The 72,089-nt window shown below is 33.8% G+C and overlaps 4 protein-coding genes across 7 annotated transcripts; 3 read left to right on the top strand and 1 right to left on the bottom strand.

The window, feature by feature from the left end:
* The first annotated feature begins 25,881 nt into the window (after positions 1–25,881).
* DIP-iota (Dpr-interacting protein iota) lies at positions 25,882–40,339 on the top strand. Its single transcript, XM_036376585.2, has 6 exons — positions 25,882–26,062; positions 38,361–38,458; positions 39,158–39,656; positions 39,743–40,024; positions 40,095–40,166; positions 40,222–40,339. Exons 1-6 carry the CDS (start codon positions 25,984–25,986, stop codon positions 40,302–40,304), a joined length of 1,113 nt encoding a protein of 370 aa, XP_036232478.2. The 5' UTR covers positions 25,882–25,983; the 3' UTR covers positions 40,305–40,339.
* A 3,046-nt stretch (positions 40,340–43,385) lies between these two features.
* LOC106625883 (uncharacterized) lies at positions 43,386–58,932 on the bottom strand. Of its 2 annotated transcripts, none has more exons than XM_036376586.2 (4): positions 58,583–58,932; positions 56,501–57,380; positions 45,520–45,813; positions 43,386–45,429 (listed from the first exon to the last, which is right to left on the bottom strand). In XM_036376586.2, the coding sequence occupies exons 2-4, from the start codon at positions 57,371–57,373 to the stop codon at positions 45,067–45,069; spliced, it is 1,530 nt and encodes a 509-aa protein (XP_036232479.2). In that variant the 5' UTR covers positions 57,374–57,380; positions 58,583–58,932; the 3' UTR covers positions 43,386–45,066. The 2 variants fall into 2 exon arrangements, with proteins under 2 accessions (XP_036232479.2, XP_036232480.2); XM_036376587.2 differs by lacking the exon at positions 58,583–58,932 and adding an exon at positions 58,008–58,330.
* A 1,252-nt stretch (positions 58,933–60,184) lies between these two features.
* EndoGI (Endonuclease G inhibitor) lies at positions 60,185–61,717 on the top strand. Of its 2 annotated transcripts, XM_014243364.3 has the most exons (4): positions 60,185–60,293; positions 60,411–60,477; positions 60,532–61,062; positions 61,121–61,717. In XM_014243364.3, exons 2-4 carry the CDS (start codon positions 60,466–60,468, stop codon positions 61,583–61,585), a joined length of 1,008 nt encoding a protein of 335 aa, XP_014098839.1. In that variant the 5' UTR covers positions 60,185–60,293; positions 60,411–60,465; the 3' UTR covers positions 61,586–61,717. The 2 variants fall into 2 exon arrangements, with proteins under 2 accessions (XP_014098839.1, XP_014098838.1); XM_014243363.3 differs by lacking the exon at positions 60,185–60,293 and having other exon boundaries at positions 60,300–60,477.
* A 343-nt stretch (positions 61,718–62,060) lies between these two features.
* Ku80 lies at positions 62,061–65,513 on the top strand. Of its 2 annotated transcripts, XM_014243365.3 has the most exons (7): positions 62,061–62,192; positions 62,866–62,975; positions 63,035–63,130; positions 63,190–63,434; positions 63,496–63,621; positions 63,689–64,370; positions 64,429–65,513. In XM_014243365.3, exons 2-7 carry the CDS (start codon positions 62,961–62,963, stop codon positions 65,359–65,361), a joined length of 2,097 nt encoding a protein of 698 aa, XP_014098840.3. In that variant the 5' UTR covers positions 62,061–62,192; positions 62,866–62,960; the 3' UTR covers positions 65,362–65,513. The 2 variants fall into 2 exon arrangements, with proteins under 2 accessions (XP_014098840.3, XP_014098841.3); XM_014243366.3 differs by lacking the exon at positions 63,496–63,621.
* Positions 65,514–72,089: the final 6,576 nt, after the last annotated feature.

The following is a 72,089-nucleotide window of genomic DNA, read 5'->3' as shown; positions in this document are numbered from 1 at the left end:
CCTTTTCACAAGTGGATACGTTCTTTAGTCATATGGTACCAACCGATTTGAAAAATGGAGTTTCGAAAGAATGTATATAAAGTTTTACGTGAAGTTGTCTGACCCAAGCGATTTAACATTACAGTGGATATGACAAGGAAAACAACGACAAAGCGTTAACTTCGTTTACACCAAAATTACCATATACAAAATATTCCCAAAATAACTTGATTTTAACGGGTCGATTTGTATGGCAGCTATGTGCTTTAGTAATCCGATTTGAACTAATCCATCGGAGATTGCACCGTTATCGTGGATAATTACCCATTCCAAAGTTCTTGAAAATGTCTCGTCAAATGAACAATTTTTTCATACAAGCACTTGATTTTGATCGTTCAGTTTGTATGGCAGCTATATACTATGTTATAGTGGTCCGTTATCGACGTTTCCAACAAATGGGCCGCTTTTTTGAGAGAAGAGGACGTGTTCAAAATTTCAGATCGATATGTCAAAAACTGAGTGACTAGTTCCCGTATATACAGACAGACCGACGGACTGACAGAGGGAAGGGAAGACAAGTTGACATGGCTAAATCAACTCAGCTAGTCATGCTGATCATTTCATTGGCAAATTTAATATAAACTGTTATATAAATTTCCTGGGTATAAAAATTTCACTATTCTACCAATTGAACAATGTCTTTTATGAAAAGTGTACTTTAAGACACAAATTTAGTGTTCTTGATTTATCATAGTTTTTCTATCCTTTTGTATGCATATATAATATAATATCTAGATTTTAATAAGCACATCAGCCGGCCATATAAATATTATTTTAATGAAAATTTTTGTTTACATACATATAAAACTTGAAGCCACTGCTCTGCTCTGATACACAAATTTTATTGTGTGGAATTTATTATATATTCGCAGTTAAAAACTCTTATGTACAGTGTCGGACAAAACTAAAGCACGAAGTTCACCTTGTGCACATTTACTTAAAAACAAAATGTAAAAGATAGATTATAATAGGATTATATGTTTAAAAAAAATATGTATTAAGCTTAACTACTTTTTATTACAAATAAGATTTTGACATAAAAAATACATTTCGCATAATGTGTATATCTGCTGCGACAAAACTAAAGCACTAAACTATATTTAATTATTTACTGAAGAGCAAGTTGAAGTAGTTTTAATATAATTGGATTAGTCATTTGTGATCAACCGATGGTGTTACTTCGTAATAAAAAAAACATTTGTGAAAAGGCGCGAATAAGTATTCAGTACAATTTAGGGAAAAAATTCTTAGCGATTTTGAAAAAATGGTGAATCAGTAAAAAATATTTTGAAAAAGTTCACAATTCCCAGCATTGTTTTAAGAATTATACTTGTAAGTCGTTTTCGTTCTTCGGGCTCCCTAACCACAATTCATGGAGGTGGCAGACCTACTACGACCTAAACTACTAGCCGGGAGGATATGACCATAGTGCGCTACATAAAAAGAGATCCCTATATATCAGCTAGATTAATTCAGAACGATTTGGGCTTGAATATTTTGTGCAGGTCCATCTAGCGACGATCAGAAGTGTCAAAAAGACATAAATTTCGCACAAAAATCGAAAAGCGCGGCTAACTGGAATATTACAAATTGGAGGAGTGTACTTTTTTCTCATGAAATGAGTCCAAGTACAATATAAAAGGAACTGTTGGATTAAAGCTGGTACGGAGACCAAAAGATCAACGTTTAAGGCCGCGTTATTCACAAGGTATTGTGAAACATGGGGGAGGTAATGTAATGGTCTGACAATGTTTCTCAGATTATGGAGTTGGTCCTATTCATTAAACTAATGACCGTTTTATGTACAAAAACATCCTTCGAAACGTTATGCTTTCTCATGATGACGAGGAAATGTCGTTAAAATGGAATTACCAACACGGTCAAGATCCAAAGCACACGGCCAAATGAGTAAAGGATTGGTGTATTTCCAATAAAATAGAAGTTTTGAAATAGCCCCCACCAAATCTCAATTCTATAGAGAATATATGGGAAATTGTAGATCGGAAAATTCAGCGGGTAAATTGTTATAACAAGGACTCTCTCTTTACCCAATTTGAACGAGCATAGAAAAATATTTCTCAAGAAATTTTAAACAATTTAATTGAATCCATGCCACGAAAATGTGAAGTAGCCATAAAAAACAATGGATATGCCGTCAAATATTAACAACAAATACTTTTATTTTTTAACCTTAATGTAATGTTCTTTAGTTTTGTCGCATGTATTTTATGTATATTGTTAATATTTAAGTCATATTTAAGTGTAAAATGAATTAATATGTTACGCTTTTTTTAATACATCAAGAAAAATGTATATTTTTGAGAAATTAAACAGAAAATATTAATTTTATAACAGTAAATTAATTATATGCAGCTAAATGGAAATATGATAAATTTCGTGCTTTAGTTTAATCCGACACTGTATATTAAATCGATTTTGTCATGATGTATCTGTAATAAACCGCAGTCAACTTAACACTTGAAAATGTCTGGTGTTAAATTTAATTAAAACTTTCTACAAAATAATTTCAATAAACTTTATAAAGTGCTAAGAAGTGCCACAATGCAACACATAATAAATTAGCAAACTTGCAATAACTAACAATTAACACTTTCCACTAGTAGCACTCAACCATACAAACATATACAAGTAGGTATATCGAAGCTCAATGCAACCGAATTTAAGGAAATAAACCAACTTTGCTCGCCCGCACACACGCATAACTTATAAAAGAGAGAATATAATAATTTAAGCTACTCAAATTGCCAATTTCCATCTCACATAAATGCGAGGAAACGTTGTCGTAGTGTATGTGCCTGTGTGTGCCTTTCCATTCGTATGAACGCGTGGCCGCCGTGTGCTCTAAGTAATCAAAAGTGTAGATAGATGAATGCCGCACCGAGAGTTGGAGAAGCCTTTAAAAACGCATGCAAGCACGTAATTAACGCATTTACTGCCATACAACTACTTGAGTGCACATACACACACACGCGTGCCTACAAGTCGATTTGCTTTGTTGTCGTGATCTGTTGCTAATATTGTTGTTGCTGTTGCCGTTAATAGCTATAGCTGTGGCGGTGCACGTGAATACCAATTTATGCCCCTTGAAATTTTATCGCAGAAGATAATAAAGACTCAGATTGCAGTTAAACGCCCAACAACAACAACAACAACAGCCACAGCAAATAACTGTAGTGTTTACATGCATGCAACGTCGCATAGCTCAGCATACGCAAACTGAGAGCACATAATTAATTTATGCTGTCGATAATGATGGCAAATAAACTCGCTTAAATACAACTGCGGGCCGCATATATACACACATAACATCTAACGGGTAGTCCCAAATAGTTGGCTTTTACCAAGCTAATTTATTAGCCATTACTACTGTATGGGGCAGAATTCCCCTGCGGGTTTGGGGAAAGAATATGCCCGCGGCAAGGCATGCCTGTCGTAAAAGGCGACTAAAAGCCAATATGCACTATGACTGTTATTATATTCTTTGCCCAGTAATATCAGCATAGTATATGGAGTGATAGTGCTATAATACTCAGCTTGAACTGATATTAGAAACACTTTAAATGAAAAAGCAAATAAAAAGACATTTGAAGTTCAAGCGACAAATGTCACCAGTCATTTGAGTAATGGGGAGCTCAACTGGCAGTAGTTTAGGCTACGCAGTCTGACCGGAGACTTTCCGGTACCACGGGGAGCAGAAAGCCCTTGGACTTCTGTTCAATCTGCTCATTGGGTTCGGCCCTTTGGGGAGTATCGTGGTGGCTGTGGTTTAAACCTAAATGCTGGAAGAACTGAATTTTCAGTTCGAAAAAAGAAGTTACACAAGTAACTGGGTGCCGTACCCGAAAACGGAAGAGGTTTTAGGTCGGCCTCGAATCATACCAAGATGGTAGTGTGGACCCAGACACACTGCCACTGGTATCCAAATAAATACTTGCATAAGCTCGTTTTGTTTGGGGCGCTGATCAACGCATTGTATTGATCCGTTGTGTTTTGAACACCGTGAGGTAAGGCCGTCGCCGGCAGGTACTCACGTAAATCTACAACGAAAGTTGTATGGGGCAGAAGTGCGAACGATGGCCATATTCGATGCAAACTAAAAATACCTGACAGGGATATCAATGAAGAAGCAGGATATTATGAGGAAAACGAAAGATGCCACAAATAGAATGAAATAAGAAAAAAGATTAAATGCGGTTACAGCGAAGCCAGAATACCCTTAGAAATAAAATATTTTCCATACGAGAACTTCATTTTGAACGTTCCGTTTTGATCGTTGGGTTTGTATACCAGTTGTGAAATGGGTGCTCCAACTAGAGGTACTTTTTTCAATAGCCTTTTTTTGACAGATCACGCCTGAGTCGTGTCAAGCTGTCATGTTTTTTTCGTTCAGTATTGTTTGGCATTTCATCATGGAAAGACTTACGCCTGAACAACATTTACAAATTGTTCAACTTTATTAAACAGTAATTTCAATTTTATAAACAATAAAAGTAGCTATGCTAGACTGAAGGCAAACCAGCTGATTGCGCGAAATGTTGGTGTCCGAAAGATGAAGATGACGGATAAAGTTGGCGAAGCGCGCTGTACCGCTGAGAAATCGAGTTAGCGCGCAGGATCGCTATCTTGTCGAAAGGTTTATAAGCGAATGATGATGTGGCGCTAAGGCCAATAGACGATAAGCGAATATGCAGGATCGCTGTATCAGCTGTCTAATAAGCGAATGCCGATCACTCTTTATATGATTTAGCAGCTTGTTGGGGAGAAAAGAACGTGTATAAAATTTTAGTGCGATATCTCAAAAACTGATAGACTAATTCACATATATACAGACAGACTGACAAGAATGGCTTAATCAACTCAGCTCGTCACGCTGATCATTTATATATGTAAATGTTATATAGGATCTCGGACGTTATCTTATGTTACAAGCTTCGAAGCACACTTTTTATACCCTGTTCAGGACATTTTGATATATACTATTTACAGTCTTTTAGGGTAACCTTCATGCCTAAAATCTAGAAAATTTTTTTTTTTTTTAGTTTTTTTCGGAACTTATTTAAAACCCCATATACAAGTATACATATTTAGTTCATATTTAAGATGTTATGTGTACATACTGGGATAAACTTTCAGACAAATGCAAGATTTTCATTATGTCAAATTGATTGATGCTTAATTAAATTAAAATTTCATATGTTTTCACTATAATGACAATATGATTCATATATAAAAATGATAGAAACAAGACTGCGCCATCGAAACGTAATAAATTTAATAATGACAAGAGCAACATAGAAAAGTGAGAAAGACAGGTAAATTATAAACTTCTCATTCTTAAACTATTACGTCACCGTTTATATTTTGTTTGGACATTTTTGACCTCATCTGTCAGACACTAAATCGAAAAAGGTAGAGGTCAAAACTTGGCGTAATCTATATCTCTATCGCTCTTGATATCTCTATAGTTCTTGATTCACACAGGGCAGGGCAACATACATTTCAGCTTGTTCACGCGAATCACTAACCTCACTAAGCGATAGCGCTACTAGTACCAGATAAATTAGCTAACGTGTAATGCATTCTTTCTGATTTCAACCGAAGCGGACTCGTGACTTAGTGTCTTCTCGTGATCGTTGATGAAACATGGATCCACTCTCATTAGAGGTCAAGGCAAACCTGGTGTCATCTACAGCGACTATCTAGAGCAAAACGTTCTCAAGGCCCTACTATGTGAAATATTGGGCCGAGCCGTCACTAAATGGCAGAAAAATTATTCCGTTTGGTACAGAAAAAATGCTTTTTTACCATGACAACGCTTGCGGTCACTCCTCCGCATTTGCCACAGCCGAATTGGTCACACTAAACTACAAACTGCTGTTCCATCCACCGCATTTGCCAGATTTGTCTCCATACAACTTTTTCCAACCCTGACTTTAAAGATCTCTAAAAAAAGTTTTATTCGAACGGGCACAAGAAGTAAAAGAATTAATGTCTAAGGGTAAAGGTAAAAGAGACTTGGTAAAGAAATAAGTGTCCATATTTCCAAAGATCCTCATATAAAAAGATGCAAATAACTCTGACACGCTTCAGCACCACCCTGTGGCAGCAATTCTTGTTTTTGCCAGTCGCATTGCGTTTCATAGCATATGCCAAGTTTACACCGTCAGCGAGTCAATATTAATGCGCGCATTTCGATATATCTATGTACGTATGCACATTGCACGACTGTTTGGAGTTATGTGCGCATGTGTGCGTGCGTTAATTTCAGACGCTAAATGCGTTAAAATTCCATATAATCGATGCGTGTAATTTCCTGTACGGACTAAACGCATTAAAAAGGTGAAAACTGACTTTCAATGCAAATTACTTGCACAAACGCCATAGCACTTGAGTAGTTGTTGCTTTTGTTGACTGTGGCAATTACCTTGAGCAAATTAGTATGTGTTTAAGGGATTACAAGGGTTTCACGGCTTCAAAAAACAAAAAAAAATGTATTGCCTTATTTATTTTTTTAACATCTCTAGAATATTGTCCTAAATTCTCAAGTTAATCCCAGTATTAGTTTTGGAGGTACAGCTTTGAAAAGTTGTGCTACTCAACCGATCTTAATGAAATTTTACACAGGTCTTCAAGATATCCTTTACAAGGTTTTAAATTCGATTACAATTATCTTCTTTGAGTTACAATTATTTAGGACATTTACATTTTTTTTTTAAAGTCTGCCAAAAATACAATTTTCACTTTATTTGTTTTTTTCTCTATCCAATACCTAGTTACAGGCCTTAGTTCAAACACTTATTTTTTTCTTTTTCTCTCTTGATGTTCCTGTCAGAAGTTCTGCCGTCAACGCGGAATCAGCGAAAAAAAAACCAACGCACTTTACAGAGTGGCTATATATAGCGCAAAGCTTAGATTTATGTTATCTTAAGTTAGACAGTTTTTTTTGAGTGTTAAGCTTTTTATTCACTTCATATTTTTTCGATTTTTCGACTACGTAGATCCTCTTAAGCAAACTTGAATAATTAATTAATCTTGGGAATTGGCTAAAAAAGTGTGGTTTACGGGCTGGAGGCTATTAAAGTTGACACAATGACACTTGCTGGAAAGTACAAATAAATAAAGTAGTAAAATTAAATAACTAGAGTTGTAGCCAACCTTTAGGTGATATTAGTTAGGGTGGAATTTTGTGGTCGAAAAGGGTCGAAATGATTTTCACTATTAATCAATGAAAATTTTGTATTATTTTAAACAAATTTTAAATTCAAATTAACTGAGAAACTTGAATTTTAAATGCAATCGCTGCATTTTTTTCTCAAAAATAGTGCAACACATGGTTTTCTCCTACATGATAGTTAACAAAAATGAGTTAATAGAAGGTGAGGTGCAGCAGATGATTTGAAGTTCTCGTCAGGTCCACTTTGTGTTTGCCCAAAAACTAAGTAATTATGGTATTCAAATAGTTGTGTACTATTCATAATTGACCTTACTAGGTTTCTCCTATGGCATTGTAGTCCCGTGATTATTGATACCCTAAATCAGACAAATATTTGCTTTAGCATGCTTCGCGAGCGAACATTGTGCTGAATAGAATTTTTACATAGATCCATGATTGCAAACTGGAATTTTTTTTTGATGGTTTTTGGGTACTCGTCCCTAGCCTATATGATGCATCATCACACAACGTGTTTGTTAGACTTTGGATTGAATTATGTTACGTGAAGAAGCTCAGCTTAAGAAAGTAGTCCCGATTTAATTCCAATGATATGTGGCGTCGACGCACCAACTTACAAGTGAAATCTCACATATTTTTGACTATCATTATTTACAATAAATAAATCCATCAATAAATAAAATCGCCGAAACTAAAAGCAGAACCAATAGTTCTACTGACATGTGTCAACTCTGATCCAAAAGTAATCGAAATCGGTTCATGCTTTGTCTTGCATAATTACTTCCGCTTCGTTGGTTGATCATACCGAACAGAGGGTGTGATATCTTAATACAAGTAAAACAAGAGAAGCGTTAACTTCGGTTACATCGAAGCTACAATAACCTTCACAAATATAAAAGGTTTCTACAAGAACTTGATTTTAATCGGTCAGTTTGTATGGCAGATATATGCTATAGTGATCTGCTATCGGCGGTTCCAACAAAGAGCAGCTTTTTAAGGAGAAAGGGACGTATGCGATATTTCGGACTGATATCGAAAACACTGAGAGACTAGTTCGTAGAGAGACTGACATGGTTTAATCGACTTAGCTCGTCATGCTGATCATTTATATATATAAGTGTATTTTATAAGGCTTCCGATACTTCCTGCTGGGTATTACAAACTTCGTGGCAAACTTTATACACCCTGTTCAGGTTATAAAAATACTCAGATCTAAGTTTAGTCCGGCAAATAATATTTAAACACAAATCAGAAAAAAATTTAAAAAAAGTTGGCAACTTTTTCGTGGAATCCAATGCACCGAAAGAATACGACTGATTTATTTTTAAACTCTTGCAAAAAAGCCGCAAATTCAGATACAAGACTGTAATTTGGTACAATTAATCGTAAATAAGGGGCACCTGTGGTTCGAAATTTAAAAAAAAAAACGGGCGTGGCCCCGCCCCCTAACAGGTTTAATGTATATCTCACAAACCATTGAAGCTATATCACTAAATGCACAGCACAAATTCCTTCGATCCATCTTACGTACTTATTCCCGTATCCAAATTTGTTAAAATTTTCATAATCAAAGGGTTAGAGTATCGCAGACCTTTCAATATTTTACTATACAATAAGTTATCATGAGTAGCTTAAAAGAAATATTTTGCAGTACGGCAAAAGCACCCCTTTGTGTAGCTGTACATCATGTCATAAACTTTAATTTCAGAGATTATTATCTTCCAACCACCTGACCTCACCACCTCCACGAAGCTTTAGCAAAATTCTGCTTATACTTGTAACACTCATATTAGCCTCTCATTTGAGAATATACTTCTCTTTTGTTCCAGCGAATTTTGGTCATCAGTCATTCAAATTTGTTGGACCAGTATACCATATGTACATATGTATGTGTATAAAATCTGCATATACATTTATACATACATTTTGACCAAGTTAATCTCGGATCTTTGGCTTTTGCAGTTATCTTGCTTGCATTACTCACTTACACTCTCGCGTATAAAGCTTAAGCGCATATAGCAAAATTACAGGCTCATACACAAATATATAAACACATACATACATATATACTTTTGAGTAAATGTGTATATGATTAGACGTTTCGCAAAAGCATGTATTCTGGGTTCAGATAAAAAAATTTTAATTAATTTACTACTCAGCTAAGTTTTAAGACTTTTTTGCAGATTTTTTTTTTGACACCATTGTGACCGTAGAGCAACTCTAATGTGGCTAGCGATTTTTCCCAACGAAAAACCGTTTTTTGTGGTTGTAGGTAGTGACAAAATTGAATGTAAAAAAGTTTTTAATGAATCAAATTAGTGAACTGTGCGCCAACAAAGCCGTAGCGTCCAGTGTGGCGATGTTGTAGTTGGAAAGAAGGACTGGTAGAGATTTTGTATAGAACGTGATGTAGAAATTAATGTAATTAAAAACAAATTTCTGTTCTCAATAGCTTATATACAGCCGCTGAGAGACTATTTTAGAAGCGAGATATTAGAAGAAGGGGCGAGATTTATTTAGAGTTGGCAGTTCTAAATATAATTTTTATAAATAAATATGTAATGTTCTGTTAGACTATGTTATATAAGGTTATATTATGTGTCATAAAATAGCGCTTCTTCTTAATCATTCCTAGTGGTTATGGTATTATATCTGCCTCGGATTCGTCTAAAGAGACTAGTGATTTGGCCTCGTCTGCTATAGAGAGAGAGAGAGAGACATTTCAAGATCTTTAGAGATACCCCGTCCCTACTCCGCAGTCCATTTTGGGTCCGTTGGTATAAATTAAGATCTTCTCCATTTACGTCTAGAGGGTATCGTCACCTGGAAGTAACTATTGAAATCGGAAGGATATAATATAATTTATTTAAATTTTTCCATACCTCTTCCGGTTCCAAGCACCTAACTCCTAAATTCATATAGCAGATCATAATGCTACTTTCGAATGAAAACGTCTATGGACAGTTAGACATGACTTAAACCATATGTACACTCATGTATATGACACTCTCTTGCACGTGTAATAGGCCATATAAGCTTTTTATTCGTTTTAGTATATTAATGTTTTACTCGTAAATACCATCAGTTCCGTCTTCTAGGGTTAACACCTAGTTCATTGTTCGCGGCCCATAGATGTAACCTTCGTAAGGCTCTTGCCATAATCTCACTGATTAGGAACGAAACATCCCTGATACCATCAACAGTATGTCGTCTGCATATGCTACTGCGTTCACCCCTTCTCCATCGCGTTGAAGTAGTATTTCATTTAGCGCCACAACTATTTAAAAAGGGGAAAGAACACCTACTTAAGTTGTAGCTCTGCTTACATAACGTGTAATATAAAATTGGCGCCTGGCATATCTACCAAAATGTTTAAGACCGCCTTTTGAATAATTTTTTAAAAGCATTTACCTAACGCATGCTTAATTGTATATAGTTAAAGATTTCTTCTATGTCAAGAAAGACAGCCATTGTATAGTGTTTGAGATTTAAAGGCTTTTCAATTATAGCTATCACCTCGTGTAAGCCAGTTTCTGTTGATCGAACCCCTATGTATGTTATGTATGTTGCGCAGTCGATAAGTTATCCGCTATGGTGGATCTGATATATATTGCCTTTCAGGGACCATTAGGATGTAGGAGGTGAGGCTTATAGGTCTAAAGTCTTTAACATTATCGTATGTCTTTTTACCCGGTTTTGGCAGGAACACCACCTTGATTCTTTACCAGATTGGGGTTGTATGGGATTAAATGGTAAGAAGCTGTTTATAGCGTATGTAATTTTCTTCGTGCTTACTATGAAAGCGGATCGGTCTCATGTATTTGTAAGTTCTTCTAGTTGAACCACTATTACCTTAGATTGCTGCTCATAAATACTTCAAGTTACTCTTCAGCAGAGGATTTTTTGGAGCTTTCTATTGATGTGCATAAAGACTGCCTGACTCACCTCTAATTTTTATAGCACAAGAATTAAAACAAAAAAATGCACTTATAGCTTTATTGATAAGAATGCGTGCCCTTGATCTACTTTCATTTCGTTTGTAGATAATGTTTTAATTGCAGCTTTTTAGACCTTTGACTGTGTCATCTTTAACAAAGGCTCTTGTATATATTATATATGATGTCGGTACCCGCCTAATTTTCATGATGACCACAACTCTTAACAACAAGCTGGCGTCATCGACCTCTTCCATGTCGTATTTATTAGCCGCTTTGTCCCCTTGAAATATTGTCATTCTCGCCTTGCGGATACCGAAGCTGATTTTGTTTTCAGCTTTGGATAAAGTATCTATGCACTCTTCGCACTAGTAACGGTCTGCTTCTCCTCTTTATCACCTATCAACCATCTATACCAGGTACCGACTTGTTCTGCAGCTTGATCTAGAGGGGGTAGCCAAGTTTGGATTTCGCAGTCTAGCAGTTCAGTAACTTTTCTTTCGTACCAAATTATTAAAATTTGCTTTGCCAACTCCATCAATCATGCCAACTGTCAATCATTAAATTGGTAAACTTCCGAATTTATACCTACGCGCACAATCTTTGAAATGTGACAAGAAAATTAAGTTGAGTTGGTTGAAATATCAAACAACTAACTAACAACTATCATAGTTTTAATAAAAAAAAAGCTTTATAAGAAGTAGTGTACTATACAATCTGACTTCTTTAAATTAAATGTAATTTACATGCTTTACTAAATCCACTTCAAGCTTCTTCCTTCCTTTACAGTTTCACTATTCATTTGAAATTTACGCTACTGGCTTACTGGTTTGTTGGTCATGGCAGCTAAACACTGCCGTGAAAGTCATGTCGATTGCTTGACATTTACCAACTAATTTCCCAAAAGACATGAAAGATTTATAATTGTTTTAAACGAGCTCCATCAATGCGGAGGCAAAGTGAAATAAGAGTAATGGGCAAAGTTTGGCTCCAGTGAGTGCTGTGAAATTGTGTGATAACCAAATTTTTCTGAGATTCGCAGCATAATTATAAGCTTATAAAAATGAGAATGGGAAGCATGAGTAAAATTTGACTTTTACAATCCTTAAAGGGGAATATGCAGTATATTGAGTGCTGTTTGTAGTTGTAAAGTTATTTCACTGGAGAATATGCTAAAGAACTGTTGTAAAAGTGAATTTAACGAAAATGTTCAGCACTTTAGACTCATTCAGATTCTATTTCTGAAGTGTTAGCGCTTTGGAATGCACATTAAATTAAGAGACAACTTTCGTTTTAGTGAAATTTTTTCAGGGTTGGTCAACTTATTTTCTTAGTGAATATTACGAGAAACCCAATTTTTATTACAGCATGGAGGGATTTTGAGTAACCTCATCAAAACCATTATTTCAAAGGGTTTAAGTAATTTCAATTTTTAGGTGTTGTATATCACCTAATTTTTGCAAATCTCAGACAATTAATGACAAATATTTTCTGGTGTATCTTCACATTTTTTCAGACCAAGCATTAGGTATTAAGGCGCCTATGAAGATACTACGTAGGTTGCCTTTTATATATCAGAATTTGGCAACACTGTAGCTCTCTTAATACTCCCTTTGAAGAATTGTGGATATTTAACAAATATTTATTTTCTAATAGAACGATCGATATATATATATTATCTTAATTGAACAACTGCAGTTTATATAACTTTCAAAATGACCAACTATACATACATAACCCTCCGAGTTTTAGTAAAACTATTGCGTAAAATTATCTCCCGACAAATTAAGATTAACGTCTGATTTAAATTATGCACTTCCGAAGAAATTTGGCAATTTCCGATTGTGTTCCGTTATATAACTACAACTTTAGATGCAATAAGACTTGCGAACAAGATTAGACAAAAACAAAAAAGAGCTATCTAGAAGCACTACCACATAGTATATGTACTTGCAATCTTGGATGAAAGTTATCTCGGAAGCCTTAATGTATGTCTTCTTGTAGCAGTTACCATGTTGTAGCCAGCAAATTGTGGCCACAGCCGCAGTGACTGCAACGAACAAGAACGCCAAGCTGTAAGTTCCAGCCAGTTAATTTAATAAATCTTCAACAACTGAATAAGCTTTAAATTAATGATGCTGTAAAGTTCAAATAAATTATTGCCTTATCTAACACATTTTACTTGGCAGGAAGGCGTGTAAAGTTGTGAGTATACAAATATTTTGCATATACACACATACACACTTATACACGTATGTAGGTAGAGAGTGGCCAATGATTACGAGGGCGATCCGATAAATACCTACACTCACCAAAAATTTAGCAATGGACTACACATCATAAAACAGTCGTAACACTGTACTTCAACCAGCCAACCTGCTTCGTAGAAGGCGAAAACTATTGACAGCAAAGTTGATAGTCACCGTTCTGGGAATCACAAGGTGTTATCTTCGTCGACTACCTGGAAAAGGGCAAAACGGACTCAAAGCTACACTATGCCAAATGCCGAATTGGAGAAAAATAGTGACAGTCACCATTTTCTAGGATTCATAAATTGTGATCTACAACAACCACCTGGAGAAAGGCAAAACGGTCACAGGGCTCTAATATGGCAAATATCGAATTGTAAAAAAAATGGTCTCGATGCTTAGGAACAATGTTCTTCCACTAAGGCAACGCTTTGAAACTAGACTACGAATTGTTACCACATCCACTGCATTCCCTAGATTTAACTTCGTCCGTCTTCTGTTTGTTTCCAAAAAGTCACTCGCAGGCACGGATGCCTACTTTGCAGATCACCATAAAACTTGTTTCTCAGTCGGTCAATAAAATTTAGAGCATCGCTGATCAAGTAAATATTTGCAATAAAAAAGGCAATATATACAATAAATAAATAAATTTCTATTTCTTTTGTAGTTTAATTACATATCGGAATTCGCGCGTAGCATTTGCCGGTGATGAGATGATTCCTTTAAGGAGCTGATTGCTAAAATAATTGTTGGTGTCATTAGGTTAAAGACTCAAATACGCAGCTACATGCAGGTTTATTTATACAAACTTGTAAATGTACCCCTAATCACATGCGTTTGAACACATACTGTGGCCCACATATTTTTGCATAAACTTTCGCAGCTCATTGTAAGCATCTGTTATCTCCCGCTGTAAGTCCAACTCATTTTTCTCCTCTCGCCAAGTCAATTAGTAAATCATTTTATATAAGGAAACTATGAGAATGTAAGCATATCGCTTTGGTTGATTGAATATCAAGAAATCCCAAACTATATTAATCGATACAGACATTTGTCTAACTGCATTCGTTTCATCTAATAGACCGCAGCTTTGTTATGCCTGTCTAGGGCTCAACTTACATGATTTCAGCTTTCACTTTTTCGGACACAAATCAAGTTAGTCTCAATTACCAATTGCAGTTAGACAGCATGAAAAATTAACGAAGTGCGTGTCATTTATTTTTTTTTCTCAGGCATATCTGTAAAAGTTTGCGGTTGTCTGTGGCAATTAGGCCAAATGTGAGTGTAATTAACATTACTGCTCGCTACGCACTCACTTTACACACGATTAGGCGATGATGTAGGTCGGTCTCTTTCAAGCAGCAAGGAGTTCGTGGCATATTGATTTTGAGCAAAGAAAACAGTAAGGACATAAAGAAAACATAGAATACACTTTGATAGATTAAATCATGTTAAGTATTGTAATATACCGTCAAGAATTAAAAGTGTATTAAGGCTGTAGCAATCAGTTGGTATGTAATAGACTCAATGTTATGTTTCTGCGTATTAAGTTACAGTTTCATTCACATTCATTCATCACAGTTGAAGGAGATCAAGCTTTAATGTAGTCTTTTTTTCTAAAGTGAACTAAGGGTTAAATGCACTTGTTATACGAAACAAAACAATAGTCAATATCTAAGGAGTTCTAGTATCTGTGGTACTTAGAAACAAACAATGCAAACTAGCAAAACCCCTACTATAAAGTGTTACATCGCACTAAATAATGCACAATCACAATTTTTTATATCACCCACTGAAGCATAGGACCACCGGTTGATCACAGATTGCGCATAGTGGCTTTTAGTTGAAAGTAGTCCCGGAAAGCGTTCAGCGACAAATGGGGAGAGTCTCACAGACGTTTTGGATTGCACTGATATTCTTATAAAGCCTGAGTACCTATGATGCCCTTAACTATATAACCTGTCATGTTAACTATCTATGCTATAATGCATAACCAACCCCCAGATTAGTCAGTAAGCTCATGTTGTAGGCACGGCAGCGAAGGAGGTCCAAGTGAGCTATCGATATCTCCACAGACTTCCAGACTTCGCTTGGTGCTTATCACTATCGCGGAAAATCTACCACCTCGACTGAGAGTTAATTTCTGCATAGAACAAAACGTCAAGATTGGAAAATCCCCAATGGGGTAACCGTGTATCGAAAAATCTCCTTGCCACGAGCTTAATAGCAGAAACCACTAAAATCTTCACAATAATCATAGAAATAAATAAGTAAATGCATTTACCTATAAGACGCGCACTACGATCGGCACATAAAATGTAAGGACGCTCTATCAACGCAACATCGAATTAATAGGACTCTCGGAGTGTAGATTAACTGGTTTTGGAGAACAACAATGAGTGGGAAATGGTTATGGTAGAGAACCAAACGATATCGATAACGATGGGGTCGATTTTCTTTTGTGCAAAAATGCCAGCAAGTCGCTAATCACATGGAAACCAATAAATGAACGCATAATAAAAACGAGACTTTATTTCAAAGCTAGAAACATCAGAATCATCCAAGCATACACTCTAACTAAACTAGCTGACGACGACTGAAAGCTGAATTTCTGGAACTAACTGTCAGCCACTCTCTCAAATACTCAAAAAATAATAATAATACACTATCCCATAATTAAGTTATTTCCATACAGACCAACCGACTGAAAAGTTAGTATCGTTTTAATATAACATATAATAGTTGCCATTCGTATCTTTTTCTTCACATTAGGCATAAATCTGGGGACACTGCTTCTAAATTTCTCTAAAGGTCTGCAAACGAAAAAATTCGTTAGAAAAAGAATTAAGCTATAAGTTAGAAATCGGCGAAACAATGGAAAATCTTCGAATGTATTTCTACTTTAGAAAAAAGTTTCTCATAAAAATGTAAGCCACATTAGTAGTTCAGTAGTAATTTGAAAACAAAAAAAATAATTTTAGGATAAAACCAATCGGAAACGAAAGATAAAATGTCAATAATTAAAGAAAAAATAATTTACGGGTGATCTGAGATCAGGAAACGGAAGGAGAGGGGCGTGGTTGGATTTTTAAAAGTCAAAAACGTTTTATCTCAATTTCCCTCAAATCTCTGATTCCTGTAGAAAAAATTTATATGGCAATGTTTTGGGTAATGAAAAAATCTATAACTTGTGTATACATACTTTTTTCACATAACCTCAAAATGTATGTGAAAACTTGAAAAACCAAGTTTTTGGGTTTTTTATCTTGTACAAAAATTTGGTTTCCTTCACGAAATTTTGATTAACTGAGTACTTATGTAACAAATATAGTTTTTTTTTTGTTAATTTAGTACATTAAAATGGAAAAATTATTTCAACTTAAAATCGAAAAAAACACGAATTTGCTATCAAAAAATATCAGGTCAAAATATCTTCTTTTTTTAAAACTCAGAGGGCATCTGTTTCTCTTAATAATATGTAGTAATGTCAGAAATAGTTAAAATCTATTTACCTAATAAAAGATTTTCCAACTTTCGGTTGGCCTTATACCGAAGGGTAGGTTAGGTTAGGAGGTCGATCCCAAGAAGGATCCCACTTGGACGGCTGAAGACGCCGGTCCTTTGTGATACCTGCCCTTATACCGTATATATCAGTCAATTTGTAAAATATCTTAGCAAAATTTACTGAACGTATAATATTGGATATACATTAGTTTAATGCCGCAAATATGTGAAACTATATTATACTACATATAATTATTTCCGTTGTTCTGGAAAATCGCTAAACATGATTGGAGTTGGTCTAAAACTTGGTCTAATGTTAATCTCATATCCCTAATATCATTGACTGCGATTTGACTGGTTGACGTTTTGCACATCAACTCAATTTAATAAATTTATCTTCGGTTAAGTTTATATCAGATATATCTTAATTATAACTTAATAAAATACCAATTTTGATAGAAATGCATTCACAATTTGCTTCCTTACTTGTTTATTATGAAATTTAGCCAACTCCTGAAGGCATTTCCTCGGTTTCGTGCTTGCAGTTGCAAGAGTATGAAATGTTCGGTTACTCCCGAACTTAGCCCTTCCTTTTTTTGTTGCTTTATAGTTTGTTATTTTATCTTTCGTTTCCGATGGGTTTCAATTTACGATGCATTTCTTTATTTTTTTTAACATTTTGAAAGGCTTCTGCACTGGAATGTATAACTTATCAAACACTTGAATTGTGAGATATTATCCAATATTGTGCCATAAACAGAAACATAACCAATTTCAGCTAACTTTTGAAGTTATTTTCCTTCTGCCACTATGCTGATAGTTAAGTATACTAGTAAAAATTTCTAATAATTTCACATATAAAATCATTACCAATTTCACTGGCAGTTAGTGCATACCCAACAGGACTGTCCTCGCAAAAAGAACACTTAACAAACATTATGGTATACATGCGCTGAAAAGTACCACTACTACTTTTCTTTATACTGGAAACCAATATGGAAAGAATAAAAAATACACAATTCTTATTATTGTTAATATTTTAGCTTAGTTACTTTTTCATCTAGACGATAGCCAAAATATTCTAAAAATTTTTTCAGGAATTTTCATCCTTACAGAGCCTTTTAGCAGTTATTTAACATTGTTTATATGTAGATTGTTTATATGTTTGCAAGTACATAAAAGTACATGGAAATTCTTCACCCTTAGGATAGTAAGTAGAGCTGAAAATCACAAATGAGCCACTTGAGGTTGGTATTGGCTTCATTCCATTCTACACTTTGCCGTGGCCAATCATTAGAAGTACCTAGTGACTATCCTTTGAAATCGCACAATTCTCATTCGGCGTATTCAAACGAAAATTGTATTCAAATTGAAATGGAAATATTACAAAATCGGAAATCGTTCGCTTGAAGAATTCACCTAATTACTACAGTCGTCTTGATAGAAACAGTTGAGGTATAAAAAGTAAGCTAATCGTTAGTAATGGTACTTGAGTTGCATGAAACTATTTCTCTATTTAAAATAACCTAAGACTTTAGTGAGGTTGAATTTTTTTCCTTAAAATATGTGTTTAATATTACTTACGTGGTATATACATACTAATTTAGAAGTAAACACATACTGAAAGAAAAGAAACAAAATTGAAGCTGTAAAGATAAAACAAAAATAACAATGTTTATGTGATGATTAGTCTGTTTATTATGAAATGACAGTATTGCTTTATTGGAAGCCACACGTCTTAAAAACCGTTATTTCAAAATTATATGCTTGGATTTTGTCAACGTTATTGTTCTCTGCCTTAGGCTCCACGATATTATTATCTATGTGATTTTATATGTGAAGACAATTAAATGGTAGCCTCTTTCGTTATATGGTAGTGGTTGTGATTATATTTCAGTTTGTAGACACATAACGGTTCCTTAGAGAATAGCTCCACTGACCAAAACAGACAAAACTTTGAATTTGAAAAAACTGAATTTCTCCAAAATTGCTTGGTCGATGGTGGTTGGTGTTCTTTAAAGGTATAGAATTTTTATTTGAAAGAAAACTCAGAAATATGAGTCCGGTAATGAATAATTTGCTCCTATGAATTCGCAAAGTTTACTGTGGATACAGCTTTGCACCACTTTTCACACTACATACGGCCTTATCTCAATTGGTCGTATTTTCGGATCACTCGGAGGACACGAAATGACATACCCAACAAAAGCAATTTCGTTAAAATGGTTTAATTGTAATTAGCACACAAATGCTACAGAACTAACTAGAAACTTACAATTAACTGTTAAGTAATTAAGAAATAATTAGTTATTTACAGCTTGTTTGTGTTAATTTTTATGATTAACTCACCAAAGAAGTTTAACATGTTATCAAAAATAATTAATATAAGGTGCGCGACAAAATCATAGGGTTACTGCGTAGTTAGTACAGTATAAGAAAACGGGAATTCCTTGAAAGTGGTAACCATATTAAAAAAAATGTATATCTAAATGAGAGTAAAAAAAACTGCTTTGGGATGTAGAAAGATACCGTTAGATTTAAGAAAAATGCGTTTATTTAAATAAGTTCAGAATACATTGCGACAAAGTGATAAGATCTGTCTTTAAAAAGCTGTTGATTAGTGCGCTCGATATTAGTTTCGATACAGAAAGCTTTTGTATTAAAAATTTGAGTATTAAAAAGAGGAAATGGAACGTGGTAAGTCGTTTTCTAGCTACGAACAAGGACAAATTTCTTCTTAGTATACTCAGAAAAAAGGCATGATAGAAACTGCCAAAAGTTTGTGCAGATCTTTGTACGTCGTACAAAACTTTGTCAAAAACAGAGAAAATTACCGGAAATTAAAAAGTACAAGTGATGGTGTAGGGCGCTGTCAGTTCCAGTGGTACCTCAAAACTCCACTTTTCATCAAATCGGATGAACAACCTGGAGTATTAGAGTGTTCTCTCTGACGGTTTAATGCCTTATCTTGCTGAAAATTCCGACAAAAATTTTATTTCATGTAATGGGTAATGTAAAACCTTATATATGCCCAACAAAGTTTACAAAACAATTGAAAATAATGGAAATTGAATAAATTAATAATAACTTAAAAATGTTACAATTGTAATAAAACTTTAGTTACCAAATTACCGACCCTATCATTTTGTCGCAATGTATTCTCCAGTTATTTAAATAAACGCACTTTTGGGTTAATCTAACGGTATCTTTCCACTTCCCAAAGCGATTTTTTATCATTTATATATAGAATTTTTGTAATTTGGTTACCATTTTCAAGGAATTTCCGTTTGCTTATGTTGTACTAACTTCGAAGTGACCTTATCATTTTGTCACGCAGCTTATCACAAGCACTTTAATTCGAGTATCCCGAAGTAAGTAATACAAGTAATACTGCGCTGAAGGAAAATGAAGAATATTTATTGACCCAATTTCAAATTATCATTACTGCATAGCATTCAGGAGAGTCTTTAGGTTGCTTAATAAGGAAAAAACGTCTGCATGCTCTATCCTGAATTTTATCGGTCAATTTGATGCCAGCTATACGCAATAGTGATCCGATATGAATAATATATACGGAGATTGAAGTATATCCTTGGAAAATAATCCACTGCAAATTTCATGAAGATATCTTGTTAAATAAAAATGTTTTCTCTACAAAGGCTTGATTTCGACCGATCAGTTTGTGTGGCAATTATATATTATAGGTGTTCGATATCAGTAGTTCCGACAAATAAGCAGCTTCTTGGGAAAAAACGACGTGTTCAACATTTAAAATCGATATCTCAAAAACTGAGAAAGTATTTCGCGTATACACTGACAGACGAACAGGCGGACATGACTAAATCGACTCAGCTCGTCCCGCTGATCGCTTATATATATAGTTTAAAGGATATCCATCGTTTCCTTCTGGGTAGTACAAATTTCGTGACAAATCTTATACTTGTATACCCTGTTCGGGGTATAAAAAACGACCAAAGCATTACGTTTTATTGTAAAGATAGTCCGATATGATAACCTTTAAGTCGGTATAGCGAATGGACAAGAAACGTGGCATCGCCCCCTTTTAGGTAAAATCCCAAATCACAGCAACTACTCTTAATATTATACAGACATTCTTACGGCTTGAAAATACACGAAATCGGAATACAGCCAGGTTTAAAATAAAAGCAATCAGTTCAAACTTTTCCCTGGCACCTATATATCCAATATATTAATTTTCGATTTTAAACCTACATATATAGACGGCATGGGCAGTTATGTGTGATTTTTTATTGAAATTAAATGGTTTTCTTTACCACAATACAGTTTACAATTAAACATGAATGAAATCGGTACATGCCTTGGTCTATCTTCATATCTATAATAATTTCAGCTTCTCCGGTTGATCTTTTTCTTATATACCCAATCTATTAAATTTCGTCTCTTGATGACTTCTCGAACATAAAGCAAAATGTCCTACTTATAACAACATAACCATAATATTATACGAGGTTTGTTCAAAAAGTATCGCGAATTTTGAATTGTCGCAAGCTACGTGTATTCGATTTTCTTGTTGCGTTATTTTGGTATTCATATCCCTTACTTATGCTGACAAGGTCGCCCATTAAGAATGTTTAGTCAATTTTTGACAGCTGTTTTGGTTCGTCTTAGATTTTTGCATATTCAAAAAATGGATCAAAGAATTTTTATAAAATTTTGTGTGAAAAATAAAATTGCGCGGACGCATTCCAAATGTTGACTGTGGCATTTGGTGAAGCCACCTTGGACAAAAGCAACGTTTATCGATGGTACAAAATGTTTTCACAGGGTCGAGAAGACGTGAACTACGAAGAGCGTGTCGGACGCCCGAGCACGTCAACAACAGACGAAAACATTGTTGTAGTTAAGAAAATAGTATTGGCCAATCGTCGAATCTTATCTGAAAGTTATGCGCAATTTGTGCGAAGCAAAAACGCCCTTGTTCATGCATTGTTGCTTGGGCGCGAATATTTGGCAAAAAACAAAACATTAATTGTGCCGCAGCCACCGTATTCCCCAGACCCTGTGACTTTGTTCCCAAAACTGAAGAGGCCCATGAAAGGAAGACGTTACGCTACGATTAAAGAAATAAAATCTGTATCGAAGGAGGAGCTGAACAAGATCACAAAAAATTAAATTTTTAAGAGCGTTGAAGATTGGAAAAACGCTTGAATAAGTGCATTATATCTTAGGGGGGATTACTTTGAAGGGGAAAAAATAGATATTCATGAATAAACAAACACTTTTTTAAGATATATTCGCGATACTATTTGAACAAACCTCGTAAGTCAATATACCAAATGTGATTGTATACCATATACGGTTATACCTGAATTCAGCCTTGCTAACTAGTTCATATATGTATATTTGTCAACACCAAAATACTTACATATATATGGAGGGTCAAAACTCGGAAAGTTAATGTGTGCAAGTGCAATGGTACAGACAGAACTTTGCAAACTGTTGTTCAGTGCTTTTGGATTAAGCTTTTTCTGTACTCTTGTCACGAACCTCAGCATAAATTGAATTCACTTAAACTTTTGCACCCCAATCGAACCCAACTAAAAAGCTCAAGAATAGCCATATGGAAGCTTTTTAAGCTAAGCGAATAAATTCTGCGCTAAAAGTAACTGGATGAAGGAAAATAATGTAGACCTGAAATGAATTTGAATCTTCTATATTTGAAATTAAAAAAATTCTACAAAATCCATATGGATACTGTAGATGTCTACTTATATGTATGTACATTAGGGTTTAGCGAAAAAAAATTGTATTTGCTTAGCCTGAGGATAAAATTTGTAATTATAAAAAAGGAAATTTTTTTGAAAAAAACAAATTTTTTTTTTACATCTGGAGGAGTTAAAATTTTTTTTTGGTTTAAATTTTTCGCATTTATTCAAAAATTACCGAATTTAACGGTTTTTGTCTCAAAATGTTGTCGTTTAAGATTTTTTTTAAACTCCAATAATGACCACAATTTTTTTTTTTTAATTGATAACTTTTCATTGGCCAGAAAGAGGACTCTCCACAGCTTCTAGAACAATTATCAAAAATTGTTTTACGAAATAAAAAGTTTAACTCTAAATTTACTTTAAAAGTGAGAGAGGCCAGTTATATCTTCACGAAAATTTACCTGGATTATTATATTGGTACAGTCATTCTCAAGGTCGATCTTCTCACCAATTTCTTACTAGAGAGTATTCCCTTTAAGTCTGGGAACAGAGAAAGGTTGCTGGCGGCCAAATACGGAGAAGCAACAGTAAACTCAACTAAAAAAATTATGACGTCTATATCTTGATCCACTTGGCCAAATATTGATGGAGTGTCTTGAAAGGGGATACATGTACCGTACAATATTTAGAACGTTTGAAGGGAAGTACTGTTTCATCACAATAGCGTGATTTGACCTTCGCTTCTTTTTACTCATTGGATTCGATTCATTTGGTTGAAAGGGATAAATATGCATTTTAAATTAAGGGTTTATCTAAGGTTGTCAGGTGATAAATCGAGTAATATGTATATACTTCAAAGAGAGAGTCGTAATTGTTTTGCGGTGGAGTTCATAAAAGCACCAAGCTGAATGTACATTTATATCTGCACATACATACATATTGATATGGTATATTCATTATGAATACAAATTCACTCTTTGGCAACCAATTAATTTCTTGCGTATGCAGCAAAACGAATTCATATGAACAAATACAAATTTTGGAACAATTAGACAATTATACGCCAAACTTTCGCGAACACTTTTGCATGTGTGTTAATTTTCTTCCCTAAGTCTCAAGCTGCTGATTCAGCTGATTCAATAACTCACAGCATTCATATGTGTTGGCAGGTAAGCAGCACCTAATACGAGTGTTCTATATGCATTCATGTATACTTGTATGTACTTATAAATAACTCGTTAATTATGCACAGGTATTTAGAAGAGCAATGCGTTAAATGAGAAATTTTTTCAAAGATTATGTAAGCACCATTCTTGTCACCGAATACTACTGTAGACTAATATCCGTATACAATAATTTTCGCTTTTGCAATTATTGCATATATATAACCCATGCAGGGGTATTTCTAAGTATGTTTGAGTCTGTCCACTTTGCACAGATATAATCGTTTTTTAAACACATATTGATCCAAGTTCTTCTGCGTTTAGTACAGATCCATTATCGTAGCCCTAAAAAAGTCGAGAAAATAAAATATTGGATTGGTTTTGAAATCAGTCATATCTTCGAAATTTTATTGTTCAAATTGATATCGTACATTATGTAAAGTGAACTATGTCTTAAAAATAGAATAAATTGCTACGTCAAACTTTGCAGCCAAATTTTCTATTTAGCTGCTTCTATTTTGAATATAAATCTCTACTACATACTGATGTATGGAGACTCGTTTCGAATATTTTCGATGGTTCAATGATAATTGGAAAATGAGGGTTGCACACAGCCTAAGGATTTATATAAATAATGGCATATATAAATAATCGCTTGAAGAAAGAATGAAATCTGGGAGTCCATCCATCACGTTATACACCAAAAACGTATTCTGAACGACGTGAACGATCTTCCAATTATATTATATATCGAAATTAATTGAATATTTACGAAACAAATACTAATTACTCTAGTTTACAGTAATTTTGAACTATGATGTTTGAGACAAGTTTTGCTAGTTTTGGGCTGCTAAAACCGAAAATGATAGTAAAAATTTCGTAACACATAGGATTTTTTGCGTTGTAGTCAAGAGGTATAGGGGTCAAATTTACTTAAATGACCATTTCACCATTTACTAAAATTACAAAAATAGCTGCACGTGATGGAAAATTTTTGAACTCAAATTCATAAACAGCACACCACAAAGACCCCACAGACCTATTAGCACATTAGTCGCAAACTTTTTCTTCAGATTTGTTGAGTAGTGTTATTAGGCGTATTCTCCTGATTTATCACCATGTGATTATTTTCTATTTTCAAAACTGAAAACCAACATGAAAAGATCATTTTATGATGATATTCCAGCCATTCAAGCAGCCGCAATTAAGGTGCTAAAGAACATTCCTATTAATGACTTAAAAAAATCTATGCACGTGCATCGCTCCAAACTTTTAAAGTTAAAATGTGTATATTAAATAATAAAATCGAAAACTGTGCAAAAAATGCAAAATATACTTTTTCGCCTATCGGTTATGTATCTATAATACTCCAGTCTTAAAACTCGTATTTGGCGCTAGAAGCATTTGTGTCGTATTTATTTAAAATATTAATATAATAATTTTACATACATGTATAACGAAATCAAAATTATAATTAAATTAGGTTTAACAATTTTATTTAATATTACTCACAAACTACATTTATTAAATTTTTTAACGCAATGCGTGTGTTGCTTAATTAACAACACTTCATTGCATTCAAATGTCTCTAAATACTAATAAGTGCATTTTTACAACCACTATAGTAACAAATCAACAGTTAGAGAGCACGTGCCTTAGAATTATGAATGAAATTCCTCGCACACGACGTCCACAAAACCGGCAATTTTCTATTTCAACTTTCTTGCAATGTTTTCACACAAACATTCAATTTTGCCGATATGCAGACACATGTGTTTTTATATATATATTGTATTTGTACGTATGTATAAGTGCTAGTGTATTCTGTCTAAGGGACATGCGCGTTTTATTCACTCATTTACCGCAAACAACGTGTTGGTGTCCAATTTAGCGTCCTTGCCAATGAACACACACACACACACGCACACAAAATCACAAAGCAGTTGTTGTTGGTATGTAATTGTGTTGTTACATTTGAATTTTGATTTCTAACACTTTGTGGCAGCGCAATCATAAAAAAATAAGTCAAGACGGTAGTCGCAAGGCACTTGATGTTCGCAGAAAACCGCAGTCTTCAAAGGACTTCTTACATTGGCGGTCACACTTTTTAAACGCGCGCGAAAACTCTTAATTTCAACAAAGCGGAGTTTATAGAGACTTGTTTAACACTTTCAGTGCGTTGAATAGATTTTTTCATGCTTTGTAAAAACAATGAAGTTGTGGCTTTTGTTGCTTGTAATAAATCAATTCGTCTATTTGTCGCTGTCAACAATATCGGAATTAAATAACTGTAAGTTAATTAGCAAAACTGAAAAATTATAAAAATTTATATATTGAATATTTGTATTAAATGCAGTTGTCGATTATTTTTCTAATTGATGGATTAACAGTAAAAAATAGAGAACTCTCTATAAATAAAATAATTCCTTGTGAAATAATGTAAATTACTAATTACAATGAAAAAAAAAGGTACTTTAAAAAAACAAAAATTTTGATATTTCGAATTCAACAAAAAATGCTAAATAACAATTTTTAATAAAGAAAAATGATGACTCAGACAAGGTTATACTATATTATATCATTGCTAAAATATCTAAATTAAATAAACCTTCGTTTCATTATAACTTTAATGTTTTCTTGTAAATATTTATGGAGGTTTATAAAATTATTATTATTATTATTTTTTTTTTATTTATAAAATCGGGAAGCTTTTTACAACAAAGTTACAAGAAAACGTTTACAGAAAACAATGGCCCAAAGAGGAATTTCCAAAGACAGTGGCCAATTTTATACCGACGTATAAAAGAAAACACTAACAAAGTACCATTTGCTCACATATTTATTTAGTTATAATCACCTGAAGATATCTCGTCAAATATAAAAGTTGATGAAGAATATGAAGTACGCAAAATTTCAGATCGATATCTCAAAAACTGTGGTACTGGTTCGCTGATATACAGAGAGACGTGCGTGGCTTTGGTCTTTCACCCTTCTCATAATTATAGTAATTTATTGATTAATTCATTATGAATTAAAAATGTTATTTTCCAAATATTAAAGCATTAGATACCTTTATACTTTTCAGTTCATATGATGGAGAAAAAATAATGAAATGCTTCTTAATCAAGTCAAACCAACTACTTTAGCAATTATAAAGCTTCTCAAGCACACCACAAGAGAAGGAAAGCAAAAGTTCAGACAAACATTTAGTAAACGTGCCGTTATAAGTTTTTTTCTTTTTGACTGAATTATACAAATTTTTTCTGAGTAAGGAACTCCTTACGAGATTTTATTTAACAAGTTCCTCTCTTCAGATTCATTTTAAAATATTGGATGATTACAACAATTGCTTTTTTAAGACTATAATCTTCCATCGGCAAGTGTTTTTTTATTTTGAACAGTTTGCTTTATACTGGTAATATTCTTAAAATTGAAAGTTTTACAAAAATTGTCTTGAAATTTTGTTTGACGATAAAATAAGTAATCATATCAATTATGTTATTCCCATTAAAAGTTCTCTCTTTGGAATTAACTTTTAATTTTATCCACTTTCACTTTGTCCAGTTTCACTTGAGCGCATAAGTTTCAATGAGCCAAAGGAACGAATCTTAGAATCGAATACTTATTTTGCGAGCATAACTCGAGAATTTAATTCATGAAATATTCTTGAATTTGCATTATTTAGCTATTTGTATATACTCTTGCAACATGTTGCTAGAGAGTTTGTTCAACTGACGGTTGTTCATCTGAAACTATATAAAAATGATCAGGATGACGAGACTAGTTGAAATCCGGGTGACTGTCTGTCGGTCCGCCCATCTGTCCTTCCAAGCGATAACTTGAGTAAAAATTGAGATATCTTGGTGAAACGCATGCTCCTTGATACTCAAGGAGAGTTGTTATTGCAGATGCCCTTAAACGAAAACGTATAAAAAGTGACATAACTAAGCTCCACAATAATATACAACGCTGTTATTTAGTAGACGTCATTAGGGAAAGGCATTCATGGTTAAAAAAATTTAAAAGAGTGGGCGTGACCCGCCTTTTATGAGTTTAGTGTACATATCACCTAAATTATCCAAGCTATAATGACCAAATTCACTCAATGCAAATCTTTTTAGCATCCCTATACATCCTGTAAAAATGCTTGAATTCAGATCATTTCCCCGCCCACTTCTCATATAACGGTTTTGTTAAAAACTACTAAAAGTACGATAAACATCATAAGAAAACCAGAGATGTATAATTTTACACTCTGCCTTATAGCAACCGATGTCAAGTTAGGACGATTGGCATGGTCCCGCCCACATAGGGCAAAAACGGATATTTTCTATTTAACACAATTTTAAATTTCATCTGATTTTTTCACTTTCCAGTACACAAATCAAGCACTAATGATTGAATCGGAATGAAACTTTGCTGATGACCAAAAATTGTCAAATTCGGTCTACAAATATCAAAGCCCCCACATACCGAATATGAGGACCCCAGTGCGTATGGTTGATTTTTTGCCGAAAATATCAGTCATTCTGTGACATTTGGTTTTGAAATTCGGGAAATAAGTATCTTGATAATAATATACCCTTGTGTCAAAAATGGGTTGCATCTGCTCATCTTAGCTCCCATATACCTAATATAAAGATTATCGAACTTCCGGCTGACTTTATACCGCATATATCACCAAACATGTTTGTTATCTTAATAAAATTGAAAGGGGTTTTTAAGAACGGTGCAACTTATGGTTTAAAATTGATAAAATTGGGTGAAAACTTGCCCTAGACCTCATATAACTTATATCAAGATTTTCAAATATCGAGTTGACTTTACTCCTTACCATCACCATGTGAGGTACCTTAATGAAACTCAGAGATCATATTTTTCTCCTAATAATATGTAGTAGTGCCCAAAGTAGATAAAATCCCCATATACATAATAGAAGATTTTTAAACTTCCGGTTGGCTTTATACCATATGTATGATACTGAGCAAAATTAACTGAACGTAAATATTGAATATACTATAATTTAATGCCGAAACTATTTGAAATTGGACCAAAATCGCGCCAACTCCCATATATTACATGTGTATAATGATTTTCGTTATTCTAACAAATCTTATGCCGAATATGTCGGAGATACATATATATTATTATGGAGTTGCTTGAATTCCGATTCTCTCGTTGACGTTTTGTACCTGAAGGTATTTCCCTGTCTTTGGTCCTGGTAAGTTGCAAGAGTATGAAATATTCGGTTACACCCGAGCTTAGTACTTCCTTACTTGCCTTCAATTCTCAAATCCCAATACAAAATAAGCAATCGATTTAATATAATTTTGGTATATTTGAATATTTTCATTATTTTAAATTTTTAATTAAAAAGACAACGAAACATTGTAAGTGTATTGTTTAAGTAGGTATTCTTTTAGATAATGTTACCCAAAACTTTTTGTGAAATCAATACAAAATTCATTTTATAGTACTATCTATTCCATTCACTTACATATATTGTGTTATTTTTGTAATTTATATATATTAAAAAACTCCATTTCTTATCAAGTATTCATAAATGTAAAATTAATATACCCGAAAATTGCAATAAAGTACCGTTACAATAAACCACAAATTAATAAAAAGATATATCGCCGACAAGCGGAAGTGTTGCCGCAGTGTTCGAAGCAGCACATGCTAAACCATTTTTTTGCAATGCTTCTTTATACTTTTTAACATTTAGTGTATTACTTGTTTTTTTGCATCTTCACAAACAAGCCGAAAATGCAATTACCCACCTTCGCACGATAATTTTCAGACACCACTCCATGTATTTACTACATACATGCAAGCCACATTGCTACGTAGTTGAGAGGTGTAAAATAGTTACTTCACATAGCCATCAGGGTGATCCATTTTTTTTTATGCTTGCGAAAATCAAGAAGAAATAATTCAAAACGTTTTCATTATTGATTCATAATTAATTTTGCTAATTAGATTTAATTATACATAAATAATGAATTATTTGCATGTGGCCCGGGAGTTATCTCCAAAATTTTTTGCAAAAAATGTATAACCGAATTTCAAACAAAAAGCATATTCTACGGTAAAATTTTAGTAGAAGGAGTACGAACAACCAGAAGGCACCTAACTAGCTACTTTACATAAAAAAAATTTATTGTACGGTGAAATTTGTGTATCGAAGGGAGTATCATGGACATATGATTTGTTGTGTTGATTTGAAATAAAGGTACTCTAGATCTAAAAAAATATCTAATACATGATATCGAGTATTATTTATACTCATGAGTTTCTTACCAGTACTTTATAAGCTATTCTGAACAAATTTTGATTAACAAGTCTCGATTGAGGAAATTCAAAAATCGAATTCATATTTCTGTGAAAAAGTTGGATGACCCTAATATACCTACATATCTATGTATGTGGGACCACTTAGCGGCATAAAAATGGCAATTTTCGTCACTGCAACGTAAATCAATGCGTTATTACGGGGCAAAGTAGCGTAAGTATTCATACTCGCCTCATACGATTGACGGACTGAATAGCTGAAGACCGATTGGCCAGTTAAGTGGCTGACTAAGCTAGCGCGGCGTTTAGATGGGCTTGCCGGCTCAGACATGTAACTACCGTCGCTACTCGGCTACAGCTAACAACAACAACAGCCTTACCACTGAGGCCGCAGACTATGCGGCCAGACAGCAACAGCCTTGCAACAGGGTGAAAATTTGTAACTTTCTTATTTTCTTTGATTTTTTTCACATTTCCATACGGGAAGCAGACAATTGAGACTTCCTTTTTTCGCACCACAAATACTTCGACAGCACAATGAATATGTATTAATGATGCCATGTAGCAACAGTCGGGATGATAGCGGGTGCTTAAATTCTTAGTGAAACTGAATACGGAATAAAAGGCAGTGTGTTGCCGGGAAATCATATTTAAATAGCAATTTACTTATTTACATTTTTTTTTTGATATCTTTTTATAATAAACATTTTATTTAGGATTTTGTTATTTTTGAATCATAAAGTTTATTGATAAAGTGAGAGTCTGTCACTCTTGAAATTTGTTTAAACAAGTGTTAAACTTAATAAGTAATAATAAAATAAATTGTAAATAAACTCAAATATGCAATACTACAATAAAATCGCTTTATATCAACCTGGCGCCACTTTTACTCCTCCTTACTGACGCCAAAACTACTATGCGGTTAAATTGGTAGTCCGCGGTGTCCCGCTGTGTTTACTGCATAACCCCTTCTTAAAACCATTATTTTCCGCAGTTCCTTCCAAATGCACAAATTTTATTCTCCGAAATATTCCTGGATAGAGCATAGGCAAGAATGTGAAATGCACAAAATGTTTCTCACTGCTGCAGGAAATCTACAAAATATGCTAAGAAATCCACCAAACTCATATTTGTATGTATGTATGTATGTATGTATAATTTGACATAAGTTTAATAGTTATACAAGCATATGTAGTAACTCGCGGTTTCATTTTCATTATGCTAGGTCGAAGGCATGAAAGCAATGAAAAGGCGCGCACCATGACGTATGGTTACTCATACATTTTGCAATCATGTTCCATACTTGCTCGCTTGCAATATAATTTGATTGTTGCATGGCAGACCATTATGGTGCTAACTATACTATGCATGCTTACATAATTTTTGTACAGATCGGTATCGTACGTTTAATATACGTTTAAGTTTTTGAGCAATTTCAATGTTTGCGTTGTTTATTTGTAAAAATCGTCCAGGAGCACCTTTGCATAATTATTACTTAGAACCATGTTGAAAATTTCATGAACACAAAGAAATCATTAAAGACCGAAATTCGTAACAGCGGCTGAGTGCCTTACATTGGACATTATTTGACATAATGGCTGAATTCGCAAACGTCAATTGCTATGCAAACGAACAAAGTATAATGTTCTGTAATGCATCCGAAATAGAGGTTATGTCATAACATCATGTTTTGAAGCGCATTAAGCAGATAATTGCTATGCAGTGACAGAGAAAATCGCACATCACAAACAAAGTTGACGACTTTGGACATTTACATATGCAACGATGGCGTAGTCAGTTTGATAAGCTTTCTTATTAAATTATACTAAATAAATTATATACATATATATTATATATTTGAATGGTGTTTTTGCTTCTATTTTCGATGAAACTAAAAAAAATATTTATAATTAAATTATTTCCATTTGGTTTTAATTATCCTTTTTTATCCTTATACGCTCGCAAAAGAAACTGCTTTATACAAAAATATACTTTGCAGTAACAATGTTCTGTAACGTTAAATTATATTCATGTAGTACATTGTCGATGTCAGCTAATGTGTAAGGGCTTAACCACATCGTATTTAATAAATGCCGCGACATTTCGTTATTTTTCGTATTTTATTTTAAGGCTGTAGGCAAAAATTAAAATATGTGTCACTCAACTTCACAAATTTCTGATTTCCAACTATAATATCTTACTAAGAAAAAAAGAAAAAAAAACTCTTCCCTAACTATTGAACAAAGGCACCAATGTACGCGTACGGGGCAAACTATAATCTCAAAATCTCTATCTATTCTTTTATAAAATTCGGTTGAGTTACATCACGCTTTTTCATAATTGAGAAGTCATAAAAAGTTTTCCGGGAAAATCTCCTATAAAACTGGTGGTAATCGAGAAAACTGCGATTAATTTATTTTTCTACTTTAGTGTAAACATTCAAAAATTAATAATAATTCAATAATTTCATAATAATATCAGCTTCGAAAATTAATGTACTGTCACTCTCATTCTTATTAACTCTCTCTTAATACTGGTCATAATATATTGTTCGAGACAGCTTTGGGAGGTCGAGCGAATGATTTTCACGCATGATCAAATTTTATTTTCCAACGATTCGACGTTTACATCGTCTTTTAGAATTTAGGAAATTGGAACCGAACTCTGTACTATAGATATCTACGGCATAAAACCGAACAGAACGCTGAAGATTTGATTAAATTAATGCATTGCGATCTTTTATCTTTAGTCATCTCTTTTTACATCACTTCATCTAAACCAGTCACAATAAGAAAGCGCTTGGACTGATGAACGTGCGCCCTTAACAGATCAACCGTTCTGACGACTTGGCTCTTTCGTGCAATTACTTTTCAAAATCGACAGTATTCTATTGACCGAGTTCCCATCCAGTACATGTGGCACCTAAATCTGCTATGACCAGATGATGATTTTAAGTTGAACCTTTTCAGGTTGTATCCTCCGCGAAAGAGTTTCGCTTGGCGAAGTCCAGATATAATATTTACTCCGGAACTCTACTTTGATGATATATGGACTCACTGCCATTCGGTCAGCCGCTTCATTTTGCTCAATAGCTATGTGTCCGTGGTTTCATGCCAGCAGTACACGATTATTCATGGGTAACCTGTTAAGTTTTTCTATGCACTTCATTACTATTGCGGGTTTAATGGCATGCAATGCAATTTCCTGAAATGCTATTTGACTATAACTATAAAATTTAAATCTGTTCTCTGTTCTCAACATCTCTACACCTGCTTAGGCCGTGCCTCTGCTTTTAATCGCATTATTCATTATCCCAGCACCAATTCCTTCTGCTGTTTTCGAGTCGTCGGTATACAATTGCATGGTGCTTCCTTTTAGGTACTCGTTTGGAGCGAAGTCTTTCCAGTCTCTTTCATTGCCAAAGGAAATGCCGAGTTTCCAATTCATCTTCTGCATGCCAACAGTAGCCCCTTCCTGATGACCTATGGTTTAGTAGCGGTTATTAGGCTGTTCTTCCCATGTTCTGATGACGTCATACCTAAATTACTGCATTTTGCCGTAATTTTTACAATTAAATGAAATGGAGAGAGCTCAGAATCACTTCTATTTCACTGTTAGGCACGTTCACGATTCCAGCCACACATACATATGTCAATTAGGCCAATTATTTTCTAACAGTTGCTGCAAGGCTCGAAGGAGCGTGGAGACCCTATGTTCTGTAAATGGGAGCTAGAAAGGGTAAGAACTGACTTTGATTATTTTTTGATGATTATTTCTTGAAAATATGAATGATTGCTAAAAAAAAATCAAGCCACATATTTCTATTTTAAGGCCTTCGAATTTTAATTTTCGAAACTCATATTCATTTTGTAGAAAATTTTCGGGATTTTGAAGAATATCAGATTGGTAACTCAACGTCGGGGTTTCACGTTATAAACTTACTATATTGTGCAGAAATATCCAAAAGACGTCAAGCATGGCCGTAAAATGGCACGCCGTATTCTTATCACTAGAACTTCATTTTTAATTCCACGCTGAATAGACACTGCAGTCTGTAAAAATCAGATCAAATTTAGGATGCCCGCAACGGTATCTAAATATTTATTAACTTACATACATACGTATCTTCACACAACATAAGTACCAGGGCAACCAAAAAAACATGTCTCCTTCCACTGATATACTCTGCATGGTGGTTGCTACATTTAAAATATACCACTGCTCTAGCCAGGCCTGTTAAGTGGCTAAGCTGTTAATTTATATAATTGCTTCCTATACTTTCACCAAGACCTTTGCGTGTTGGTATTTTAAAACTGTTAAATATCAAAAAATAATTGTCACTTGTACGCTTTAATAACGACTTAATAATCATTAAAATATGTCTCAAATTTATAGCGGATGCTCCTTTTGAGGTCAGTTAATTTTTGTTGTGGCCATCTGGATAACTTAACATTCTATCCGAATTTATTTGCGAAGATAGCTTATTTTTACTTCTTTAAACTGGGTAAGACTTAATTATGCCTCTGTTGCAAAGTAAGCAGAAATTATCAATTTATTAAAGAATATTTGTGGGAGATATTAGTAAGCTGCAAATGCAAAATATTTCATCTCAAAAGCACATTTGGGTATAGGAAGTAAGAAGTTATTTATATAGCGATTTTCGGTTGTACTTAGTTCGAATATATTGCATATTTGTTCTAGCTAAAATTAAAACAAGAAAATACCATTAATTTTGGTTGCACCGAAACTATAGTACCCTCCACAAATACAAAAGATTCCTTACAAGAACTTGATTTTGATCAGTCAGTTTCTATGGCAGCTATATGCTATAATACTTCGGTTGAACAATTTCTTTGAAGATTGCAACGTTGCTTTGGACATTAACATATGCCAAATTTCGTGAAACTATCTCATCAGACAGACGAACATGGCTAAATCGTCTCAGCTTGTCAGGCTGACATTTATGTATATATACTCGTATATACTTCATAAGGTCACCGACGTTTCCTTCTGACAAACCCGTGTTCAGGTTAGGTAGGAAGGCTTATTAGTGGACAACATTTACGATATCCGCAAATCCACCAATCCAATAGCCACCTTTTCTAATGAAGAATTCGCATTAGCATTCATTAGCGATTCAATATCTTAAGGCTTATACCTTCCGAGACTGAAACTTTTACCAAGATCGGGGAAGAAGAAATTAAAATGTTAACCATAGTTAAACTTCAAGTTGCATTAATAATGAAATTTCAGACAGAAACAATTTAAATAGTGAAATACTTTGTGAAAATATTTACAAAGTAATAACTTTTTCCAGGAAGAAACATCGCTGTCGAGGTTATATTTCCTTATTACTTACCGGTCCAAATAGGCTTAGATCCTCGAAATAGAAATAGATAAAGAACAGCTCTTGCCGGATAAAGTCCGGGAAAATTCCGGTATCGTAGAACCAACTGTTGTGGGAACTACTGTTTAATCACTACATTTTGAAGCTCCCACAACCACCGCAAGGAGTTTTCACTACCCCATAAGCAGATGATTGTACGATAATGACTTCAGGCAATAAAATTGATGGCATATGTTCAAAAGTGAAGAACGTCTATCTCCTAGAACTTTCTTCCTTCTTCACTGCAAGAAGCATAAAACTCCTCCAGCCAAATATACATGGCCACCCTATTTACAAACTGGACGAAGGAGCACGAACTGGATGTCAATATTTCCGTTGATTGTGTTCAAATTCCGACGATAAACAACTATACAATTTAAGGTGTCACATTCAAAAGTCTACACTCTACTTAACCAACAACCACTTTCGGAATTCGAAGGGTACTGAACGACAGTAAACCTATTAACACCTTCATTGACTCCCTCCCAGTAAATGGCGCACTTAGAGTCCAAACATCACCGAAAGCAAAACAAGAGCTCGCGTTGCCACGTGAAACAAGAGTGACCCTAGCGCAACTTGATTATGTGTATTGTAGCACGTTAAACTCCTATTTATCCAGAATAGATCCTGACACGCATGACCCTAATCACCTCTTTGCATGCCCAATGAAACCAACTGCCCTAACTCTCCTCTCCCTATGGTCCGAACCCGTCGAAACAGCTCATTTCTCGAACCGTTAAGTGATTTTGATGACAGTTAACTTATTGCTTTCACTCAAGCAGGGTCTGGATAATCGTTACAACAATAACCGGTTATATTTCTTATTTCTAAACGTTTGTTCTTCAGTTAAAACTGGTCTAAGTTCAATGCGACTTATTACTGGAACAAAGAATAGTAACCCGAAGATTAAGATTCCTTTATCTATTTCTCGATTCGATTAAAATCAATAAAAAATTTTCTATTACGCTACAGTTACACGATCAAGGACTGGCTTTCCAGTTGATCACAGAAACTGCTTGTCAAAATGGATTTAAATTGCCAGCCGTGACGTAAGCTGCAAGAAATTTGACAATCAATAATAGTTTCAAGATGCCGTCGTCATGGAAACGACTTCATAATTCTTGAAAATTATAAAAATAATAATAATATAATGGATTGATATGCTGATATTTTGTTGTCAATCCAATAATCGAAATATTGATATACCCGACAATTGCGTCGCATTTGTAAAACTGTGTGATCAGCTGTTTTAACATGATCGTGAACTTGCCCCACGACTTGAATGGAAAAATTAATATCAAGATGACGTTCAAGTTCGAAAAGTGAGAGTGTGGTAGTCGTGTGAGTGTATTGCAACTTGAAAGCAATATCTTGATTGTGTAACGTCCGGTTTAAGGTATTAAAAGTTCACAAGATGCAAAAAAATATTATTCGCCTAGAAAAATTTGACCAATAGATCATTCGAGTATAAATAATACATAAGAATTTTACTTTATGAATTCAACTTAAAGTAATGTAAAAAATTGAATATTTGCTTTAATTTAAGAACGCCCAATTCTTAATACAAAATTTAATTGGAGTTTAAAAATATGTAAGTACAATATTGTACAATGCTTCGTTAAACCGGTAAACCCGACATATGTTCATGCAAACTACCTAACTACCCCCAACTTCGTAATAAATGCTGCTATTTCAGTGTTAATGACGCGTCTGGCTGTAAACTTCCCGTTACCTTTGCATGTATGCAACATTTTGTCTGGACACGTGTGTGTTAAAATGTGTTGGCAACGAACTCCCCAAGGTATATCCTAAATTGCGCTTAACCTCTTAGGGCATATCTTTGCATATGCTTATAGCAATGTTATTGGCAAATGGGCGAAAAAAAAATCTGGTAGTTTCAACATTTGTTAAGTGTTTACGCTTATTATCACGGCATTTTTCGCTTATATAACATAATAAAATTTTGCGGTTTGTTATGCTTTGTTGTATCACAAATATGCACATGACAGTCTGTATTCCCAGTAGAGAAAAATATTGGTTTGATATCCGAAATACCGAATATATGAACCCCAGTGAGTATGGTTGAAGTATCATCGAAGATATCGCTCAATCTGTGAGATATGTTATTGAAATTCAAGGAGAATCTTTCCCGGTAACAATGAGTGTCCCAAAAAACTATTCATAGCCTCCCTATAGATGATATAAGAATTTAGAAACTCCGGTTGGTTTTATACGGTGTGAAATCGGTCCACGAATTACCCTAGCTCCGATATACTAAATATAATAATTATTCTAGCAGACTTTAATATGTCGCAGACCGCATATGTCGGTCAGTGTGATAGTTAACATCGTAAAATTACTTAGAAACATGTTCTTGAGTACACTTGAGTAATGTCAAACGTTTATGCGATCAGTCCAAATATTCCTCTAGAACTACTACATATAGGCGTATAAAGTGATTTACATTCATTTTGACATTCCATCTAAACCGTTATGTTGTTCAAAATATGAGGGATTTTAAAGAAAATAATTTGACAAGTTTTATTAAAAATAATGTGGTTCAATGCTGAATAAAAATGAAATTGATCTAGAATTTAGTATAAACTTTATAGCTCTAATATAATGATTTTCGATTCTCTGATTGGCTTTTTCCTCAAAATATAAAATATACGTCTGAACTTTACCGTTTTTTTCTTGTTTAAAATAAAGTTTAGTCTACACCTTAAAGTGTTTCCCCGGCTTTGATCTTTGAGAATTGTCAGTTGTGAAGTTCGCTTACACCAGTACTTAGCCCTAGCAAGCATTTCTACAATACACTCTCCACCTGTTATTTCTAATCACTGACATCATCTCATCAGTACCTCTTGCCTTTTTTACAATATTAATAATATTATACAATTTTTTACAGCCGATCCCAAATTTAGTGGACCTATTAATAATGTAACGACGCCGGTTGGACGTGATGCGACTCTCACTTGCATCGTTCACGACTTGATGTCCTTTAAGGTTGGTAAATTAAAAACGTGTACTCATTTTAATTTCACTAACCGAAATCATCTAAGTAGTGTACCAGATATATTTGTTATATTATTATTGATATAACGTTCACACAGCCTGATATCGTGGAGTTGTGTGAGATATAGTAGGAAAACTCTTGTTGTGAAACCTTGGGTCTAGTAACAAAAGAGAGTGTTTTACAAATGTCATTAGTATTCACCATCTATGGAGTTGCTTAAACTTGCCGCTATATATGAAATTGGTTACTCACAACACGGATCCGACACTCTCACCCTCTTTTGATGAATATATCAAACTATTTTGGTAACTTCGAAAAGAATTGATTTGGCTCAATAAGCAGCCGAGCGTGGTACAATGCCTTTAATGTTGCCAAACCGAATCTCACAGATAACGCTTATTATATGTTAGTTTATAATAATAATATCGACCTCGTTTGTCAAAACCACCCTGCCATTCTATAGATTTGGCAAAAAAGTACGACAAATGAAACTTATGGAGAATATTGCAAAAGAACAATGAGCTATACCAGCTTCACGGCGTAACCGTATCCGCTTTCATTACTTAGAACAAATCCTTCATAGTTATAATTTTAAAAGAGAAAGTATGAGTCCCCAACCGTTAATGGTTTATTTTGTCAAAAACATAAGTGAAACATAGAAACCGACTAAAACGCTCTTTCATTTACAGCTTGCTTGGTTGCGAGTCGACACACAAACTATACTCAGCATACAAAACCATGTCATCACAAAGAACCATCGCATAGGTATTAGCCACACGGAGCATCGTATCTGGCAGCTGCGTATACGGGATGTTCGCGAATCAGATCGAGGCTGGTATATGTGTCAGATAAATACCGATCCGATGAAAAGCCAAGTCGGTTATCTGGATGTTGTCGTTCCACCCGACATAATTGACTATCAAACCAGCCACGACATGATTGTGCAGGAGGGACAAAACGTGACTCTAATATGCACCGCAACAGGCTTACCAACACCGACAGTTACTTGGCGGCGTGAACGCGATGTTCCGTTATTACAGAATGCCGATGGAACTGATATTTATAGCATAGAAGGGGCGAATTTAACGCTGTGGCAGGTGACAAGAGAAAGCATGGGCGCATATATGTGTATAGCTTCGAATGGTATACCACCGACAGTAAGCAAGCGAGTGCTAATTGCTGTTAGTTGTAAGTCTCAACATACATATATATACATATGTATATACCAAATATGTAGATACTGATAAAATTAATAAAATGGTTCCACTGTTCAGTTGCACCTACCGTTTGGACGCGTTATGACACCATATATGCGGGCTTCGGTCAAAAGGTTACACTAGAGTGCATTTCGGAAGCTCACCCCACGACTGTTAATTTATGGTTGAAAGGCAAAGAATTTGTTCAGAGCGGCACCTATGAGTCCGTTACTTTGGATAATATTTTCAGAATTGTCATGCGTTTGACTATACGACCCGTTGTTTCCAAAGACTTTGGAGATTATCACTGTGTGGCCAAAAATTCGATGGGTGAATCGGAACGCATCATATCAGTTAGACGTAAGTAGTTGAAAAATATATAAATAGAATTAATAAAATGTTATATTTAAACAAAATTGTTACTTAACAGACAAATCTAAGAAAAGCGTCCATCATACACACCAACTGGATGGAAAAGACAATCACTTAATTTTAATTGAAGGTGCATGAAGTACAAACGGTTTTTTCTTAAAATACTTAACTGTAATTACTTTCAGAATACACCTCTCTTGCAACAGCAGTGTTCTTGCATGTCAACAAAGTTTTAATATTTTTAACAATGACTTTTTGGAAGCTGTAATAGATTTGTATAGAATAAAGTTGAGGAAATTGAAATCATTGTTTGTTCGTCGTGTTCTGAGGTTACTTTCCTTGCGTCATATAGTACATATGTATGTACATACATGTTGACTTCGATTTCCAAAATGTTGGGGAGTGCAAACAATTGTCACAAATCCAATTGCATTTCTAATAATCAAATATACGCCGTCTTCGGTTCGCTGATCTCCAATAAAACTGAGTTGAATTAAACACAAAAAAGTATGTGAGAAACACTTTTACCAGTTGCTTGTTCGATTCGCCACTTTCCAAAGTATTTATCTACTTATTACTAGGTTTAATACATTAGCCGAATCGTAGTTAGTCTAAGGTAATCCTAGGTCTGCTGTATAATAGTCTTCTTTAGGCAGGTTAAAAAAGGCTTTAACAGTTTGCCACAGTTTATCGGCGTCAACTTGAAGCTTGGGAATCCCGTCCGGGTTTCATGGATTTGATTGCCAAGATGAGAGAGTATGACAAGAAGTGATTTGTGGGGTTCAATTTGGCCCACAAAGGGTGAATCTTTAACTCTCAAGATTTCATTCACATTATAAGAGTTAACGAGGATATATCTCTGTAAAAGACATCCAGTGCATATTTACGGGTCAGATTTTTCTCATGATCTTTCTTTCGAAGATTTGGTTTTGTCCTTTTCGAGTAGGGTCCACGATTCTACATCGCAGCACAATACGGATCGAATAATGGTTTTGTATAGAGCCAGCTGACATTGCCTATTGATTAGCTTTGGTTTGAACAGTTTAATTAGGGACGCGTATGACCCACTGGCGGCTTGTACTCTATTTTCGATAGTCAGGCCTGTTGAGTTATCGCTAATGAGTTCGAAGCCCAAGTAAGTAAAGGCTTTACACTTTCAAATTCGTATGGGTCAATTTTCAAGCGGTTTTGTGTTTTCATCATCATATTAAAGCTATTGAATGCTTCCTTGAAATCAACAAATAGCATATGTTAATCTATACTGCGCTCATAACATTTCTACATAGACTGTTTGGGAGAAAAAATTTGGTCTACTGTTGACCTTTGGAGAATGAGGATTAATATTGGTGTATTTCAATCTTGTTTCAGATCAATGTCGTCAGGTGATGAATTCTTTTAATAAACAGGATGCTTGCCCGCCAGCATTCAACAGTTCTTTGAATGTTCAGCCCTTCTCTATACTTTTCTCTTCTTATCTGTAAGTATTTCGCCTTTTTTGCTTCTACATATTTTTAACCTCGGTTGAAATCCTCGTTTTTCTAGCTTCAATTTTTCTATAAAATTTGCGGTAATGTTTGTCGTTAAAATCTGCACACAGAGTTTCTAGGTCTTTCCTCATGGATTCTCTTTTGTTTTTCTGACACGTTTTGGACGCTATACGCTTTCTTCAATGTATAATTCTTCAGCGGCTCGGGCTTTTTTAAGAAGCGAGTTATTAAACCACTAAAGCTACAATAAATCAATAATTAAATGCAGTGGGAGTGGCACCGCCCACATTTTGGTGAAATCACATATCTCAAGACCCTCTCGACCAATTTCAATCAAATTCGGTACATAACATTCTCCTCACAGTTCTCCTCGGACCACAGCCACGCCTGTTTCCCATATAAAACAATTTTACACTCCATCTAATTCTTTCACTTTCCAGTATACAAATCAAGCACCAATAAATGTATCAGCATTAAATTTTGCATAAATAGTGCGCCGAAAGTAGACCACCTTATGACCAAAAATTTTCAAAATAGGACTGCAAGTATTCAAGCCCCAAACACCGAATATGTAAACCCCAGTTCCTACAGTGAATATTTTATCGAAAATATCGATCAATCTGTGAGTTATGTTATTTAAATTCGGAGCAAATCCTTTTCTGGTAAAAAGAGGCCTGTATGTCAAAAATGGGTTGAAGCAGATGAAGGCTTCTCTTAGACACCATATACCTAACATAAAGATCTTCGAACTTTCGGTTTTCTTTATACCAATATGTGAGTTATCATAGTGAAAACGAGAGAGTGTGGTTTACTAATAGCAAATAAAATCGGGTGAAAACTTGCCCTGCCCACATAGATAACTAATATAACAATTAATATTATATTACAAATATAACTGGCATTACAAGTACTCCTTGAAAGTTGCAAGAGTATAAAATGTTTGGTTGCACCCCAACTTAGCTCTTTTTTTAGTTTCACTTCCAGGAATATGTGTTGCAGCAATTGTGATACAATATTTTAAAATTTTCCATTCTTCCTCGACGCTGTCAGATAATTTTGGTTGCTTTAACTCTTCACCGATTTTATTCTGATATCTGCTTTTGATCACGAGGTCCACTAGTTTACTAGTGTTCCACTGTTTTCTTTTAACTCCTTTGATTTTCACCATGTTCGAGAGTTAATGTCACCGTATTATCCTTACTAAGGGTAAGTAGCAACTAGGTGGGAAATCAACGAGTCCCACCATTATGTACCATAAGCGCTGTTTCGATTGCCCAGGAGCTAAGGATGGCTCAAAAAACTGTTTGATATCATTTAGGTATAACTCCAAATAGAAGTGAAAATCGACCATCTCACTTTTGTGCAAACAGCGACAATGATTTACTTGAGAGTGGCATTATGTAATTACCTTCAAAATGCCAACAAGTTAACAAACTAAACGGTGCATATTTCGTCAAAATCGGAAAATTCTAACAATGTTAAATAAGCCCTTCAATTCAAAGTTTCAAACTTGCTCTAGTCTATAGTTTTTTTATTACATAGAAAGAGGGATGCACAGATCTATGGGAAAGGCTGAATGTCTTACATTTTTTTAAATTCAATGGCGAATCATTTTTATCACACCAAGCTAGCGAATTGTTAAATTTTATTTGCAACTGACACCTTTTACCCGTTGAAATATATGATTTAAAAAGCCTTATGTTGTCGACATATAATAAAATTTTAGAGTACTCTATTAAAAATCTTGTTAATAAATAATAACAGAATAGAGCCAAGATGATTATCTTGTGCAACACCTGAAAAATCATTAATGGAATGGAATGAAGAGCTTATTAATGACCAATAATTAAACACTTTAAAAGTTCATTTGATATCGAATTTAAATTTTTTTTTGATTTTCAATTAATTACAAATATATTTTTACAACTGGTAAATTAAAGTTTTTAAATTAGATACACACTTAACGGATTTTCTATATAAGAAACTTGGTTTAGCTATTACAATGAATGAACTTTTTTGTAAGTTGAAATTTTAATTAAATATTTGGTATTTGAATATTTTCGCTAATCGTCAAGAAACAATGTTTATTAGTTATTATTAAACATAACCTCCAAAATTTGATGATTTTAAAATGAGAGGTATGAGTTGTTTACATTAAAAAAAAGGCTTTCTTTTTCGTATGCGAATGCGTCTGTATGTATACAGTTTCTTAATAAATAACTAATATGTTTGCCTCTAACGCATTTTCCTTCTATTTAATACATAGTACATGTGTCTTAAAATTAAGCTAAAGGCTTAATTCTAAGTTGTTTTAATAAAAATAAAGTAGCGAGATGATGAATTTCATATGTGTTCTGGGAGAATATGGTTAATAGAAGTGAAATATATTTAGATAATGGCTCCAATATGTTTTTTGATTTGAATACTCTTTTTACATTTTAACATGCATTTTCTTTTATAAAGTGGGCAAGTATTTTAAATTTTGTTTCAAAATTATTTGTTAAATAATATTCTTGTTTAAGAAATAAAGCACATTGTTAAGTATCTCACCTATTGCAAATAATCAATATTTTTTATTTGGTTATCGTTGCTGCAGTTGCAAATGAAGTAAAAGGATGAAAGTTATCACAATGCGTATGCTTCATAAAATATTAGCATCATAACAGTAGATACTAAAAGAGCAGATAAATATAAGTTAAATTGCATGTGACACTTGTATTTAATAGAATTTTAATTTTAGCGTTTATACATTTGCAATCCGCTTAACTTCTTCAGTCTTATTTAACTGTTACTGGACACGGTATTGATTGTTGTGGTATCAATAAAACAAAAAACTTTTTAACGTTTACCTTCTTTTACCACAGATTTAATCATACCTACCACAGTGGAGTCTACCACAACGGTATTTGTTATATTCTACCAAGGACTATCACTGAAGCAGCAAGCTGGTTGTTTTATGCTGTAACAACAAATCCCAGCGCTTTAATGTTGTTAGTATTGTACAAATTAAATTACATAAGTGTCTATAATGCCGATAAAATTTACTATTACAGCAAATTACGATGTAGCATGAAACAATGGGTTACTTATAACGTTTATCGAAATAACTATGAATGTAATTTCACTGCTTTTGTATTATAATAAAAATTAAAAACATCGTTAAAATTCTCGCTTTACAACCTTTTGTTGTAGCGTGCAGGTAATAGGATGGTAATTAAATTATATTTTAATTTAACTTAGACTATTTAACATTACACTTTTAAATACCATGTGCACTAAGACGAGTGATAAATTAAATAAACAGTTAGTTTTTGTTTTTGTTTGTTGGCTTGGTGCAAAAGCAAAATAAAATCTACTATGCACAGAATAAAGTACTAACTACCGCGATTATTATTTTATTTAACTTAACCGAGAGAAAATTATTTAAAAACTTGTCAAACAAAACCGTGTTTGACAGTTGCCGTGGCATATGCATATTTTGCCAGTGCTGCTATTTCTTTTTATTTTTTGCAACTTTTGTATGCCTTACGTGTTGCTGCGCAATCAACTAGTGGTGCTGGTTTTGCTCTTTGGCGATTCCACGGCTGCTTCCTCGATCGCTGGCGCAGCATCAGCGCTCTTGTGTTGACCATTAGTGCTAGGCAATGCCTCAATATCGGGCACCTGCACTGGCGGTGGTGGCGTAGCACCTTCGGCGCGCGCCAAATTCTGTCGCTGGTCGTAGATTTCATCAACCAGTTTCTTGATGAATGGATGATTGAATTTACCTTCAGTAGAATCGAAGAACTCCTGATGTTTCAAAAGACAATTATCACGTTTCTCATATTCAAATGCTTGCATAATCATATCGAGTCGATCGAGGTCTTTGACAAATTTCGATTCAGCGCTTTCACCAGCTTCGTATTCCTGTAAGTCAGGCGACAAAAAAATAAATAAATAAAATATATTATATATATATATTATATATATATATATATTATATATTTATATTTATACCTCAAAAAGTTCCATGATACGCTTGCCGCGCGGTTCTATTAACTTGCAAATGTCTTCCATTGCCTTGAATTCCATAGCGCGTTTGTCCGTTTTGGAGACGCCACAAAACGGCGTGAGATCGCCAACTACACTCTCAGCCAGATCGTGCACCAAAGCCAATTCCATGCAGCGTATCTGATTAAGACCTTCGCTACCGTCCAGTAGAAAAGTCATCATACTCATGCGATACATATGACCCGATATAGATTCGGGGTCACTGACGTTTCGCAGCACCCATCCGGTACGCTTCGTATGCTGAAATTATAGAGTACACTTATTAAATTGATTGTAATTAGAACATATGTATATTTTTCATAATTTATAGATGCAGCTAAGCTAAAATCAGGTATCAGCGAAGTGCAGTTATGATAAGTCAATATCATTTTTTATTGGAAAAAAATTAACTTTATTGCAGCAGTAAACAGCATATAAAACCTACTGTTATCGCGTTTATCTAATCTATGTGATGACGCCTTATAGTATTTGGTTATAGATATAATTAAATGCATTTATCATCGGCAATTACGATTTCCGATGAACGCATAGCCATCATGCGGCCGGAAAACGAACTGTTTCGATGGCGTCGGACCAAAGAGAAGGGTGTAAATTGAGTGGGTTTAATGGGTTTAAGGTCATACGGAATTAGTTTCAACCCGCCAAGAGGTGGTTAGTATCATGCGGGAACTCCATGCACACAGAACATAAGTTTTGTATGTCGGATCGTATAATATGTAGAAGTGTAACCTGCTACATTATCCGATTACTGCGAAAACTTTCAAACAGGATCAACGTTTCTTTGTTCTTTCTTCAGTTAGAGAAGTAAAGAAGCGAGAAAGTTTCATCCACTTTCAAACACTTGTCATCGCTTCCAGTGCCCGATGTCAATATCGTGGATCATCGGTGTAAGAGGTTATGGAAATTCTCTCTGGTGGAGAAGGCTTTTTGAAGATATAGAATTTAAACGGTAACGGCGAGGGGACATACAAGAACTGGAATACAAATGACTGGGAGAACGTCGTGTGTCTCGTGACGAGACCATAATAAAACGTTAGGGCGCGAATGGACCTGGAGAAGCGAGGTTGATAGGGTGGACGAATGGTGGCAGAGTCTTATACTGAGATTCTGCGCAATCATTTGCTTGGCACTGTAGAAGACTTAGGTAAAGAGGCGTCGGACATTGTCTTTCAACAGGACAATGACCTAAAACACACAGCACGGGCATCTCGCAAATGGTTCTGGGACAATAACATCAGTACACTAGATTGGCCTCCACAAACTCCGGACCTTAACCCCATCGAGCACCTGTGGGGTATATTAAAAAAATTGGTTGTAGGTGAAATCAGCTCATTGAGCGAATTATGGCTAAAGGTGCAGCAGGGGTGGAATTTTATTTCGTCAGAAACATGCGCAAATTTGTGCGCCAAGAAGAATCAAAGACGTTGTAGCCGCTAAAGGTGGTTATATGAAATATTATTATTCATTTTTAAAACTGATTACAACAGAGATATTCATGAAAACTTGTCACAATATGTCAATAAAATGATAAAAGTATTGCTTCGAATTAAGTTTACCGACAAAGAGCATTGTGCATAAGGTGACATAAACATACAAAGCATTGCCAGGCAAATGAATATATCGCTCACATTAAGACTTATTCTAGATGATCTCTATATGAAAGCCTACTGTCGTGGCTATCCAACTATCCTTTTTTACAGTTGAAAAAATGTTCACTGTTGAAGAAGTTTAAAAAAAAAAAAACGACAAAATCCACACAAGAACTTGCACAGACGCAAAAAAAAGTTGTTCCAAGGGTTTAACGCGGTCACCATTCAGGTGATATAATGGTTTCGTGGGAAGTCTCCTGTAAAAGCGTTACAACTCTTCCTTGTCTAAAAAGAAATTAAAACTTGGGGCAAAAGTGTGACGGCAGTATATTTAGCAAGGCGTGGTAAAGCAGTTAAGAAATACTCTCTTTGATAGAGAGCATTGGATCTTCCAGCAAGATTCTGCTCCAGCATACAAGTTAAAAACCACCCAGCAGTGGCTTAAAACATAAATTCCTGGTTTCATAGCTGCAGATGATTGGCCGCCTGGAACCCAGATTTGAATGCATTGGACTACAGCTTGTAATCAGAGTCAGAAAACACGGCCTCTCGAATACCACGCGGAAATTTTTCTCAAAAAAATCTTTAGCTCGAGGAGCGTCTTCAATACCAATAGAAACTGTGCATGCTGCTATTGTTCAGTTACCACATAGTTTGAGAGCTTTTGTGAAAGCAAAAAGTGACCATTGCAAATAAAATATTGTACTTCGCTCATTTAACATATGCAATATTAAATAAAATTAATTTTTTTTAAAAATGTATTATGGTATCATTTTTATAACGGGCTGACTTGTAACAGAACTTATGGCAGAACTAAGTACATACATACATATGTATGTATGTTACAGAAATATTTCTGTAAAATGCAACGGGAAACTGTATGCAATTATTGTTATTTATTTTTCCACCATTTCAACTGAGAAGTTTAACCTCAATCATTGCCACGTAAATAATGTTATGAAAGCTACAAGCTTGTAATTTTTTAACCAAATAAGCTGATTATTTATTTTTATTATAAGCGGTTATTTATTGCTTTTAAAACGGAACAATTTGTCACGCGTCAGTAAACTTAATCGCGACTAGGCGTGTAAACAGGGATATCTCTGCCTTTTAACATATATACATATCAAATAAGCATTTATTTTAAATACAACAATTAGACAAAGAGCTGCGGAGATGATGAATAAAATGAAACGCCCTTGATTTGCAAGAATTCTCCTACCGAAAAAATATTAAAGTAGCTACCCAAATTTTATGCCTACACCACATTATGCAACATTTAAAAAAAAAAAATATAACATCAAAGTAAATAAAAAATTAGTAAATCATTAAAATTAGAAAAAAAAAAATTAAAAAGTGAAATTAAAATAAATAAAAAATTAATAACGGGTGTTTTTTTAGAGGTATAGAATTTTAAATTGCAATAAACCAACGATGGATTATTCGATTGACATGAATTTTATTTATCCGAAAGATAATCTTGTGACATTACATTTCAAATATGATTTCTGGCATATGACCGCTGGCTCGGATGTAGTCCAATCTGGACGTCCAAGTTTCGATAACTTTTTCCAACATTTGTGGCCGTATATCATCAATAACACGGCGAATGTTGTCTTCCAAATGGTTAAGCGTTTGTGGCTTATGCGCATAGGCCAAAGACTTTACATAAATCCACAGAAAATAGTCTAGCGGTGTTAAATCACAAGATCTTGGAGGCCAATTCACAGGTCCAAAACGTGAAATTAGGCGGTCACCAAACGTGTCTTTCAATAAATCGATTGTGGCACGAGCTGTGTGACATGTTGCGTCGTCTTGTTGGAACCACAGCTCCTGGACATCATGGTTGTTGAATTCAGGAATGAAAAAGTTAGTAATCATGGCCCTATACCGATCACCATTGACTGTAACGTTCTGGACATCATCGTTTTTGAAGAAGTACGGACCTATGATTCCACCACCCCTTAAAGCGCACCAAACAGTCAGTTTTTCTGGATGTAACGGTGTTTCGACATACACTTCAGAATTAGCTTCACTCCGTAGCCATTCAACCAGAAGTGCGCTTCAGCGCTAAACATTGTATAAATCTACATCTATACAATGGTCTATTCATGATGAATTGCCAAACCAAACTGAGAACAAATCACTTGACAGCTGTTAAATCGGTCGCCATCTTGAACAGTAATGCCAACTTAAAGTTATATACCTCGAAAAAATAACACCCGTTTTAATATTGTACATAATTTTATTTCATAAATAAATTTAAAAAATGTGGAAAACGTTTGGCCTCAAGGGCAATCCCAGCAACTTCCAGCTAGTTTCATATGTTAACGTTCAAATTTCGCTTTTTTCACTGCTTTTGAGCTCTTCGAGTTTAATGTAACACTATTTCCCAAATTTCTCAAAGACTAATCTTGGTGATTTCTTTCGTTTTCGATATCTCGCAAGTAAATCAACCGATTTTGACCCGGTTGTTTTTGTTTTTTCAAGGTTTAGAACTGATTAGTTTTTGGTGTCGATCGTATCAGTCGTTTCGAAGTAATTTTTAAAAATTTTTATTTTTGAGATTTCGCGAAATCTCTTGGTCCGATTGGGTCCAAGCTGCCGGAATGCCGTTTAGTTTATTCAAATCGGTTGAGCCGTTTAAAAGTTATAAGAGGTTTACATACATCCACACACACATACATCCACACATACATACAGACATACGGACATCATCGTAGAAATGTTCGGGGAAGCTTCCTCGACCCTCAGAACGTCGAGATCTGTTGAGAACTCGATTTTTGCAAAATGGGGTGAAACCAATAACTTCCCGATTTTTAGAAAATTTTCAATTTTCTTAGCGGGTAGTTAAAAAGTGAATAAGTGAAATTAAAATAGAAATGTATTTGAATACAAAAATTAAAGTAATAAATAATTTTATTTCAACTTTATTTTTCGCTTTAAATTTTTTCAATTTTAAAAATATGGTATATTGTTTCTTCTTTTTTTTTATCACTACTTTATTTACTATTTTTTACTATTTTTTTTTACTACTTTTTTTACATCTTTTTTACTACTTTTTTTACTACTTTTTTTACTACTTTTTTTTACTACTTTTTTTTACTATTTTATTTAACTTTTTTAATTATTTAATTATAACCTGAACAGGGTATATTAAATTTGCCACGATGTCCGCCGATATCGGACAACTATAGCATATAGCTGTAATTCAAAACAGATGGATCAAACTCAAGTCCTCGTATGAAAACTGGTATATTTGACAAAATACATACATATATTTACGAAATTCCGCATAGATTATTATCCAAGACATCGCTACAATCTTCGAACATTTTGTTCAGACTACTAAAGCATATAGCTGCCATTCAAAATGACCGATCAAAGTCCAAATAAAGATATTTTTATACTTTTTTTAATGTTAACTTTATTTAATTATTTTTACTTCAATAATATAAAATATTGAAATATGTGTAAATTGCAAAAACAATAAAAGACAAAACAACTTTATGGTAACCCTACAACAAAGCATATTTTTATTAGAGTCTAATCCACATGACTTATCAATTCAAGCTAGATTATTACTGTAGTACTGTTGATAGATATACATATGTATATGTACAAATATATTTATGCATACCATGTGTATATAACCACAGAGCAACACTACAGTTGTGAATAGTATACACAATTTCAAATGATTTACATGCTTATCTTATCGCGTGCTATTATATACATATGTACATATATACTATACAAGTATAAACAGAAATCGTATTAACGAAAAAAGCACAGAGAAAGAATGTAATAAGCGGAAATGGAGACTCAAATTCATTTGCAACAATTTGGGGCATACAATTACTAAGCGATCTTAAGTGGTGTGTACTATATTCGACAGAGTCTTTTTTCAAATATTGTATTTATGTATTTGAATGATTTTTATTATAAATAAATTCTTCGAATTACTTACACTTGTTTATTTTATCAGCGCTTTACCAATTTTAACATTTCAAATTTTGCTTTTTATGTTGTCAATGATTATTTCAAAGTAATGCAGCTACTTTTATTCATTTCTCCTCTTTTATGTTATTTTTTGTTGATGCATACGTAATCAACACCTTTCTTCGGATTGCTCAAGTTTACGTGTCGGAACGTACGATAATAAAAATAATTAGCAAATATGCACATGTGTGCACTTCGTAAGCAAAGTGACGACTGAAATATTATATACATTTGTGTATATTAATTACTTAATAAACATGAATGTACGCAGTTTACACCGGACAATGCCTTACACTGAAGTGAAACTTGAATAGTAAAATCAACAGGGACAGTATCCAATTATAAGCTCTCAGTCGTAGCACAGTCATAGATTAGGACTAAGGAAACTTTCTAATTGATGTTTCCAAACATCCTAACCAGAATTTCTGACAGCCGTTGAAATTGAAAGCGTAAATCATCCAACTTTGACAGTTGACTGGTTTGGATAGAAACAACAACATCAATTTAACTAATAAAAAATGTAAACAAAGAAAATTGAAGGGCACGCGAAATTTAAATGTATTTGATAAAATGTTTCGTAACCTGATGCATCGGAGTATTAATTATAACGTGAAAAGTAGGGTCGATTAAAGAAAAAACGAATATTTTGTTTTCGCTTGGTACGCTGAAAAATAGGTTCTTATACATTTGTCAGAACCGCCGATATCGGACCACTATAGCATAAAGCTGCCATACAAACCGAAGGATCGGAATCAAGTGCTTGCATGGAAATTTTGACGAAATATCTTCATGAAATTTTGGAACGAATTATTATCTAAAGTAATAATTGAATCTCCGAAGCATTTTTTTTGATCGGATCAGTATAGCATATAACTGCCATACAAACTGATCGATCGAAATAAGAATAAGTAACTTTTTATACCCTTTATGTTATCAAAAAATGCACTTGTAAAGGGTGTTAAAGCTTCGATGCACCCGAAATTTTTTCTTGTTTTCTTATTATTAGAAAGAAAAATTCAATTCTATATGCAAAAATCAAGTTTTTTAACGTAAACTTATTTATTATTATTATTATTTTCCACGGGTTTTAAACGTTATCCAGTGTAATTGCACGATTATTTTCCAAATGTCAAAAATTTGTCAAGAAACATGTTCATTTTGAAAGCTGGTTGGACAGCTACCCGTCTATTAAATATCTAAAAAACTATAAAATATCTATAGAATATTTAGTCACAGCTCATATTCATAATTCATCATAAACAACAAAAAATATTTGTAGATTGTGGAAAAATAAACAAAAATATTTTTAAATTTTTATGTAAGTTTCTAAAAGTTATCAAACAGAAAATATTTGAAATAATTAAAATAATTAATTAATTTAATTTAAACAAAAACAAACAATAATATTTCTATTATCTACTTTTGTCATTTCATTTTCATCGCTATAAGTTAGTTCTCGTCTAGTTAAACGGAATGCAATATTTTATTAAATAGTGTGAGGCTTTACTGCTGGGTTTTTTAAGCACGTAATGCACGAACTTTGGAGAAGATAGCAAAAATAGTGCAGTAAAATGAAAATATATATATATATATATTGGACTTGTGTATGTGCATATTTAAACAAATATATGAACATATACATACGTTTAAAGTTAAATTGATGCTCACGTGAATGAATGAGTGATAATAAAAAAAGCAACAAAAAATAATAATTATAACCATTCACGGTAAGTAAAACGTAAAAATTTCTATTTATAACGAAAATAAAGTGTGCAATAAATGCATGTGAGTGCATGTGACTTAAATCTTTAGACAAGCGTTAATGAATAGAAACAATTTGAGACAAGAAATTGAACACATTCGCACTTGAAATTTATTGATAACTGACGGCAATACGCGATTTACTAGTTTTAATTTGTAGTTATGTACTACAGATTTCAATGATTGAAGGATGAACTTAACAAATTCGTTTATTTTCAAATAAAATTTTTAAGTAAATAAATAAAACCTTAAATTTTACTTTTCACGCGTAAAAATATCTCTTTTAAGTTGCAATGTTGCTGATGACATTGATCTTGGCCTTCAAAACAGAGAAAATCAAAATAAATACAAGACAAATGCAAAATGAATGAATGAGTAGAATATAGCACAAGCATTCTTGAAAAGTCGTCTATACAAACATAGTATGTGTGTATGTAAACCAAATGTACATAAGTATGATTATATTGAAATTATATTCAACATTTTTCTTGTGAATATTTTAGTTAAATATAAACAAAAAGTAAAAAAAAATTCATTTGACACTAAATTGTATTGTATTGAATTTTTTGTATTATTTAAAATATATTTAGGTACATAAAATGCTTTGTAATTTTATAACTTACATATATAGAGATAATGAAATTGAAGAACCTCTATTAAGTAGTAAGTTTGGCATAAAGAAGTGTTTTTCAAAACAACTTGGCAGCGAAGAAGTAAAGGGAATAATTAGCGAGAATTAAAAATTTTGGAATTTGAAAGAGACTTTACTACAAGATACTTTTTTGCATATAGTTATAATTGTTGGTGTGAGGAGTCGAAACGAAAATCGTAAAATTTTAAATTCTATATAGGCCTTTTTTAAAAGGAATCTGCATTATTGAAGTACAAAAACTTTTGACACCACATCTGTCAAGATTTAAACATCAAATTATTTATTTTGTTATTTTTTCAAAAGCTAGTGAGTGAAAGTTTGCTATGTTAATATTGTACAGTTAATTTATTTGCATTCAAAATTAAACATAGTAATTTTCGCATAGATTACAAAAATGTACAATGTATATATCTACACACATACTATGTATATCTTTCTATATATATGAACAAATGTGTGCTGTCCATACGTACATAGAGAGCGTGTGAATTTTATTTTTAAAAATAAATGGACTGCAAGAACGAAATGTACGCTATAGAGAAAAAAGATACATCGTATTCGGGACGGGACGAACGTGTTATTTAGAAAATAGTATAATTCTAAGTGAATTATACGACCCACAGAGCTATGTAAATGCATTAGAGGAAAGAAATATTTAATTTACCTCATTTGTACTATAACATTTAGAGCTATTCTGAATTAAAATATATTAAGTGAAAAAATATAATAGTATAAAAAATTTACTCAGGCAAGAAATTAATTTTCTTACATAACAAATAAAACTTGTGAGCAAAACACTCACTTTATCATAATTTAGCAAAATTAATGTGTAAAAAATTGAAGGTGTACTTATAATTACATAGAACATAAAACTAAAAACTACGCTGCATGATATTTGAAAAATGAATTTAGACAACAACTTTCATTTAAACAACAAAATGCTTAATATTTGTTTAGATTAACAGAGACATTGCACAAAATGATATCCCTGTTTATCATTGAGATCTAAGTAAATATGATTTAAATTTCGTTTATTTATTTTAGCAACAATTTATATAGAATATAATCAACGTGAGAACAAAGAGAAATTGTGTTATGAAATAACACACACCTAAAAAATGCAAACATTGCGTGAATTTGTGCGAAAAATTGTATACTGTGCTAATTTTTACAGCTTCCAGTTTTCCATTGCATAATTGTGTTCTTTATACCCTGAACAGGGTATATTAATTTTGCCACGAAGTTTGTAACACCCAGAAGGAAACGTCGGAGACCATATAAAGTATATATATAAATGATCATGTCCGTCTGTCTGTCCGTCCGTCTGTATATACGCGAACTAGTCCCTCAGTTTTTGAGATATCGATCTGAAATTTTGCACCTGTCCTTTTCTAACAAAGAAGCCGCTTATTTGTCGGAACGGCCGATATCGGACCACTATAGCATATAGCTGCCATACAAACTGAACAATCGGAATCAAGTGTTTGTATGGAAAACTCTTTCATTTGACGAGGTATCTTCATGAAATTTGGCGTGTATTATTATTTAAGGCAAATATCCAGTCCTTGAAGAAATTGTATAGATCGGGTGACTATAGCATATAGCTGCCATACAAACTGAACAATCGGAATCAAGTGTTTGTATGGAAAACTCTTTCATTTGACGAGGTATCTTCATGAAATTTGGCGTGTATTATTATTTAAGGCAATTATCCAATCTCCGAAGAAATTATTCAGATCGGATGACTATAGCATATAGCAGCCATACAAACTGAACAATCGGAATGAAGTGCTTGTATGGAAAACTCTTTCATTTGACGAGCTATCGTCACGAAATTTGGCATGTATTATTATTTAAGGCATTAATCTAATCTCCGAAGAAATTGTACAGATCGGACGACTATAGCCTATAGCTGCCATATTAATTGAACGATCGGAGTAAAGTGCTTGCATGGAAATTTTTTTTATTTAACGAGGTATCTTCACGAAATTAGGCACGAGTTATTGCTTAAGGCAACAAATTATTCTCCACAGAAATTGGTCAGATCAGATCACTATATCATATAGCTGCCATACAAATTGAACGTTCGGAATCAAGTTCTTGTAAGGGGCCTTTGGATTTGTGAAGGGTATTATAGCTTCGGCGCAATCGAAGTTAACATTTTTTCTTGTTTACTTTATTATTTAATCGTTGTGAAAAAAACTTACGATTTTCGTCAATAATGAGTAACTCGTATTATATACATACGTAAATACATATGTTTTAATTTGCTTAAAAAACGCCTCATAATAAAATATTGCAAGGGTCTAGGCGCGGCGGGTGTATTTCCACTGCAGCAAAGCTTTTCAAGTACGTCTATTATGTTTGTTGTTTGTTGTTTGTATACTATACATACTTCACGTCACTAAATTAATCATCAAACACAACTTTTTTATTTATCGATTAAACACTAATCTTTGTTGTTATTATTACAGCAGCACTAGCAATTGTAGTTTGTAGTGATTTGGTAATTTATTTGGGAGTGGTAGTCCCCAATTTTCCACATGTTTCCGTTACCTTATTGATTTAACCAACAGAAGTGTATTTTGTTAGCAAGTATTTGCATACGCGTATTAAACGTTGGCTCACTATTGCAAAAGTAATAGCAATGCTTTATTTATTTGTTATTAAAAAAGGTACGCCAAACCGGTTTTCATTTTATCATGCACCACTGGAAGTGCGGCTTGGCATATTTTGCAAATGCTTTATTATATGTTTATTCAATACCACACAGTTAATTTTTATCGCACATTTTTGCTAACCATATCACTCAAAATTGTATTGAAATATATTCAGTATGCGCTTGTGTGTGTTATACAATATGGTAGTGAGCAAATCAATAAATGTTATAAAGTTATTGCAAAAAAGTTTTCTTTTTGCTTACCTTTAAATTGCCAATTAACTCCATGAACTGTATTATTTGGCCCAGCCCGGCGTTGAAGCATGGCTTACCAGAAGAATTTTTGTGTTCATTGCCATTACAACTGCTACCATTACTAGTAGTATTTCCATCTTGTGACGTATGTTGCCCATTTGTGGTGGCCGCAGTTTGTTCGTCCTGCTTTAAGGTTTTAGGTTCAGCAGCCAGTGATGACATTGCGTTATATTGTGTTTGTTTATTTTCTAAACTTTGATTATTCTGTGTATGGAAGTGATGCAGATGCTGCTGATAGAACTTCTGTATCTGTTGAGAGCGTGTTATAGTTGCAGACACGATTGCTTTTCTATAATTTGAAGCATGCGCATTTGTTGTTGTTGTCGTCTTATATGAATTCACGTCAATTTGGTCTCGCGCACCAGCTCCGACACCACCGTTTTCAATCGCTGGCAAATCAACACTGACGCTACGTTGTGGACTAGTTCCACATTTAACTTCGTGTACTTGTGAATGCCGCAGTGGCTGATATGTTTGTTGTCGATGACTAGAATTAGTTGCCAGGAACAGCTGTTGCGTATTCTCAATTTGGTGGGGTTGCAGTTGTTGTTGTTGTGATGATATCATCTCATCGACTAACGATTGTGGTGACGTCACAATTGTCGGTGCCAATGCAAATGCACTTTTATTGGTTGGAGAAATTGCGCCTACAAACGCTGGTACCGCGGCCACTACATTTTCAAATTTAGTACTGGTCTCTGACGATTCAGCCACAATTTGATTGAAGTTTTGGTTTATTAACTCACCGCCAACATTTTTAGCCCTACTGTTTTGTAGCTTTCGGAGAGCTTTGATCACTTGCTGAATGGAGAGCATTTTCATCGAGAGGCTGACATGGGAAATGAAAACAGAGCACAAATGAGTATTTCAAGAAAAAATTGTAAATATGTACGAATTGGGTGTATGTGTCTAAAGTTTAAGTGATAAGGTTTACGCTAGACAGTAAACTGAATTACACGTAGGTAATTAATGTACTTTTACAAAACCAAAACAATTTAATTTATATTCTCTGTCTGCGCCTTTACTTTGTTATATGTATACACATAATTATATATGTTTATATAATTACATACATGCATACATATAGGTCTATAAAGTGTTATAATCAATTTCAATGTATACCTAGAAAATTAAAATAATTGATTGACAATTTGTTAAGAAACATATTAAGAATCACTTTGCGCAAGAATAAAATACTTTGTTTTTTCTCTTAATTAAATTAATTATTCTGACTATCACCAACTTCACAATGACTGAGAAATTTTAATTCATAATTCTAATATATTAATTTAAAATTCGTTATTTTCTTTACACACATGTAGACCTACTTATGTAGTATAAACTTATTCTATATATTTTTATATTAAGCTATAATAATAAATCCACTTAAATTGGCAAACCATAACGATTAACAACTTTTTGCATTGCACTTCGATATTACCACGGTGTTTCTCACCTTTCGCATTAGGCTCTAAAGATTTTTTTCAAATTTGTTTATTTATTATAAATATATATATCGTACACTTTTTTATTGTATTGTGCGCGGCACGTGTTATATCTCGGTTTCAACTTGCAAATTTCCGACACAACAATGAAGGACACAAGTGCATGCTTAGGTGTGCTGCTTTACTATGCGCCTCAGTTATCGCTTGGGGTTGCCTATCTCGTGGTTGTCGTGCTCAAATATTTTGTCGCCGACCGCCAAAAAGCTGTTGGCTATTGCCATTAAAGCAGCAAACAATTATTCGAAAGTGTTGAACGTATTGGTGAGGTAAATTAAAAATAAATACTTTACACTCTCGTCGTTTACCTCCTGCCCTTGGCCATCGTAATCGTTTGTTGTTGCTTTGATGCGTGTTATAGCCAAATCAATAGTAATTAACCAAGGTAAAAAAATATAAGTTTACATATCATTATCATTCTTATCTTTTACAAATAATTTTAAAAATTACTGATTTTGCACCCGCAACATATACCGTTATTGCATATTTACATTTCCACTTAAAGTATACATATGTAAACATTAATTACCACGTTTACTCCCACACCGTTTACAAATTACACTGGTGCTGCTTACATACGCCAGCTAAAAATACTGAATATTTTGAGAAATTTCTACAATTTTCCGCCTTTGTTTATTTATACAACAAAATAGTAATTAGTTTTAACTGGTATTTTTGGCTGAGGTTGAAAATGTGTCTCCTCACAGCTCAAATTTACCATCCATTCACTATATGTTCTACTTCAGTCACTTTGCCTGTCATTTTTATTAGCAAACTTTTAATATTTTATTTTTCTGATTTGAATAATACTTTATCATATTATAGCTGTTAGGATGATATTATATCCCATTCACAAATTTAATTAAGTAGAAAAATTCGGAATTAATGCAACTACACTACAAGGAGGAACTAAATATAATACATGAGGATATGAAACAACAGGGTTGTGAAAGCGTGTATCGTACGAATACAGAGAGGTTCAAGGTTCTAAAAAATCAAAACACAAACAGCATTTCTTTTATATATCGACATTAATTTTCACTCTCTTATATATCGACATTAAAATTCACTCTCTTATTAAACAGGCATTGAACTAAGATTTGTGTTCCTTAACTCTTCATACGACCCCGATAACTGCCAAAGTACAAAGTCACAATAAAATCCTCAAGTCGCTTGCCAGCAGCTCATGGGGAAAAGACAAAGAAACGTTGTTGGCGATATACAAGGCAATCGGCCGTCCGGTTTTAAACTACGTCGCACCGATTTTGTCGCCTAAATAAAGTGTAACGCAGACGAAGAAGCTTCAGACATGCGAGAACACTGTACTCCGGACTATCACCTCTTGTTGTCTCGGATCGAACATTTACACAGCAAGGGCCGTATGCTTCCGGTTAAGGAACACAGCATGCTTCTCTCCAAGCAGCAGTCATTTACTTGAAGCGGAACCACCACTAGGATCATCAAGAGGTCCTTACTTGACTATGTCGACGACATTGAACAGCACGCCGTCCAGACTTCGGACGCAAGAAACATCACTCTTGCACTGACCGCCATTCACAGTGGAGCCATCAACACTTTCACCGACTATCTCTCAGTGAACGGCGTCCTTGGAGTCAAACCACCACCCATTGCAGACGAAGAGCTCGAGTTGCCACGAGAATCTAGAGTGACCCTTGCGCAACTTCGTTCTGGGCAGATTAAACCCCTACTTATCCAGAATTATCCGACATACCATATAGATGTCCAGCATGCAACAAGTGCCCGCATGACACTAATCATTTTTTTTCAACGTTGCGTGTTGAAGGTTTGAACTGCTTATACTCTACTAACAATTGTTCATAAATTTCTTTTTCTTTCATCCATTGAATAATAGTTTTAGGAATCTCAAGTGTGCTGTAATCCAAAAGAGTTTTTTGCTTATTTGAGCATCCGATACTTGCGTTACTCCTTTAATAACATAAATATGGCAGATAGTAAGAAAATCTAAACAATATAAAGTTATTTGTTATTCATCCACCAATTGAGACCAATAACATTGATAATTTCAACTTTTACTATGTTTGGTTAATTCTGCCATTTCATGTACCTTTATGTGCTTTTTTTAAAATAAAATGTTAAATTTTTTTGGAACTAGGGAACCCTGTATTTGCGATAACGAAGAATCTGGCATCATCTGATTAATTTATTTGAGTTTTCAAATTATCACAACAATATTAAAAGGTGAATTATCTTTTGCGTAGGTAATAGCAATATTTCGGATGATTCATACATATACGTCATTTTCTACTTACTAAAATATTGTTACTCTTATATCTCTTATACATTTATTCCCACTTCCATAAAATGTTTAATTTAAGCCCGCCAAGTTTATTAAAACCATCAATTCCGATCGTGCATCAAACGAGACCAACCATGACTAGTACGGTAAGTTACATAGAAAACATTTGAATTTTGTTCTTATTTAATATATTTCCTTAGTCCAATTTTGAACCAAAAATATCTTTAGAAACACCATTAGCAGATTATGAACGTCTCATGGAACAGCATGTCCAATCGGAAAATGTAGAAGATGATTATACGTTAGAGAATAATTATAAGAAAATAGCTACTCTCGCACGAGAAACTGTGGATAAACTTCTGTTTGAAGGAAGTTCCATTACAAAGGAGAATCAAGAAAAAATCGCAAAGTTTTTAAACAAAATAAAGGAGGATGCTTGCTTCTTTGACCCGACCAGTTATAATGAATGGATAATTGGTGTGCGCGACAAGCTGTTGAAAAATAATATGATTGACTTTTGGCGTGAACACATGGTCAAAAAAGAACTAGGTATTTGTTGGGCCAGAGATTCTGATTATTTTGATGACATGGAAGACCCATCACCGAGAGAATTTTACAATTATGCTGGCTGCGTGGCACCTTTTGAACAAGTGGATAACTCTAGTTTGTCAAATTTTTTGAATCTCTCGACCCCCGGTATACTTCAAGCACCAATTGCTTCTAGTAATGCTGTAAGTTTTGCCCTAATATCTAAAATTGTTCAATTAAATATATATATGTGTTTTTCAGTTAAATTTTGATGCTGCGATTACGTTAGAAACTCCACTAGCAGATTATAAGCGTCTCATGGAGGAAAATGTTCAATCAGAAAATATAAGTGATGATAACCTCATAGAGAGTAATTACCAGAAAATCGTCGCTGTTGCGCACGACATTGTGTGGAAGCTTCTTTTTGTACCTGGTTCCATCACAAAAGAAGATCAAACGAAAATTGCAGAGTTCTTAAAAAATATTAAAGAGGATGCGTGCTTTTATGATCCAATTACTTATAATGAGTGGATAATTGGAGTACGGGACGAATTGATGAAACGCAATATGGTCGATTTTTGGCGAGAGCACATTGTAGAAAAGGAACTGGGCCCTTGTTGGGCCAGAGATTCTGATTTTTTTGATGATATGGAAGATCCCACACCAAGAGAATTTTACAACTATGCTGGTTGTGAGGCTCCATTTGCTAAAGTAAACGAAAAATGACAACACCGTTGTATCTAGTGCACAGATAAAATGATTCATGTATTGCATGCACAAAAAAATTCAACATTTGCGTCTCGAAATATTGATATACTTTACTTCCTTAATTACACTTGTTTTGGCGAATAACAACAATTTGGTTACATATTTTTATATACATATATTTAAATTTTGTTTTGATAGAAAGTTAAATGTGTTTTTTCAAGAAAATTATTAATATTTAAAATTTTACACATCTTACACATAAATTATAATTGTATGTATGTGACGAACACAGGTGCGCGAACAAAATAGAATCGACGATAAAATGCCAGAATCAACCAGACAGCGAAATTCGTTGTTGCCAGAATGTTGGAGTGGCACATTTTTATTAAAGATCTATTATGTGTATCAGATACCGTTCTAGTTGAAAGTGCGACTGTGTAAAGAGTAAATGAGATCTGAATAAGAAGTTGTAAACTCGAATTATGAGTACTAAGCGTTAAGTAGTGGGAATTAGAAATAAAGTGTATAGACATTAAGTTAGAACTTTTATTTAGCAATCCAAATATTGAACGCAAAATTGGCTTACAAGCAGGCTTGTGCATTTACACCTTTTTTCCCTTACATTGTAAATAATTGTCAAATATTATAAATAAATAATTGTAAAACAGTGTAAACAAATTTGTAAATTATATTATGTAACTCTGGTTTTCAGTAAAACTTGGAAATCCATCTTATTTATTGTGTTGTGCGTTCTAAAACAGAAATAAGCTTTGCCAGTGCTTCACAAAGAAATATCACAGAACATATATAATATATATAAAATACATTCTTTGCTATAAATTGCCAGAATCATCTAGATAGCGAATTCGTAGTTGCCAGAATGTTTTAGTCGATGTTAGGCTGCCAATTAAATTGGGACTTTTGTTTAACAATGATGTGATTGAACTCAAGAGTGAATTAGAAAGTAGACGATTTATCGAGAAATCCGTAACAATATTTACTTTATTTTAAAGTAAGGATTTTTGTATATAATGTAAATATATTATAGGCACTAACCAAGGTCGACGATTTTTTTGAAAAATCCTTTACAATATGACAAAACTTTTGATTGTTTTTTAGGGTATTACTTGGTTCTAGTTAGGATTAACATTATTTTACAATAAATTTGGATCGATTTTTTTTATATTTACATGAATTTTAATTTTTATTTAACGTTTTTTCGATATTTCCAATTCACATCGATCTGACATCGATGTCATTTATTGTCGACTTTTGTGCCTATTTTAACTAATTGTCAGCTGTGAAATTGTGGCGGCCAAATTTCACAACAAATCTAAAGACAAACAAATTTCTGTTTTTCAATTTTTTGAGTAAATTTAATAAAGTCAGCAAAATGGCATTTAATAAGGTAAATATAATTTTTTTCTTCTTAATTTCCAATGAAATTATTAATTGCATTTCTTTTAGGAATTTGTTGTAGCGATACTAGATATTAGACCGTGCGCCGATGAAAATTTGAAATTGAAATCTGTGAAATTAGTATCAGAAATTTTAAAAGATAAGGTAATCTAATTTCCATTAATATGTATGTAAAAACACAGAAATAGAAAGATGTATTTTAGATTTGTGCGGGTAAAAAAGATTTCGTATCATTTGTGCTACTTGGTACTGAAAAGACTTCCAACGATGTCAATGAGCATGTTTTTCCAGACAGTTATAATAATATAACACAATATCAGCAGCCACAATGTCCTACCTGGCAATTGCTTTTGAATTTCTATAAATTTGTTAACGAGGATGCTTGCGATGAGGGGGAATGGCTTGACGCATTAGTTGTTGCAATGGAAGTTATAAAAAGGGGTGAAGAGTAAGTATAACTAATTACCTTAAATATTCAATAGCCATATAAAACACTTTAACTTGTGCAGGTGCTTTAAGTTCCAAAAATCAAAAATACTCTTCTTTTACGATTTCAATGATGTGCAAAATTCTTATGATCTGTTTGACGTTATCGCACAAAATGTTGCTCAAACAGAAGTCGAATTGGTCGTAATGTAGGTGTAATTAATTCATATTTGTATAAAATGAATAAAAGCTTTACTTTTAATTATGCTTGAATAGATCAGAGAATATACAATATGTCGATAATCCAATTAGCGGCTTACCTAAAGCAATATTTCGAGATGACAAAAAAAGCAAACAACAACTCAAAAATGAGGACTACGCTTTGCAATTGATAACCAATTGTAGTGCGAAGCTCTATAATTTTGAAGAAGCTAAACGTTGTATATTTAAAATTACCAATAAACGTCCATGGGTTTGGAATAGTAAACTAACTATTGGCTCAGAGATCAACATCAAAATATCTGGTGTTATTTATATGAAAGATGAGAGCAATATCAAATTGAAAAAGTGTTGGGGCCAAGATGATGAGCTGGTTTCGCGTGAATTGAAATCTTTTGTACGTGGTGCTGAGATTGAGCCTACTGAAGCAGAACTCATTGATGGTTATATGTTGGGTTCCACACCAATACCCTATGATGAATCTTTGAGAGAAGATAAGGAACGCTATGAGACTGGCTTGAAATTTGTTGGTTTTATGAAACGCAATTCCATACCGGAAGAGTATTTCTGTGGTGACTCATTATACTGGATTGTGCATCAGAAAGGTATGAATGCTTCAGCGCAGAAATTGGATGCATTAGTGCGCGCTATGACGAATACAAATATGGCGATGCTTTGTTGCAAAGTGTATAGCGCTGCTTTTAATACTCCGAAAATGGTAGTTCTTTTGCCTAATAAGGTAATTAAAAAAATTTATTATTAATTATATAAATATTATATGAATATTTCTTTAACAGTTGCATCCCGATAGGCCTGCCTCCCTTACAATGGTTGAAATTGCCTATCATTCACAGTATCAGTACTTCCAATTTCCGCCCCTTCATACACAAAAAACGGTGTGTACTAAAGAGCAAATCGATGCCATAGATGATCTAATTGATTCAATGGACTTAACTATAAATACGAAAGAAAGTGATGAGCCACGTAATACATATCACTCCGATCTGCTACCTTTCGAATCCTTGGCACACATTTATGAGCAAAATGTGTTGGATGTTTTAGAAAGGAAAATAATATCAAATGCTAGTGAAGACGATGAGCAATTCGCTGAAATGTTGGATGATAAAAATTTCGTAGAAATCTTCTGGAAAGTGCCTGAAATGCGTGAGAAGAACGCAAAGCGTGCAGCAAAAGTAGTAAAATCGCTATTTACATTAGAAGAAAACCTATCGGAAAACAAAACAAACACAACTACTAAGGTTAAATCTGAATTTAGTCATGCAAGCACTGCAACAGATAGCAGTTCTGCATTGAGTTTTGATAGAGTTAGTGAGGATACTCCAGCTCAAGATTTTCGTCAACTAATAAACTGCATTGTTTTGAAAATCGAAAATCGTACAGAGCGTGATGCAAAATTTCAGATTTACGCAAAACAAATGCGCAATGCGATTTGCTCTTTACTATTTGAATCTAAGGGAAGTTTACATTACGAAAAGTTGGAAGAAGCCTTTACAATTTATCGTAAATACTGTTACGACTTCAACGCGTTTGATGACTACAACAATTGGATTAGCGAAATAAGAACACGAGTAGTACAAAGCGAACTTCAACATTTCTGGCAAAAGGTTGTGGTTGATAAAGATTTGGGTCTTTGCTTTGTGAGTACGGAGGCGGAGGAAAGTAAGCAGGCGCTAAAGAAGTTTTATGAGTTACCTAGTGATAAAATATAGTGAATTAAAGGTTTCGACTGGTTAAGAAAGATTTGTTGCTGTTTATGAAATTTTATTTTATTATATTGTAAAATGTTAATATTGCCTTTTATGTAACCTAAATTAAAAGGCTAGAAACCATGTATATGCGCATCTGAATTATTAAATATATATATAGAAATTATAAACTTATTGTTTTATAAAGTAATTTTTCTTTTTAATTGTTAATTATAAATTTAAGAATGATGTGATTGAAAGTTAATTAATAATAGTATAAATGCTATAATTTTTTGTATTTAATTTTATAAGTGTTTTATTGGTATGTTAATACGAAGTAATGATCGAAATTGATCTCCAGGAGAAGTTCTCTGAACTTTATCTTTTTTCTTCTATTTTTTGTGGTATTCGCTCTGCTTAACAATCAAATGTTCAAATTCCTTTAGCATACTCTTTACAAAGAAAACTCCAAAAAAACTCAATCCTCAAGTTATTTAAACCTTACTACTAAACAAAAAGCAGGAGACCCAAAAACCAGTTGGTACGACGTGGTCGTGTTACAATGAATGGATTGTTAATGACCTCATTGCATGCCATGTGATACCCAATCATCTAACACCTCAGTCTCTATGGCTAGACTAATTTTCCCTTCCCTCCAAATACCATCTAGATTTCCGCTACAAAAACAACTAAAACAAGTAAGGAAGGGCTAAGTTCAGGTGTAACCGAACTTTTTATATTCTTGCAACTTCCTAGGATACTTCGCACTATACATAAGACATACGTGCTATAAACGCAATCGAATAAAGTATATGTAATATATTAAGTTGATGTGGAAAACGTCAACCATAAGATTGGACTTCATTATATTATGTTTATAATGTTTAGACCAACTCCATTCATATTAAGTATTGTAATTTTGTAACTTTTACGAAAACTTCTCCGCTTAATTTCAATGAAATATCACACATTTTGACCAACCTGCACGTTTTAAAGTCAGTAAGGTCGGAAATCAGTCGACAGGGTATATTGTGGGCAAACTGATTGCATTCACTTTCATTTCATTACTAAAGTACACTCAAGGACATGTTCCTATGTAAATATGTAAAGATAATTACCACACTGTCCGACATATTGGGCACCAAGTCTGCTGAAATAACGAAAATCATTATAGGTAATGTATGGGGGGTAGGGAAATATGTGAACCAATTTTACACACAAAGATGAACCGTTATTAAAAAAACCGGCTCACTAAATTTTATGAAGATATCCCACATATGGCCGATATATGCAGTATAAAGTCAGTCAGAAGTCCGAAAATCTTTCTATTAGGTATATGGAGGCTAAGAAAAATATTGACCCGATTGAACCCATTTTTGACATAGAAAGATACTATTATCAGAAAACAATTCTCATCGAATTTCGTTTATATATCTCTTATATTGATCGGCAAAAAGTCAGATAAACGCACTGGGGTCCACACTCTCGGTATCTGGGAGCTTGAATAGTTAAGATTCGATTTTGACAGTTTTTAGACTTGAGCTGGCATACATTAAAGGTACTATTTGTGCAAAGTTTTATGCCGATATATTTATTGGAGCTTGATTTGTATACAGGAAAGTGAGAGAACAAGTTGGAACTTAAAGTTGTGTTATATGGGAAGTAGGCGTGGTTGTAGTCCATTTTCGCCAATAATTTTCGCAGTATAACATGGGAATGTCAAGATAATAGTACCTACATAGTTTGGTTGAAATTGGTCGTGTAGGTCCCGATATAGGTGATTTCACCTAAAGGTGGGCGGGGCCGCGCTCATCGTCCAATTTTGATACCGGCTCCTATAAAACCCTCGTGTAGCATCCCGGTTGTAAAATTTATGTCTCTAACGCATTTAGTTACTGATTTATTGCACTTTTCGTAGTTTTGAACAAAAACGTTATATGGGTAGTGGGTGGGGTTATTATACGACTGCACTTATTGTCACACTAAGAGGTGAGTGTGGTAAGAGGTGTTGAAAAAATGTATTCTGTGCAAATCTATGTTATATATGGTTTGGAAGATAAATCCATTAAACCTATTAGAGGGCGGTGCCAAGGAATATGTGTACCAAGTTTCATCAAAATATCTTATTTTTTACTCAAGTTACTGTTTACTCGGACAGACAGTCACCCGGAATCCAACTCGTCTCGTCATACTGATCATTTATATATATATGACCCTATATCTAACTCGATCAGTTTTAGGTGATACAAACAACCGTCAGGTGAACAAAACTATTTTACTTTGTAGCAACATGTTGCAAGAATATAAAAACGAATGCGAGTATGTCAACCCCAAGAATTTATGTGGGACTCACATGTGGCTGAGTATATAATTAGTTAAATAAAACTTATTGTGTTACCGTCGTACAACATTCCTCAAATAGTTTTAGAATGCTATTGCCGTGCTAACAATTCTTTGACGGATATTAAACCAGGTTAATTCCAGTTATGTAGTCCGATTCTTGTCGGGGAAGAAAAAAAGTAAATAACAGTATTTATGTTAACTGAAATGAATTCGCGGAGGAAAGAAGTCCATATCATCAGCATAGCGCTTTCCGCGTCGTAGAGTAGTTTTTTGTCTCTGTTAAAAATTCAATACAGACCTTGACAAAGTTCAGTTAGAAGTTGGCAATATTTATATTTGCTATCAACTGGCTAAATTTAATTGTTGGGCAGTTGTCATAAATATGTATATGCTTATCTTGAAGAAATATGCGTGCAAACTAGTGCGTTGGAATTTTAGAAATATAATATATACGCAATTCTCTTCAGTGAAGTACTGTGCTGTAAGCAAAATTAACATTATTTAACTAAATCAGGGGTTTTCAAGTGGAAATAGTATATATCCATCTCTTTTTTGATGAACATAATGTTAAGGGGCAGTAAGGTTAAAAACTTATAACGCCGAGAGAGTTTTTTGAAATTTACATTTTTATTAAAAATGCCGGTTAATTTGTTATTGTAAAATTATAATTATGAACGAAAAATTTCAAACGAGCGGTGCTGTAGTTTCGAAGTAACGAGGGACACCGACTTTGAAAACGTGTGTTGTGTGAAAAACGCTTTAAAGTTTTGAAAGCTTTTGTAACACGTTCATAGGACTGGTATAAAAATGCTTAATGTTGCTCAAATCGACTTGAAACTTAGACGCAACGTTTTTGAGATACTATGCATTCATTTAAGAAAACAATTCGAAAAAAAGTTTTTAAATCTTACTCACCGCATAAGAACAGCAATACCACATTTATGAGAAAAATAAAAGCACTGCATTTTGCTCTCAAAGGCTGAGCTTAAGTTTGGGTTTATAAGCAAAATATATTCAAAAAACGAAAATCGCTGTGATTCTGATTACCACTGTGCGACTATAAATCTGTGCCCTGCCTGTATTTGGAACAGTGGAAGCTTTGATTGAAGATAAATAGTTTATAAGTTTGGCGTAAACAATAATTTGATATTTTTTGCAAGAACTAATACCACCAAAATTCATAGCAGTTTTAAGTTCTGTGGATCTTAAAGAGTGGCAAAATAAACAAACAACTGGTATAAATGCTAATAACTGGCATAATTAAATACAGATGGAATAACAATACGATATAGCTTTTAAAAATGTCTATATTCTATTCTACTGAATATATTTGTTGTTGCTTTTATGTGTACATTTTTTTTTACAAGCGAATATAGTTCAAATATGGCGAGCAGAAAAGTAGCGTTACAAAGTTGGCTAATAAATTGACTCCATAATTGCATGCAAAGAAGAATGGGCACATATTTACATACTACGTAACCATACATACATACACATGTCTATATGTAATTTGAGTTAGAAGCTGTTGTAGCTTGGCTAAGCTAAGATAGATTTCTGCTTACACAGATGACTGTGCGTTTGCTTAACACGCTTGTTGATGATCTTTGCGGCATATTTTACCACTTATGGTTTTTAGTGCCTTAGGCTTGTTTACAAAGTTCAACGAACCTATTTCCAACGTTAAGAACAACTTCCATGTTTGTTCTCGCTTTTCTAGCTTTCTTCAATTTTTATACACTCGAAACGTGTTGTAACAAAGTATTATAGTTTTGTTAAGGGTTTAGGGGTAGTCAGAGGCACGAAAAAATGAGAATTTTCAGCAATTTTTTTTTGCTATTAAGTCATGTTATTTTACAAAAGTAGTAATATGGCATTATTATGCAAAGTTTTGACTTGAAGTCACGAAAATTTCAAAATAAAAATTTTATTTCCAAAGTTTTAGCTGTCTGTGGAAATTCATCTAAAATTAATCGGGAAAAAAATTAGTTTTATAAATAGATAATCCTGGGCCTGATCGAAGCTTTTTTTTACAAAAATTAACAAAATTGCGGCCTCAGCAAATTTTTTTCTAGATTTTTGGGAAAAAATCAACAGTTAATTGACATTAAAAAATCTAAATTTTTGAGAAAAGAGTCCTTCGATCATGCCCGAGTTTATTATGTATTCTACTTGTAAAAGCTGTATAAATTTCATTAAAATCTTCTAAGCGGTTTTCGAGTTACAGTTGTCACCAGTTCAAAAAACATAGTTTTGAGAAAAAAGCATTTAAAGTTTCACACTAGAGCTTCCCAGCGCTTTGAAGTGCCCGATCGCTTTTTGTTATTTGTCGAATAACTCAAAAAATAATTATCGGATCAACTTGAAATTTTCAGAGAATATTTTCAAGGCCAGGGTAACTTCTCGCCCTGAGCAAAGTGCATCTCGCCGCTATGGAAGAGTTCTCACTGGACACTGTCCAATGGGCACTCATGTGGTACGGCCTAGAGTACTATCCGATGCTAAATGCCAAAGTTGCATGGAGGAGAGCGAGGTGGAATCATCATGGCACTTTCTCCTCCAATGTCCGGCTTTCGCTAGGCTGAGATTGAAATATCTCGGCAATCACACTTTTGGTGGACCTGAATACTTAGCCGAAATGGATATTGGCCGTCTTAGCGTCAAAGCGTTTCGTCGACTTGTAAGGGTCTTTTGATCCAGATTATAGGAGTTTTGTAGATATCACAACGGACCGGCGTCTTAAGCTGTCCAAGTGGGATCCTTCTTGGGATCGACCTCCTAACCTAACCTCTTAAAAGATCTTGAATCAAATTAAGAGGGTATTGAAGTATTGCCCAACTAAAGCTATAACATTTTCCCATCTTTCTGGTAATTTGTAGATTCCATCTTAAGAGAGCAGCGCTTGCATTAAATTTCATAAACAATATGATACGGAAGGAAAGGATAAGAATTGATGTACAAAGTGAACGAATGGCTAGACATTTCCCACTTTTATGTGAAATTCTATAGCTTAGAAGCTACTTCACCAATTTCCAACAAATTTGTTGCATAAAGTTAGTCTGACATTCTTATGTTATGTATAGTGTGATAATGGGCGAAATCGGACTACAACCAAATTGTCGTACCACAATTTTTCTATCCCACCGATACCGAATATGTGGAGCACAACGTCACAATGGTAAACTGTTACTAAAAAATATTATATACACTTGATACGAGCTGAGTTTATTTAGCCATGTCTGTCTGTCTGTTTCTGCATAAGCTAGTCCCTCAGTTTTTGAGATATCGAACTGAAATTTTTTATTTGGCAAGATGCCTTCAAGAAATTTAGCATAGATTATTGTCGAAAACAACACTACAATCTCCGAATAAATTGAATTTGATAGTAATCGCAAAACGTTTTTCGTTGAATGCAAACCATATACAAATACATTTGTACATATGTATTGTAGGTTTACATAAGTAATGTCTTTTAAGGTTTTAAATCTTTCAGCGACTTTGATATTTGCAAATTGCGAGTGTATACAATTTTCGGTTATGCCCGAACTTAGCCCTTCCTTACTTGCTTCCCCGAATTTCGTTCTTCCTTAACATTTCATTGTCAGCAAAATTTTGGAATGTGTTCATTATTTTGAAACCTTGCACTATTAATTAAATCAAAAAAAGTATTGTATAAATCTAGCTGTTTCAGCTATAAAAAAATTAAAATTTTTTGTCTCGAAATCAAAATTGGTTCCGCTGATGATAATTTTTCATGCGCTCATATTACAACATATTAAAGCATACCACAAACAATGTAATGGGAATCAAGAGTTAAATAACTTGTAGTTAATGAAAATAAAAAATCTTTGATATTTTTCTATATATTCAAAATAATATTCGTACCATACATTCAGAATTTTAAATATTCATATGCATTCTTCTATGCATATATCGATGCTTAATTCAAATTTTGCTCAGCATTTCACTTCTCCAATCGTTTAAATAAACATAAAATTTTTTTTCTGAACGCAGTGAATGAAAGATAGTGAGTGTGGATTTGAAAGTATATTTATTTAGAAACGTAACCATAAAAAATCAATAATAATTTGGGTTAATAATATATGTATATACAACTGTTATTATAAAAACAAAATATAAAAGCTTCTGTACATAGCGAATATAATTTCATTACGAGCAGTTGTTCAAATGTTAAAACTTTATCTCCGGTCCAATCGTATACATACCTATGTGTGTGTGTGTGTGTGTGTACATCTCTATATACTTATATAGTGCATACAGTTGCTGGCACAAATTTGTTTATTAGGTCAATTTAGTATAGTTTTCTATTTTTATTCTATCTTTCGACATACATAAGTAACTGCAAACGAATGCGTTAAAAAATTATTAAACACCATAATTTGCACACGAAT

Source organism: Bactrocera oleae, chromosome 3 (assembly GCF_042242935.1).
Source record: "Bactrocera oleae isolate idBacOlea1 chromosome 3, idBacOlea1, whole genome shotgun sequence".
NCBI lineage: Eukaryota > Metazoa > Arthropoda > Insecta > Diptera > Tephritidae > Bactrocera > Bactrocera oleae.
The sequence above is the reverse complement of the archived record's forward strand: the minus strand, read 5'-3'. Positions and strand labels throughout refer to the sequence as shown.

What these genes read in the sequence shown, in the direction of transcription:
- Ku80 (XM_014243365.3), top strand. An exon ending in CAGAAATTTTAAAAGATAAG is followed by an intron (nt 63,131 to 63,189) that starts GTAATCTAATTT and finishes GATGTATTTTAG; the next exon opens with ATTTGTGCGGGTAAAAAAGA. An exon ending in GTTATAAAAAGGGGTGAAGA is followed by an intron (nt 63,435 to 63,495) that starts GTAAGTATAACT and finishes TAACTTGTGCAG; the next exon opens with GTGCTTTAAGTTCCAAAAAT.
- EndoGI (XM_014243363.3), top strand. Translation starts at nt 60,397, where the DNA reads ATGTTTAATTTAAGCCCGCCAAGTTTATTAAAACCATCAATTCCGATC. An exon ending in GACCAACCATGACTAGTACG is followed by an intron (nt 60,478 to 60,531) that starts GTAAGTTACATA and finishes ATATTTCCTTAG; the next exon opens with TCCAATTTTGAACCAAAAAT. An exon ending in CAATTGCTTCTAGTAATGCT is followed by an intron (nt 61,063 to 61,120) that starts GTAAGTTTTGCC and finishes TGTGTTTTTCAG; the next exon opens with TTAAATTTTGATGCTGCGAT.
- LOC106625883 (XM_036376586.2), bottom strand. Translation starts at nt 57,373, where the DNA reads ATGAAAATGCTCTCCATTCAGCAAGTGATCAAAGCTCTCCGAAAGCTA. An exon ending in AGTTAATTGGCAATTTAAAG is followed by an intron (nt 45,814 to 56,500) that starts GTAAGCAAAAAG and finishes CTATAATTTCAG; the next exon opens with CATACGAAGCGTACCGGATG. An exon ending in GTATCATGGAACTTTTTGAG is followed by an intron (nt 45,430 to 45,519) that starts GTATAAATATAA and finishes CCTGACTTACAG; the next exon opens with GAATACGAAGCTGGTGAAAG.
- DIP-iota (XM_036376585.2), top strand. Translation starts at nt 25,984, where the DNA reads ATGAAGTTGTGGCTTTTGTTGCTTGTAATAAATCAATTCGTCTATTTG. An exon ending in ACGACTTGATGTCCTTTAAG is followed by an intron (nt 38,459 to 39,157) that starts GTTGGTAAATTA and finishes TTTCATTTACAG; the next exon opens with CTTGCTTGGTTGCGAGTCGA. An exon ending in TCACTTAATTTTAATTGAAG is followed by an intron (nt 40,167 to 40,221) that starts GTGCATGAAGTA and finishes AATTACTTTCAG; the next exon opens with AATACACCTCTCTTGCAACA.